The following is a 72089-nucleotide window of genomic DNA, read 5'->3' as shown; positions in this document are numbered from 1 at the left end:
ACAGAATTATGAAAATCAGAAAAATTACTTACTTCGCCATTTCCATTTCTAACATGTACCTCATTCTATTCTCTTTCTTCCCAGATTTCCCTTCAAAGTAATAAGGTTGATTAGTTTTTCACTGATGAGCACTAACTCTACCACTCTTATTCTACTGATTCTATTACTGCTATTAATAATCCTATTATTACTGATTCTCCTTGATATTAGGCAATATTGATAAAAAGGGCACGGAAATGACACACATAATTACTTCCTTTTCAAGCACAAATACATATGGACCCTTCTGGGTGCTTTCCTTATAAAATGAAATGGACCTACCCATTTTAGGTGTGACATCTACTTTTTAAAATTAAAAAAAAAAACTATACACATGTTTCAGAAAAGTTTGTAACTGTCACAATTATAATGCAACTTGTTTAGTCCATCAGTATAAATATACTTTTATTGGTCAAAAATCTCTGGATGGAAAAATGTGTGAATTATTCTTAAAACTGTGCCTTACAATGTGGTAGAAAATTAAGCCAAAACACAAGACAGAATGACCAAAACCACCAGATGTTTTCATAGAATGCAGACATTGCTCTAATGAATTTCATCCCTATGGAAAATCCCACCCCATTTTATAAGGTTCATAATGTGTTTCCTAAAAGAATGGAAACATTATTGGGATTGCTGTCTTAACAGGCAGCACATAACTCCACATTATGAAAACAATTTGTTCAATTATTTTTTCTTCGAAATACCATACTTTGCTAATAATAGGTTCTACCATGGTTTGTCTCTCTTAATTTTAAAAGTTATATTTCCTAAAATTGAAAAGATACTAAAAATGTTTACAGAAGTAAACAAGGGCACCCATATCATACATATTCTTACCATCTAGAGTTAACCATCAATAATATCTTAGCATATTTTTATTAGTATTCTTCCTTGCTTTTCCTACTAGGAGTCATGTTCACTGCAAAAAAAAAAAAAAAAAACCTCAAAAAATTATTTGTCAGGAAATAAAAAGTACAGCAAAATATTTTTAAACACACAAAATCCTAACAAAGAAATAACTGGAATTGATATGAGGGGAAATTCATTTCAGGCATTTTTCTGTGCGTAGATATGGATGGATGGATGAATGGATGGATGGATGGATGGATGGTAAATGATATATTTATGAATATTTAATCATTATAAACACTTTTTTAAGTCTCAAATTTAATTTTTATAGATTATAACAAAATAAATCTGAAGTAACACTAAAGATAGTGATGAATTTCTAATATTTCTTTACCAACAAAGATACGATTTCTTTAAATTTCCTTTTTGCTTAAGAAATTATTTAAAATATTAAGAAGTGATGTCATTTTCCATCTTAAAACTCTATAATACAGGGTATAATTCTGTAGGATTCTGTAAAATATGAAGACATCAGCAGTTTACACGTCCCTACCTCATCTCTTTGTACTTTCTAATTTTAAAATGAATATTCTTATACTTATCTTCTTTAGGTTTAAACATTCGTACACCTCTGTTACAATATTACCCTTGATTGCTAAGTATTAATTTTATATTTAAATATTTGCAAAGCTTACTATTTTTTTATGAAGTCTTTCTTTTTCTGCATTTTTTATTTTGATTCAACTACTAATTGGCTTAATGTATTGTTACAATGATTTTAGAAACACTCAGGCACCACTACTATGTATGTATACATGTTTCAGAATAGTTTGTAACTGTCACAAATATATATATATATAGTAAATATAATGTATTATCTATGTGTGTGTAAATATATGTGTGTGTGTATATATATGTGTGTGTATATCTATATATTTATAATCATTTTAAAAGGAAACAAACTCCAAATACCAACACAAAGGAATGTATTAAAATTGTGCTGTCAACTAATTCAAATTCTGTAAATGCCTTTTTACTAGCTAATTTCAAAATAATTTAACTAAAGGGAATTCTATGTGGACAAAGAACTTCTAATTTTATTTTAAAATGTAGTTATATTAACAAACTATTTTTAAGAACAGCTTTGATAGCTATGCTGTATTGGTGTTGGAATTTTGTAATCTTCTACTCCTCTGAATTTATAGAACATGCAAAGTTACTATATCAAAATGATTTCTACTAATATTACAGATTTGCTTTTTAATAGATGTGCTAACTTTCATGTTTGGAGAGTAAGAAAAGCAACACTAGAGGCACGACTACTAGAATGATACTCAAAAAAGCACAGATGGGTTTTTGCATTTGTCACAGTTGATTCAAGAAGTTCGTCGTCTCGACAGACTGCTTTCTTCAAATCTTCAAATGCACCCCACAGTAACTTAACCCAGAACAGGTGACAGACCCTGCCCCAGCCAGAAACTATGTCCTTCAGTTGATTTAACTTATTTACAAAGGCTGATGACGGCAACCTAATACTCATACATTAGACCCCAGGTTACCAAGTAAGAAAGGAATTAGCTGTGACTTAGCAAGAACCTCGTTTAAATTTCACAGCTCTGATTTTAAAATTACATATTCTGGTTCAAATGGTGTTACGGTTTTGACAAGCTATATGACACTCTCAGCTACTTGCCCAGCAACATGATAGTCACATTAAAGCTCAGGATGAAATAACATGTCTGACAAAATGGATAACCCGTGACAAAACAACTCATTGGGAAATGTCACATTGAGCTTATGAATCACCTATCATCAGACATGCTTAGTACCCAGGAGGCTAGTGGTATCACCAGAAGAACATTCCCAACCAGGAATAATTAGGTTTCTCTAGAAGCAGCTTTCAAAGTAAGCTTTCAGACTGTCACAATTAAAAGCAAGCTTACTATAAGATACGGTAGCCTTATAAAACAGGCCCTATCAGAGTAAAGAACTGTGTAAATATCATATAGCAGTAATGGGTTTTGGAAATTTTCAACATAATTAAAAAACCTGAAATGTACCTATCCTTGGAAGACAATAAATCATTGAAATCCCACATTCTGATCACTTAGAATATGGGGGTGGGGAAACACAACTGTTTACGGCTTTTTATTCATAACTGGCATTGGTTCCCAAAGGAGAGAGGGCATTGGTTTCTGACACAAATGAAGGCAAAATCCACAAATCCAGCTTCACTTAATCCGTCTTCAAGATGTCGATAAGAGAGACTGCTGCCACATGCAATCATATAATTTAGGGGTATGTGCTTAGCCACAGAGAAGCAAAGGTATGCATAAAAACTCCAAGGGCAGAGGAGTGATAAAGAACTAGATCTTTGATGTGCTATAAAGAACTTGCTACAGTGATAATTTACAAACATGTGAAGATACATATACACACAGTTTGATTTAATGTCCATTATTTCTTAATTAGGCCACTATTTAGAAATTGGTCAATCTCCTAAGTATGTTGTAAATGACAGGTAGATCTGTCATTCCATGTATGTTTTAATGCAGTTAGATTAAGAAAACAAGATCACATTAATATAATCAAACTATGAATATTAGCTTTATAATAAAGCAATCAGTAGTAAGGAAGAATCTAGGAAATTTGCTAAGGATTATCTTCAAAAATGCTCCCCTACTCTCTATAGACATGGCCAGCAAAGATATTTAGAACCAAGCAATGACAATTTAAATTAATTATTTCTAATTTTTTAAACAGACCAATAAAAGACAGTCAAGGTTAATTTAGTTAATATCTCATGAATTCAGGGTTGCAAAAAGCTAAGGTGGAATTTTATGGAGGGTTTGCTTTCTGTAAGAAATCCATTAAGGCTTCTGAAATTTGCCTATTTCTTTTAAATGGCATCCTAAGAGCAATTTTTTTAAAGAAATCCTTTTTATTCAAATATAAGCACCTTCCGAAGAAGACTAGCTTGCTAAGAATTTACCTATTCATATCTGAAAATACTTTTCTGACAAAAATTCTTGAATTCAATTACCATAAATTTAACATCCTGATCACTTATGCTGGAGGATATTTGTTATAATGCTAACAAACAGTGTCCTGTGTACTTCTACTTATCTTTCTTGCTTTTAAGGAAGGTATTCAGCTTAAATAGCAACTCTGTTAGCTTTAGAGATAAGTGATCATTCAAGACAGGACTGACAATTGATCCTATGGTTTATAGAAAAAGCTTTTACAAGCCAAATCAGTAAATTCTTCAGTAAATGTTTTTTCCAGATTTGTACCTGTGTTGGTAAGAGACATGGAAATTTGGCAACGGCATCAATATAAACTTGGTTTAATTTACTGACCAAGATACATTAAAAATGTTTTCACTTACCTTGCGTAGTATTTCCATTTTGGTATACTACCTCTTTCCCTCAAAATATCTCAGAAGATCACCTTTAGTAAATCAAAATTTATCCTTTTCTAGTCATACAATTTTACAATACAGGTATTTAATCAACAAAGACAATAAAATCAACTAGATATGGCCATCTGGAGTTTGAGGCCACCAAATAATGAAATAACTGTTAAATGTGTTAGTCTAGTCCTCTGAGTGGCATTTTCTTTCCCCTGTGTCATCATGCTAAGTACGAAGGGATGTATCCATCCCATAATTTGAGACATCTAAGCCTGCAGGCAAAAAGTAGATAGAAAGCAAATGAAGTTTAAAATACAGAAAATTGATTAGAAAAAGAATTGAATTAACACCTAGAAATTAGATTGCTTATTTAATTATTTCATTTAGTTTTCATTTTCCTTCAATTACTTTGCAATCTTTTGCAATAAATGAAGCCAAATCATAGAGAGAAAAAGTGTAAGCTTTCTCTTTTTTAAAAAAAACTAACATTAGCCCATTGCATACAGTAGAAATGTGAAAATGTCTGGTAAACTATTAACTTTTTGTAGGACACCTGATTGAAATTTGAACAAGATCCAGTTAAATGAAAATGACAATTTAATGACTGCATTTCTTCAATTTTCAATGTAAAGAAAATGCCAAATGAAAAAAAGAATGTTTCTGAGGCAAATGTATTTTAGAAAATCCATATCAACTGAGATGAAAATGCTATTACAAATGCTACTCTAAATCAGGCTATGGAAATTAATGTATTTAAATATGTCTTCATATTGAAAATATAAACTAGAAAGTTTTAAATATATGCAACTAGAGACAAACATATCTGATCTTGGGGAAAAGAGAAATAGTAAACAATATGGTGGAATTATCCCACAACACTGTTAAACAATTGATAAATATTAGATCTGAAGTTACTGCCAGTAGACAGTCTGTTTTTATTGGTAGGCAATGAATCATTTGAGATAAGATGGAAAAAAAAATTGGGGTATCTACTGATAAAAACTGTATAATCAAAACTTTTGTTTACCCAGGACCAATACTTTGAGTTGAAAACAGAGGAAAAGGTAGGCATTTGCTCTTAAGCCTACTATGTATGTGTCTTGTCTATACACACAACTGTACATGTTCGTGTGGAGATTGGCCCAGGAATCTCATGACTGAATGTCAAATAAACATGTACCTGATGTAGGAACTCATTGGTGGGAAGGTCCTAAGTATAATATCAGCCCCAAAATGTCTTCTCTCTTCAAGGGGGACTGAAATTCCCTTACTAGTGTATTTTATTATGTTAGAGAGGGGAATTGGATATTCAATGATTCCCTATCAAATGCAAAATTCCTAGAAGAGAATTTTCCAAGCTACTACCAGTGACCAATATTATAGTTTAGTATTTGCCAATCTTTTTCCATCCCAGAATCCTGATAGACATGACATACTTCCATCAACAGTTTAACATCATTAAGGATTCTATCACTAACATTTCTCTATAGTAGAAATTCTCTGTACCATTACTATTATAAACTATACAACCAATCCCCCAGTTGAGAATCACTGCCTTAATTGAAATGAATGCATGAGGTTTCTTTCCCACGGGAAACATTCAAAATAGGCTCCTGTGTAGCATGAGACAGGTGAGTTGGAGAAAAATAGTTCAATTCATGGATATTATCAGTGAGTAATACACAAGTGTGTTGAATGAATTGGACTTGCTTTTTATGTAGTTCTGGATTATTTAATATTTTTATTTCTATGTGCATTTCTATTTATTCTCTGCACAAAAAAGGAGATAATATCTGTTTAGTATTCTATAATTTCTGTAAGGTGGCATAATAAAAATCATAGACTAGCATACTTCAACAAGATACTTAGGGGAACTCAAAGGCATTTTATTTAATATCACATTCCTAAGCAATATCCTATAACAAAAGTTAATTGTTCCGTGTTATCCTATGTTTTCTCCCTAAATAGCTTCAGCATGCTAGCAGAAATTATCCTAAATATTTGCAACATTTAAATATATTTCCTGAAATTTTTCCAAGTTATATTTTATCTTTTTTTTTTTTTTTTTTTTTTTTTTTTTTTGAGACAGAGTCTCACTTTGTCGCCCAGGCTGGAGTGCAGTGGTGCAATCTCGGCTCACTGCAAGCTCTGCCTCCCAGGTTCACATCATTCTCCTGCCTCAACCTCTCAAGTAGCTGGGACTACAGGTGCCCGCCACCATGCTGGCTAATTTTTTGTATTTTTAGTAAAGATGGGGTTTCACCGTATTAGCCAGGATGGTCTCGACCTCCTGACCTCATAATCTGCCTGCCTCGGCCTCCCAAAGTGCTGGGATTACAGGCGTGAGCCACCGCCCTGGCCTATATGTTATAATACTTAAATTTAACTATAAAACTACAAATACCAGCAGAATATTTTAATAAATCCTTGCTAATTTAATTCAACAGAATTATTGTTTTATGACTAGAAGATTTTTATAAAGTGTCATTTTAAAATAAATAAATAAAATTTTTATTTATGTAAATAGAAATAAATGAGTGTGTGATTGGGTCACACATTCATTCATATGGCACCAGTTTTAAGGAAAGAAAACATCAAATCTTGAAGCCAGTTCAACTTCAAGAAGCTGTCTCTAAGGAATCTAAGAAAGTCCAATATCAGGATGGGACACAATGAATGAAATGTATTTCCCACAAAATCTTCAAACGAAGGGAAACTAATTCTGTTTATTCTACAGATAAACCATTACATTTCAGTGAAAGGCAATTGGCTAGCTTTCTTTTTTTCAAGCTATTTCTTTCGATGGAATTAACAAATTTGACATTTTAAGAGCAATAATTTATGATAACCTATCTATTGTATTAACACTCACGTTGGTGCCTCTCATATCGGGCTAAACCTAAGTTTTAATCACAAAACTTTTCATTCCTAAGCCATCAATTGCCATTAATAATATACCACATAGATGTAAACTGAAGTACATGTAACTTATTCCAGTGGCAGTAAATAATAGAAATGATTTAGTACGTAGTATGATTGGAGAAGAAATGACATTTAAAGAAATTATTTAGCATAGATGACATGCTGGACATACTTGTGAACAAGTATTCATTGGAACTTTATTGGAACTATTTATTTTGGCAAATGTCACACTCAAAATAAGTTACGTGGTAGCACTAAAAAATAGAAATACAGAAACTTTTTTCAATGAGGAATTTATTCATGTTTATAAAAATAAATGGAAGAATTGAGAAACAAATTCTCCACCAGCAGTAACAAAAATAACACAAGATAAAGTCAAAAGTCTTTTTCTGTTGTTTTTTGCTGGGTTGATCTGGCTTAAATAAATTCATACTTTCTATTTTAAAGAGGGCTACCAACACAAAAATATGGGGAAAAAAGCTTTTATTTTTCATACCTCTCAAAATTATTAAAGAGTTCTGAGTCATTTCCCAAATTTAGTAAAAAATAGTAAAATAAAACAATACTACATTTAATAATATATGAATCAGTCTTCAGAATGATCTTTGATGACTTTACACAGTAGAAGGAAGAAGAAATGCTAATATAAGTGATCTATTTGATACTCTTACTGACAATTTTTAAGGTGGAGGGACTCATTGGTGGAAGGTCCTAAGTATAATACCAGCCCCAAAATGTCTTCTCTCTTCAAGGGGGACTGAAATTCCGTTACTAGTGTATTTTATTATGTTAGGGAGGGGAATTGGATATTCAATATTCAATTCTATTCAATTGATAGATTGATATCAATTTGCAGGAAAATCCTGTGATACAGGTGGTACAGAGTACCTCCATCAGGTCTGTCAACCTGACAGTGAACAAGGGTATCAGTGACATACATATCCAGAGCTGTCCCATAAGGTCCACACTATGGTAGCTGGGCAACTTTGCCTGCTTCTAAGAAAAGAGACGGGAGTGATAGAGTGATTACCAGGCAATCTACTCTCCAAGTAAAATTTAAGGGAATATGAAATGAAAATTATTTTCTTTTATTTACCGTTGAAAATACGTATCCCCCAGTGGAAAGCAGTCCATAGATTTAAATATTGGTACCTAACCTATGTTTTAGCCTCCCCGGCAAAAATGTGTACAAATGCAATGATAAAAAAAAAAATTTAACTGAAAGTTATGCTTCAAAGTTACATAATATACTGTGCCTCCCAATGAGTGCTATAATCCAAATGACAAACTAGTTGATATGATTTGGCTCTGTGTCCCCACGCAAATCTCATCTCGAATTGTAATCCCCATAAGTCAAGGGAGCAACCTGGCAGAAGGTAATTGCATCATGGGGGCAGTTTCCCCCATACTGTTCTCCTTATAATGAGGGAGTTCTCATGAGATCTGATGGTTTTAAAAATGGCAGGTTTCCCTGCAGTCTTTTTCTCTCTCTCTCCTGCCACCATGTAAGGTGTGACCTGCTTCCCCTTCCCCTTCCACCATGATTGTAAGTTTCCTGAGGCCTCTCCAGCCATGAGAAACTGTGAGTCAATTAAACCTCTTTCCTTTATAAATTACCCAGTCTCAGGTAGTATCTTTATGGTAACATGAAAACAGACCAATACATTAGCAATTTAAATTACTTCTATTATTTTGTCCTCGGAAGATCACTAAACATCTGTGAAGTTTCTGATTTCCCCTACTGTCTCAAAGAAGCTGATGATTATTCATTTCAAATAATCTATTAGAACAGATGCAAACTTAGAAAGCTGTAGATATCCATAGCATTGTCTAGATGACATTTCAATATCAATTTCACATTAAGGAAAAGTATGTTTAATCTAAGAAATAATGTAGCAATTCTATGTTTTTAGCTATAATTTGAATGACGTGAGGTTAGCTCCAAATATTGACATTTTTCATATTATTTTACATTATGTAAAATGAAGGAATGTGTAATTTTGTTAGAGACTCAGAAACAATTTCATGCACTTTAGTTAATTTTTATCACAAAAGAGTATACCATAATTTAATTTTAAGTGATATGACATATTATAATAATATTAATCCCAGTGGCATGGCACAGGGGACTGAATTAACATGTTTTAAAATTGAACCAGTATAACAATTCACATTAGACCTACAAATGCACCAGAGCTTCTAATAGATTTCACTGCTGACTGTGGTATATAAATTTTTGAACTTCACAGACACAATATTTCAGAATTGTAATCATAATTTAAATCAGCTATAACAATGTGTTGAACCTCTCTGGATGCGACCCTAAAAATGATCATTAACAACTAAACTTCTATAAAAGGTAATTTATGCAGTCTATTTTCTGTTGAAGTCCTACATTATAAAAAGTTAAACACAATATTTATAGGGTTTATAAAATTTCCTATTATTTTTAATTGGTACATAATGACAGTGAGTACTGGTTATTCACAAATATACAGAAGCATGTAGTGGGTTTTATTTCTGATGTGTACATTTTCTTTTCATTTTTTTAATTGCTTGTCTCTATTGCTTTTATATTCTGCAGCATGCTTTTCTCTTATTTTGCTTAGTACATTTCAATGTAAAATCTATTATGAATCATTTCTCTCTTTCCATATACATACACATACATTCAGACCATCCACATACATATCTATATACATGATAGAAACATTTGAATGCAATATTAGAATCATTTTATGGCATTTGTCTTGCTGAGACTTTCACTACCTTCAAACGTATTTAACTTTCCATGAGGTACACTGGATCAAGTAGAAAATGGGGATAATTTTAGTAATTGTTTTCATAAACATTAAAAAGTCTAAGGGTCAAATATGCTGAAGTAAAGATTCCATTTTAGGCTCAATCACTGACACAAATTTGTAAAACTTCTCATTTCTTTACTCTGTCTTGCACGCAAGCAATTATCAGAGTTATATAAACATCCATATAACAGTAATGAAGTGGAAGCCAATTACCAAACTGGAATGAAATTAACAAAGGTTAATAGCCCTTTTATATAAAAATGAACAAAATTATTTTTGTGCTATGATTCCAACTATGCAAAATCAATACCCAGGAAAAAATAAATGAAAATAAACACCAAGTAATGGTAGTGATAACTGTATGGCTTCATAGTTATTAATACTATACATTTTGAAACGAGAAGCTTTTCAGAGTAAAAACTTGTTTTAGTTTTATTTTTACAGTACACAAAGAAGTAGATAAAAAGTCAGATTTGCCTGAAGCTATTTTATTGCAGTTGAAAGTATAGTGGAGTTTGGCAGATTTCCACAAGGGTGGAATGAAATTAGCTTGTCCGTATATGATCATGCTTATGCTAGAACTACCATTGTGTATTACAGTTCATCAGGGTCTCTCTGTCTCAGAACCACATCTCATTCCTTCTGAGGTTAGTGAAATTCTTCCTTAATGAATACACGTTCCAAACTTTCTTATGGTCATTGAAAAGACCCATAGGCGTTAACGACAATATTACAGTTCTGTAATCCACACCATAACAAAACTTCAAAACTCTTCACAAACTGTGGGACTGATAAGAGTTTGACAAAACTGATATTACAGGGTTGCATTAAAAGCCCAGACTTCACCACTATGTGGTATATCCATGTAACAAAACTCCATTTGTACCCCTAAATTTATATAATTTTTAAAAAATATGTTTAAAATGCTTATCACCCATCTCTACTAAAAATACAAAAATTAGCCAGGCATGGTGGTGGACTCCTGTAACCCAGCTACTCAGGAGGCTGAGGCGGGAGAATCACTTGAACCCGGGAGGTGAAGGCTGCAGTGAGCCGAGATCACACCACTGCACTCCAGCCTGGGCAACAGAGCAAGACTCTGTCTCAAATTAAAACCAAAAAAAAAAAAAAAACAAAAAAAACTTACCAATTCTAGTCCAAATGGTACTTACAGAATATTTAAAACTATTATGTAAAATATTGCTTTCTTTATTTTATAGTAAACATATGTGTAAATACACACACATATATATCTATGTGTACATGCATATATATATATGATAATATAAAATAATGACAAAGAAGCTTAACTCTTATTTTGGAAAATCTGAGCTCTCTAAAAATAACAAACCACATGCTATCTGACAAACTGATAACTAAGACAAAACAAAAATCAATTAAGCAAAAAGAAATTAAAGAATGGAAAAATAATATCAATTGTTCCATTTTCTGGTGTAAATTTGAAGTAGGAGCTAGGTTCTCTATTTCAATACAGACACAGGTCTTTTTAAATGTTCTTAGTGATCTGTTATGGTTTCAGCAGGTATTGAATTATCTTTCCATTAAGATCCTGTATGTATGCAATGTATGCACAGATCCCAACTGTACCTTCCTGCAAACTCTTTTTTTAAAATTATGATCTTTTCTATAAAATGATGTTAATACATATGGGAAATACAGGTATTATGTACACCAAAGTATTATTAACATATATTTCAATGTTCAAGACCATTGTGTAATACATTTATCAAGTAATATTGATCTGTGTATCACATAAAATTACTTTTATATTTTATAGTGGAAAATTTCTCTTGAGAGGTTTTCTGGTTATTCTTCCCAGAATAAATGCAGGCTCTTGACATATTATGGGGTGGATGTTTTTGTAGGATTAGGCACAAAATACATCTTCACCTATAAAAGTAACTGAACCATGGTATAAAGTAATAACCAGGATTAATTCTGACCTGATTAATTCTGAGTAATCTGAATTCCACTCCAGCCTCTGCCCACCCCTCCAGGCTTGCCAGAGGAAACTCTGCCAGTGAACACTGAAACCTCCCATTTTGAGGAAATCCTTGAGCCTCTGCATTAGCTCTGTGGCCTAACATCAGGCTTCTTGTAGTATAAGACAAGTGAGTATGCTTCTATTGAAGCCACTGTAGTAGAGATTTCTGTTATTCGTACATGAAATCCTAACAAGCTGACTGCTTTTAAAACTGATTCAATATACCTCTTTGGGGTACCTCTCACCCTAGACTACTATAGCAAAACTCTATTTTGCAGGTGCCAAAGGTGACTAGAGTTGTTGAGGATTCTCATTATTTCAATATTTTAATAACTGTCTGCTGTGGGACAACAAGAAATAAAAAACCAGGATCACTCAGAAGTGGAGCAGCTGCAACTTCAGGACTTCCTCAGTCAGTCATAAAGGTAAACCGATAAAAACAGGGCAGAGGCTGGGCATGGTGGCTCATGCCTGTAATCTCAGTACTTTGAGAGGCTGAGGGGGCAGATCACCTGAGGTCAGGAGTTCAACACCAGCCTGGCCAACATGGCGAAACCTCATCTCTACTAAAAATACAAAAATTAGCTGGGTGTAGTGGTGGGCGCTTGTAATCCTAGCTACTCAGGAGGCTGAGGCAGGAGAATCACTTGAACCTGGGAGGCAGAGGTTGCAGCGAGCCGCAATCACTCCTGGGTGAAAACAGGGAAACTGTGTCTCAAAAAAAAAAAAAAGAAAAAAGAAAAAAAGTGCAGAGGTTAACTACACAGCAGTCATATTCTTATTGACTGCTACCATCCTGAAAGTGCCAATCATTAAAACTTTAGCAGTTTTGCACATCTATCATCGTCTTTCACCCACTGTTATCCTCCCAAGATTAACTCAAGGATTCCTTTTTCCTGTTAGTTTAGAATGTTTTACCTAATAATTAGCGACCAACCCCCATTTTGCTGTCATGGATGAGTGAGATGAGCATTATGAAGACTCACAACTATGTCTTCCAAAAAATAGTCTACCAAACAGTTAATACATGTAACAGGCAAATAATAAATTACATCTTTATGTCTACATTAATTGTTCTGAGTCTTTCTTACACATTTTTCTTTATAGATATACTGTCTGTAGCAAACAATTCCAGTTTCTGATACAGTATGTATTCCTACTTTTTTCCTGTCAGAACCCTGATTTAGTTTGGGACATCAATGTACCCAGGTAAAATTACTCAATTTTTTAGCTTCTCATAAAGCCAGAGCAGATAAAGTGACACAGTTCTGGGTAATAACATAAAGTTGAAAGGGCCATCTCTTTCCAAATTGAAAAACAGAGCATTGCTTTTCGCTAATTTGTTCTTTCCTTCTTTCCCAGGTAGTTATCCTGAGGATATGGGACCTAGAAGTGTAGCAATCATCTACCTAAGAAGGAGTTAGCATGAGGGTAATAGTAGTCAGTGCAATACTGAGCAGAAAAAAAAAAAAGAGCCCGAAATCTTGAAGGCACTCTTGAGTGTCTATATTAGCCTGTGGCCTAATCTCAGGCTCCTTGTAGTATGAGACAAGTAAATATGCTTCTATTTATGCTCCTGTACTAAGGACTTCTGTTGCTTGCACATGGATTCCTAATACACTGACTGTTTTTAGAAATGATTCAATATACCATTTTGGGATACTCTAGGACATAATACACGCCCAGTGCTTTGCTAAAGAGTGAATTCATCCATAGGACAGGGGTAGACCAATATTCTCTGAGACATCTTTAGCCTCTAAAATATTAGCCTCTAAAATATTCTACAGTGGTTTACTTCTAGCTCTTGCAATCATGATTTGTGAACCCCATAGAGGGACAATTTGCTTGAAAATTTTTATATGAATAGGAATCTGGGAGATACAGTCTAGATTCTAGATGTATTCAAAATTTCTGGGACATTTCAATTTTTTATGGTACAAGAAGGAAAAAAATTGATTAAAATCAGACTCATCCCAGCAAATCTATAGCAGCACATTCTAAAATATAAACCAGAAATGACCAAAAATAAAAAATAAAAAGAGAAAGAGCTGACAGAAAGACTAGTGATCAGGTTCTTAAGAAATACATATAGTTTTAAAGGAATTTAGCCTGGGTGCGGTGGCTCACGCCTGTAATCCCAGCACTTTGGGAGGCCAAGGTGGGTGGATCATCTGAGGTCAGGAGTTCGAGACCAGCCTGGCCAACATGGTGAAACCCCGTCTCTACTAAAAATACAAAAATTAGCTGGGCGTGGTGGTGCACACTTGTAATCGCAGCTACTCAGGAGGCTGAGGCATTCTACTCATGAGAATCGCTTGAACCTGGGAGGTGGAGGCTGCAGTGAGCCGAGATCGTACCACTGCACTCCAGCCTGGGCGACAGAGCAAGACTGTGTCTCAAAAACTACATACATACATACATACATACATACATACATACACACATACATACATAACGGAATTTAGAGTTTTTGTTTTTGCTTTGTTTTGTTTGAGACTGAGTTTCTCTCCATTGCCCAGGATGGAGTGCAGTGGTGCGATCTCGGCTCACCACGACCTCCGTCTCCCAGGTTCAAGCAATTCTTCTGCCTCCGCTTCCTGAGTAGCTGGGATTACACGCGGACACCACCATGGCCGGCTGATTTTTGTGTTTTTAGTAGAGATGGGGTTTCACCATGTTGGCCAGGCTGGTCTCAAACTCTTGACCTCAGGTGATCCACCCGCCTTGGCCTTCCAAAGTGCTGGGTACAAGAGTGTGCCACCGCGCCCGGCCAGAGTTTCTTTAAACATTTTTTATTTTTATTTATTTTTATTATTTTATTTTTTTTTTTGCTGTCTAAAAAGTATAAATTTGTATTTTGTTAAAAAAAGGCTAAAATATTTATGGTCTAACCAATATTTTTAAAAAATATGTTCTAACAAACATTTTTAATCTGTGGATTACCTATATTAGAATAACTTGGAGTTGCTGGTACAAAATGTAAATTTAAAAGACACACTCAGATTTATTTAAAAATTTAAAAATCTGAATTTCTGGGGGTGGCACTCAGGACTCTCTTTTAAATAAATCACTCGGTTGATTCTTGTGTTCACCTTGGTGTGAGAACATCTACCATACCTGACACTGTAGAATTCTGAATCTCTTGATCTGAAGTTTAAAGTTGACATTTGGCAATGGCTTAGAATGTTCAGTATAAACCTTGTTTCTCACATTAAACACTCAGAATCCATTTCTTCCATATTTCATTTTAGTGTTCATTTTCCTAGGAAGCAGACGACTAATACATTATCTTATCTGAGAAAGTCTCAGCCGTGATATACTGATGGCACAATGAGACAGGGTCCTTCATAATATTTATCTTTTAATCCAAAGATATATTTTAAAAACTGGCAATTACATCCAATGTAATTCAATTGGGTTGTACACGGGCAGGAACACTAATCAGATTGTAAAATTAGAGGTATTTGGATAATGAAAGAGAATATAGTAGTCTCAAGGAATTTTTCCATTTACTGAAATTTAACATCACTAGTAATGTAGAGCTTGCTTAAGATAAAGCATATTATATAGACCAAGCAAAGCTAAGAAGTTTCTTTCCAAGTCTTGCAGTAAATTATGCATGTAAACACTGAAAAGATTGTAAGACTGTCCAATGGAATTGTATACATTGCCTAGAAATGTATATGTTGAAATCCTAACCTCCAATGTGATCATATGAGGAGGTGGGGCCTTTGGGGGGTAATTAGGTCATGAAAGTGGAGCTCTTGTCAGTGGGATTAGTGCCCTTATGAAAGATACCCCAGAGAGCCCTCCAGTCCTCTTTCTGCCATGTGAGAATACAATGAGCAGATGGCAGTCTGCAACCTGGAAGAGGACCCTCACCAGAATCCAACCATGCTGATACCCTGATCTTGCACTTCCCTGATTCCAGAACTGTGAGAAATAACTTTATGTTGTTTATAAGCCACCCTGTCTATGGTACTTTGTTTCATCAGGACAAACTAGACAGATTGATTAAAAAAAGAGTAAAGCAGACGGAGAAACAAAGTTTGTGAGAGTTGTGTGTAAGGCACATAGAAACGAAAACTGGTAAATATAATAATAAATGACAAACTGAAAATCACAGGAAAAAATGAAAAAATGTTTCATCTTAGTTGTATCAAAAAGAATAATCCATTTTTTTAATACCAGTGTATGGAAACAGTACCTTTGGTAAAAAACAAAAAACAAGAACACACGGCTTGAAAATTGGTTTCTGTTATAACTGGCGGCATAGCCAACTGACTGAACTCTCCAAGAAATATCTTTATCTGTTTAATGCATCAGTTGAAATAGCCACACTATTCATTGAGAATTATTATTAGAATGCGATATAGATCTATTCTATTCTCAGGTTAGTACAACATGGCTTTTATACTAAATGTGTCATTGGAGACACTTTGTTACACAGACAATATATTGGCATTTTTGATTATATGATTTTCATCTAAATAGAGCAAGTGATATAATGAACAAAGATGAATAGGCACTCTGTGTGTTGACTTGATGTTATTAATATTTATCCCAAAGGTTGTTTTATACTAAAAGATGCTATGAAAGGACATTGGAAAGGAAACAAGTTCTAAAAGTGGTTGGAATAACTGTTTGTATTGGAAAACATCACAGAATATAATTATAAGAGCAGATTAAGTAGATTAAATTTTACTGAAGAAAATTAATAGTGCATAATATTTTAAAATGCCAGTAAGAAAACAACTCAATACTACCTTTTGTTGATGAGTGACAAAAGGTAATAATACTAGGTATAGAACATCTGATGTGAATAAAAAAAGTTCATCTCATCATAAATATTTTCTTTGCCATTTATTTGATATTCATCAATGTCAAATTTATTTGATGAATATGAATATCATATTCATAAATATCAAATAAATCATTTGATTTATGTGAATATCAAATAAATCATTTGAATCAAATATTCATTTGATAATTATGTTTACATCCCCATACTATAGATATAAAGCCTTACCTTTTGGTAAAAAAATCAATGTCTTCTTGAGAGATTTTCATGAAACCTACTATTATCACAAATCCCTCAGAAAAGCATGTCATATATGATATATTACTACAAATGTGTTTCTAAATTTGACAATATATATCTAAATAGTGTTAACTAAATTATACCTCAAGTCATCACCACCCTGCTTTAGCATCAATAAGAAAGAACAAGAAGTTTCCTGATATACATATAATTTCTCTTGAATCATTTTTGATTCACATTGCACATATTAATAATCTCGTCCTTCCTTTTTCTGACAGTTGGCACAAGATTTTATATCTTTAGGAAAGAAATTGCAACATAAAAAACAGAAATATGTTATTAATTCAAATTAATGTCTATCTTTCTGGATAAAAGAATGAATTGTTTTTAATTTGATAGTGAAATTATTTTGTTTTTGAAATCGCAATAAAACTTAAACCTGTAAGACTGCTGTAAGTAAATTTAGTTGTGATCTTTTCTTCTGAAACAATGCTGATATGGTTGAAAATAATTTTGTCATAATTTAGCCATGGACTTTCACAGCATTGAAACCTCTACTAATGTGACAGAATTAATAAAGATTTTTATATTTAATTTTACTTGCAACTCAAAATATCAAGCTTTATAAATTGTGAGATTAACATAATAAATTTCCCTTGTTTTTATTTTTAACTATTTTCAAAACAAAAATAAAAAGAATCAATGTTTTCATGTGTGTTCACTCCAAATTTAGTAATAATGTTTTCAATATCCTCCATAACAATTTTAAGAAGCTAAAGACTTGATCCTTCAGCTTGTCATCTGGAATTATAAAATGGTACTGAGCTTTTTTTTTTTTTTTTTTTTATCTAATCCTCTTATTTTCAGAGACAAAATCTGAGACCCTAAAGGGCTACATGACATATGTACAGCTGATGTACCTAGATAGTAGCAGCTTACATTCTTAGCAAGGCAATGGAACCCAGCCAAACCAGACTTTAGTTTGTGGCTCTTTTTTTTTTTTTAAATTATTTTTATTTTATTTTAGGCAGAGTCTCCCTCTGTCACCAGGTTGGAGTGCAGTGGCACAATCTCAGCTCACTGCAACCTCCACCTCTCGGGTTCTAGTGATTCTCCTGCCTCAGCCTCCCGAGTAGCTGGAATTACAGATGCCTGCCACCATGCCTGGGTAATTTTCGTATTTTCAGCAGAGAAAGGGTTTCGCCATGTTGGCCAGGCTGGCCTCGAACTCCTGACCTCAGGTGATCCACCTGCCTCGGCTTCTCAAAGTGCTGGAATTACACACATGAGCCACAGTGCCCTGTCTAGTTTGTGGCTCTTCTAATTTTGTTTTATAGCTAATTTCTTTATTCTACTAAATATATATTTTAGGCATCAATTATTTAATACAAATTTATCAGTAACAAAAAATAAATTCATAGGTAGAAACTTTTACATATCATTGAAGAATTTAAAAGCTGAAACTTTTCAAAAGTTTTTTTAAAAATACTGTATTTTAATTACCTTTATTTACTTTTACTCAAAACAGAAAGAATATGTTAAGAAAATTACAAATTTCCAGCAAGAAAAGCGAAAGCTAATTTTGGTTATTCAGCAATACCAAGTGTATATAGAAGATATAATTTAGAAGGCTAAAATAGAGCCTTTCTTTTAAAAATTACATTTAAAAATTATATTTAAAATATACTGTGTGTTTTCCAAAACAGAAATAGATCTCTTAATTTATGCACACATAGAACCTAAACTTGGGGGAAGGGTTAATATTCCCTAATAAGACCTAACCTGTCTGTAAACACAGTAAATTATTCTTGTAAAAATTCAGCCTATCAAATGGCCAAAACCATCCCTAGCAGCAACAGAATCTTGTCACTAAAACTCAGATTACTCGCCAACACTTCCGAGGTTACTGGAGTGAAACCATCTCAACAAAAGCTGGTTTTTCATTAAGTTTGTGTTCTTGGATGCTTTGTCTATTATACATGGACTTCCTTATGAGATACAAGAAATTATATAAAGCCCATCTGATAAAAACACACAGAATAATCAACTTCTTGTGGTTGAAAGTAAATTCTTTCAACGAGAAACTACATTTAAAAAAATCTCCAAATGTAGTAATGATAACTATTTCTTTCCTTTATTGTAATATTATAAAGTGTAGATTCAAATATATTTAATTTTACTTGAAAATATGCTTGGTTTTGAGATAGGGAAAAGAAATAATCATAGAATTCTTTAATTGTTTTTTTTTAAAAAGGGTATTAAAATACCAGTACCTCACTAATATTTCAAAAGACATTTTATTCTTTTAGCAAAATGCCTCTTTTAAAGAAGTCACAGTCTATTTTTTCACTCCTTGAGGAATTGCAGAAAGCAGAGAATTAAATAAAGGTTGGTTTTATAGGCATTGAATTAGAATATTAAATCGGTATGTCTAATTTACATAGAACAATGCCTTTTGGACAAAAAGGAAACCCCAAACCACAGGACCTTATATCTGTACACAAAGTTTTCATCACATTTACTGTGCAAATATTAAATCATTTTATTTAAAAAATTAGATTATCACTAAAAAAATCTGAACTTTGCAAATTTTTCTATCCATCTATTTATCTATCAATAAATAATCTATGGATGTGAAACATAAAAATTATAAGATGTACTTATAATTTAAAAGTTATAATTTGTTTATATGAAACTGATATTTTATCTAAATATAACATTCCTCTGTCCAAACATGTTTCTACCAAACAAATATGTTAAATTCCTCACATAATTTTTTCCTTAAAAAAATCAATTCAGCTAAAACTTGTGAATAATCTACCAATTAAATAATATCTCCTTAATAAATTCTATATTCTTTACATAATAGAATAATAATTTTTTTCACAACTAACCACATATAAACTTTCATTATATTCATATTCCAAAAAGTTGGCAATGTAGAGTTTACATTGGAGCTAGATACATTTAAGTTTATAATTTTAAAAACAGAACAATAGAAATTCAGAATTTTTATCTTGATCTTTAAGAAAGAAACTCATTATTAAGCCAACCAAAATCTTGTTGCATTTTCATGTATTCCTCATACATTTATACATCACTAAGTAATATAAAATGTTTCATATCTGCGAATGTTGACATTATAGAGTTAATAAACCTACAAGTTCCTCTAAGTGACAGATATTGCAATAACTTAGCATAGAATAGGGTACTTTAGAAACTTGAACCTTAAAATGAATATTCTCAAAATATTTATTCTGGATATTTAAAAGCACTTTTGTAATTTGCTCAGGGGATACAATTTTATTTGAAAATATCATAAAAGAAAAAATGTCAGCGGGGAGTACTAATAACACCTCACATGGTTAAATGTGTTCACAGGAATGAATGTAAATAAATGTAGATACTCAAAAATTCTTCGGTGCCCTGATAAATATTTATCCTTGTCTTTTGTCATAAGGTCTATTACCTTCAATCTCACCACAGAGGAAGGTGGGAACGCGCACCTCCAAGAAGGTCCGCTAGATCAAGGTAGTGGACTAGTTGTTTCTGGACGGAAAACATTTAATTAAGATCATTTCCGATTTTGTATCTCCCTCTGTGCAGATGAAAAGGCTCACTGTAGGGAAGAAAAAGGGCCCCCCATTGGCTGTAAACAGGATAGAACAAATATCCTGCAGCTCCAAACAAGGAAACCCAGGCCCCCCTGCTGGCTAGTAATGGGGAGGAAGTTATCTCCTACAGACTTCAGAGATAAGTCCAAGAAAGGCATATTGGTATGAGAATCATGGGCACATTGTGAAGAAAGAGGAAACAGAGCTAAATCATTCATTATGGCTTAGTTCCACCGTTGTGTCATGATGCAGACAGATTCCTGAACACACAATGGTTGGGACTTTACATATCAAAAATCATGGCTGTTATCTTTCTAAAGCGTGTGTGGAGTGACAGGGGCACGAATCCTTCTGATAGCTTAGCAGCAGAGTCATATATCCATAAACTTCTTTTGTGCACCCAATGATGAATATTATGTTATTACATCACATTTATGAAAAAAATGGTGTTTTTCCATTGAATCACAAACATTAAATTATCACAATAAATTAAACTGTCACAATAAATCACTTTATTATATGGAGTCCTTTAATGAAGAAAATATAATGGATTCTACATGTTCTCAAACCATCAAACATTTGAGAGAAATAGTGTGGCAGCCCAATTTATAGTTTTGAGCCACACCGTTTTACAAAATTAGAATGATGTTTTTATGGAAAACCTGACTCATCCTTCATTTGACAGCATCTTTGGAAAGTTATAGAAAATGAGTTTGAAAAACCTGACACATTATAAGTCTGTCCAACAATGTTTGCTTCCAAGAAGCTCTTATATTTCATCTCTGCATTTTTAAGTCCATGCTCATGGCGTTGTATTAAAAAATATAATTATAAGTAATGCTTGATTCATTAAGTCTTCTGACTTCTTCCTATTTAAAATAAGTAAATAAATAGATGCCACCATTTTGGTGTAGCAAAATTGCATTAGTAAACCTCCCCATTGAGCTGGTCTGGTGGCACCTGCCTAGAATCCTAGCTACTTGGGAGGCTGAGGCAGGAGGCTCATTTGAACCCAGCAGTTCAAGTCCAGCCTGGGCAACATAGTGAGACTCTGTCTCAGGAAACAAATAAACAACAACAACAATAAATTCTCCCTTTTGGCTGAGCTTTGCATTTGGAAAACTTCCCTTCTGTCCCTTCAGAAACTGTTCATTAGCAGATTGTTCTTGTTTTTGTTTTTTCTTTATATTGTCGGTGGAAACATTGGAATTTCAGATAAAATCAAATCCTATTGAGAAACAACATCATTCCCAGTGATATAAATATGGTATCCAGTGGCAATGATTTGCTTCATTTTTCAACTTAACAGAATATTTTTTAGTGAAAATGTAAAGGTGGACTGAAGGTAGGAATAATTTTTAACACTAAAAAATATTGTTTAAAGGAAAGTACAAAAGACAAACCTATGGTAATAGTTATAAATTTACACACTTAAACCTAAGAATCTATGCTTATCATAAACTGGCTCTGTTTGATTATAAAATAAAGTAGCAATTATATAAAAGGATCATAGAATGTAAAGTAGCAGAACACAGTACAGGTTTCATATCAATGAAATATATGGAGACATAATTATGCTGTAAAGACATAATAAACCTGATCCCTCTTCTCACTAGCTGTGGGTGTATAGTGACGCTGTCCAGGCATTCTGATTCTCAACTTCTTATCTGAGAAGGTGCAATGATAAGATTCTACCTTCCTTACGATACAGGCTTATGTTGAGAAGAAAAAGATACGCTGTCATCCGGTATCTCATCCATCAGAAGACGTTTGTGGGTCTCTCTAGGACTCGTTTACAAACACTCCAATTCTCCTCTCCTCCCAGGCACATAGTAGGAATGTACTTTCTCACCCCTTTTGAATGAGAAGTACCCATGTGACATGTGTTAACAGTGAACTACTGTTCATCAGTGTCCCTTTCCCTGTCACGTGAGTCAATATGGTGCCTCCCTGAGTCTGGGCTCCAAGTAACTATAACATGCAGAGCACCCCTTGCTCTATAAATGAAAAGTAAACCTGCTGGGGGTGGTGACTCACGCCTGTAAATTCTAGCACCTTGGGAGGCCGAGAGGGACAGATCACTCGAGGTCAGGAATTTGAAACCAGCCTGGCCAACATGGTGAAACCCTGCCTCTACTAAAAATACAAAAATTGGCTGGACATGGTGGTAGGCGCCTATAATCCCAGCTACTCAGGAGGCTGAGGCACGAGAATCACTTGAACCTGGGAGGCACAGGCTGCAGTGGGCCAAGATCATGCCACTGCTCTCCAGCCTGGGCAACAGAGCAAGACTCTGTCAGAGAAAAAAAAAAAAAAAAAAGAAAGAAAGAAAGAAAGGAAAAGTAAACCCTTGTCGAGATAAATCAGTGAAATGTGGGGATGGTTTATTACTGCAGCATAGTCTATAGTATTCTGACTCACAAAATATATACATTCCAAAAGGTTAAAATTATAAAGGTTATGTCCAAAGAACAAAAAATAAATATAAAATCTTTCTTGCCACAGTTTCTCTTCTAGATACAAAGTATGAGATTGTCAACTCACTTATACCCCATTTTTGAGACCCAGAATTCTAACTACCAATGTCTACACTCTAATTTTTTTCTGCTATCCACTCATGTTCATAACAGAAAAATTAAATTGAATCGTAAATTAAATGTGCAAATATTTTTACAAAGACAAAAATGGGAACACTACTGAACCTTAACTGTCTTGAACCAAAACTTCAATAAAACTGAAATTTTCAATTATAAAGTGATGTTTAAAGAAATGAATTTTATATAAAAAAAACTGGGAATATCTCCATCAAAGTCCATGTCCAAAACAAATAAATATGACTCAAATGACCATATACTATGTACATGAAAGTGATTTGCAAACTACTATATCATATAAAATGGAAATTTCAAGAAAAATAGTAGTCATTAATAAGATGACAACTGTGACTTAAATTCCATACTTCAAACTGACCAATCTTTGTGAACTTTTTTCAGTCCTTATTCAAAATGCATCAAAAGAACCACACAGATGTGTTTTTATGATGTGTCTTAGTAAAGATGTATGCCTATAAGGCTGTGGCATGTCTATATTTGCAAAAAGCTATTTGGGAGTACTTCTTTTACTGGACTTCCTCTGGCATAGTTTATAAATCTCAAGGCTTTTTAATGTATGTATTCAAGGATTTATTACTTGTAATTTTTTTTTTCTTGAGACAGAATCTCACTCTGCTACCCAGGCTGGAGTGCAGTGGCATGATTATGGCTCACTGTAGCCTAGATATCCCAGGCTCAAGTGATCCTCCCACCTCAGCCTCTCAAGTATCTGGGACTACAGGAGCTCACCACCACGGTTGGCTAATTATATTGTATTTTTTGTAGAGATGGGGTTTTGCCATGTTGCCCAAGCTACATTACTTGTAATTAAAGAAAAAACATATTCAATTAAAATATGAGGACAGGCCAGGTATGGTGGCTCACACCTGTAACCCCAGCACTTTGGGAGGCTGAGGCAGGAGGATTGCTTGAGGACAGGAGTTCAAGACCAGCCTGGGAAATATAGCAAGACCCTGTCTATACAAAAAATAAAAATTAGCCAGACTTGATATCATATCACACCTATAATCCCAGCTACTTGGGAAGCTGAGGCAGGAGGATGGCTTGGGCCCAGAAGGTTGAGGCTGGAGTGAGCCATGATCTGACTACTGCACTCCAGCCTGGGTGACAGAGTGAGAACCTGTGTCTAAAAAAAAAGTATATATATATATATATATATATATATACACACACACACACACACACATAGATATAGATATATATAGATATATATATTCTCATATATATGTGTATATATATATAGACACACACACATATATACACATTATATATATAAAAACATGAGAACAATTATTTTTGAGAACTTATATGCAAAGTACTCACTAGAAGCTCTCAATGCTGAATTCACATTAGGATCTCATGGGAAGTTTCTAATAAATATCAGAGCCTGAGCCTCACTTAAGACCAATTACATTAGAATATCTGCAAATGGGACCTGAGTATTTGAACCCTCCCACTTTTCCCCTTCCCACCCCCAAGTAGGGGGATTAATGGGTCATATGATAAGTGTATGTTTTCCTTTTTTTTTTTTTAAGACTGCACATATTTAAAGTGTATAATTTGAGAAGTTTTGGATACATGTAAAGCTATCAGCAAAATCAAGATTTATCACCCATACATGATTATTTGTTAGTCTTCTGCAGTGTTTCTAACATGCAGCCAAAGTTGAGAAACAGGGGGCTACAGGGAGATAAAGAGGTAAGTCGTGATCCCTCTCTCTAGTCACATAACATCATTTGTGTGAGAGCAGCAATTAGATAATTCTAACTAAAATACAAGGGAAACTAAAAAAGTCTAAATACAGAAACAAGCATTATGTCTTGAGATACTCAAGAAAAAAGTAATAGGATGAGAAAAAAATCTTCCCATTTAGAGTTAGCTGTGGCCAATTACATATAACTTGATGAATGACATATTTCTATTTATATATAAAAATCATTTATATTTTACAACATTGTTATATGACAAAACACTGATCATATTCAACATTTGAATAACTGTCACTTTGAAATAAAAATTTAAAATATTTTTTGAAAACATTCTTTTAATAAAAATAGCGATCTTTCCTTTGCATTGTATAAATACAATAGTATTTCAAAACAATATTTAAAATATATCACAGTGAATATAGATCAATGTTAATTTTGCTGTTAAGTATAATTACCTCTCTATAGAGAAATACTTATTAGAGGGTATTTCAGAATTTTGTTTATTTAAATATTCCAGAAAGCCTACATCAAGCAAAATTTTATGTTACTTTTAATATTCAGATAGTTATTTTAACTCTTCCTGTATGTAATTTATTATACCCGACTCTCTCGTTATAATTAAAGTTATTATGAATGACTTTGTCATGTTTATTTGTATATATTTATCACTATAGTTATGTCCTGTCAGTCACTGACTAGTCCAAGAACTTGATAATTCATTCAATCTCTCTGGCACTTTATACAATGTGGACATTGGGTTAGATGCACTCAAAAAAACAAAAAAAAACACTACCCAATATATCAATAGGGCTTAATAACTATATATTCAGAAACTTGCCCTTGTACAATAGGAACCATCTTAACATTTAGAAAAGGGATATTTTAAGCTACTAGTTTCATACAGTGTTTCTCAAACTTAAACAGTACGGCCCCTCTTTGGAAGAAAAGTGTTCACAGATCTTCAATATGGGCCTAATTTATTTTTCATAAGTTTAAATGCAAAAGTGCATTTGAATTCCTAAGGCTTATAATGTTCTAAAACTATAAAATCTAGAAAAATGCATACAATATACACAAAGCTATGAAACAAAATTTATAGCTCTCCCCACTCAATTGAACAGAAAGTTGAATATTTCATTTTTCAAGACTTGGGAGAAGAATGTCTGGATACTAAGTCAATTGAGAATAATGTTTACTTCATCAATGTTTGAAAAACCAGTGCAACCATTGTATATTTAATCTAGTTTCCTTAATTACTGGAATGGTCAAACAATCTATTCTTTAGTTCAAAAGATTTGTCACTGACAATGTTTGTGGAATACTACATATCACATTATTAAGAGTAAATAAATATACCTTGACATTTAGAAAGAAGTAACAAAGAAAAAACAGTTAAAATTTTAAAAAGGTAATTGTAAAGACTTAAAATTTGATTCAAAACTTTCAACTATACAAAAATATAACAAGGAAAATCTATCCTGGCTGCTTTTCATATAATAAAGACTAGGAGAAAGACTACAATCTCTATTTGAGCCAAGTTGTATGAAGCAGCTACTAAATTAATTCACTCTCTCTCCATTTGAAGTCTTCCATGAAGCACTCATGACTCTATTTCTAACCTTAATTTTAGAGGTTACAAATCAAATATCCAATTACATGCTTTAAAAAAAAAACCCCTGAAAATTGCATCCTCATAAATACTTCCATATAGATACCTCAGGAAAAATCATAATTATACACCCTTGGAGGTAAATTACATGTATGCAATCAGTTTGGAATCAAGTCAGAATAATCTACTTCTATCAATAATAGTTACAGTTCATCATGTCTCTTAAATTCCTACTCAGGACTCAAACCATTGTTTACCTCAGTTGCCACAGATTCGGGAGCAGTAAATCTCATAGCATTAAACAGCTGCAACTATTATTCTGAACAAGTCCCTGATACTTCAGGTCTCAACATTCAGGAAACATAGCTTAGACTAGGTCGTTTCTAAGTTGTATTTATGAATTCCATTTCCATGGTATTCTAATATAAAACTTCAAGAGTTCCAATAAGTTATCAACTAAACAACTAAACTGTCTTCTCAGTCTGACCCACTCAGGTGATTGATCATACGTTCCTGCTTAGTATAGCCCTTTGCCTTTTCAAAATAATGACCAGCAAACATTGGTTGAATACCCACTATGTGTCAGAACATGGTCTAAACATGAAGAAGCCATAATGCACATTAATTAGATGTGATGAAATTCAGGGGAATGAGGATGATGGAGATGGAGAAAGGGAATAAATTGAGAAGAGATAAACTTGGTACTGGGTTGTGAAGAAAACTGAATGCATCCTGAGGATTTTGGTTTTTTTCCTCTAAGCAAACGAAAATCATAAAAACTTTTCAATGGGTGACTGTCATGATAATATGCAAATTCTGGTAGGAGTGTAGCTGATGGACAAAAGAGGTAGGGATATAAACATAATTAGTGGTTTATAAAAAATCAAAAAGCATATGTTGTGGTCCTAAAACTGAGGTAATAAATACAGAGGTAAAGAGAAGTTTGAGATAAATGTAAAGATGTGATCAGCAGGACTTTTAGGAAGTTTGGTTAAGGATAGTACAGAGTAAAGATCTAGCATAAAATATTAATTAAATAAAGATCATATATTGACAGCCTATTAAGTTTCTAGCATAGATTAATATCAGCCATCAATCAGGATAGGAAATAGTAGGAGAGGTAGGTTAGGGATAAAGACTGAGCTCATTAAAGTTTTGGTTGTCTTCAGATTGTCGAATCAAAAATATATTAATGTCAGTTGGAGATGCTGAACTTTGGAGAATTCAAGCAAAAGATTAAGAGCTCTTTCGTATGGAGGTTAAAGGTTCTATCTGTTGTAGGGAGGCAGCTTTTTCTACCTCTTAGCATGGTGCCTAGCAGATAGTTGGTTTTCAAAAATGTTTGATGGCTGGCTGGATGAATGCTATATCTCTAATTCTGGTAGAAATTTGTCTTGGCTTTTACAAGCTATATCAAAGTTTCTAAAAATAAAAGTGGGGGATAAAATTCATGAGACAAGAAGTCATTATATTTTACATTTAAGAAGTTAATGTCACAGAAGATCACAAAAGGACTGAGAAGGAAAGCTGATGGAGGAAATGGACTGGATGAAGGAAAAGTAGAAGATGGCGGGAATTGCCTTGGGAAAGATTAAGAACACTAAACGCTTCCTTCAAAGACTGGAAGATATTTCTAAGGTCAGATTCCTAAAAGTAGAAATGCTGAAATAAACAGATCCTTAAATCTTATATTTGGCCTTAGTTGTACCCCACTGTAGTTGATCTTTCCTACCCTCAAAGATTCATCTTCCTATATAGGGTCTACTCATATAACTCACCAGCTTATATTCAATAGTTTTATGCCTACTGTATAAGTCCAAATGGATCACTTGCGCATTTTAAGAATTTGCACAAACTAGCCTCTTCTCTGTCCAGCAAATAGAATATAAGAAGACGAAATTTGAATATTATGATGAATTGTGCTGAACTGACAGAACTATATCCAAATAAGTCTATGACAAGGATTACATACTGTTTTCAAATATTTCCAAAACATTTTAAAAATCAATCATATTCAAACCCTGGTGTATACAACCTGATACACTTAGAAATATTTTCATAGAAATAAATCTCAGAATTTAAAAAATGGCATTAGAAATAGACTAGGTTTTGGACAGCCATGATGGCTCATGTCTGTAATCTCAGCACTTTGATCCACCCACCTGAGCAGATCACATGAGGTCAGGAGTTTGAGACTAGCCTGGCCAACAAGGCAAAACCCCATCTCTACTAAAAATACAAAAATTAGCCAGGCATGGTGGTACACGTCGCAGTCTCAGCTACCAAAGAAGCTGAGGCACCATGAGAATTGCTTGAACCTGGGAGGTGAAAGTTGTAGTGAGCTGAGATTGTGCCACTGCACTCCAATCTGGGCGACAGAGCAAGACCTCGTCTCAAAAAAAATAATAAATAAATATATATATATGTGTGTGTGTGTATGTGTGTATATACATACATATACATACATATATATATATATACCACACTAGGTATTAAGCAGAATTAATAAATCAGGAAGATAAATATATCAAACAAGTACATAATTCCACTTTTGGCTTTTTGAGAGAAGCTATAAAACAGGGAAACTTCTGACATACAATATCAGGGAAAAATGAAGAAAAACACATAAAAATTAGAAATGATGAGGAGTCTATCAAACCTATTCAACAATAACTTTGCAAACCAAAAGACTATAGTGTATAAATATGTGGCAGTAAAATGAAAAACTTAACAAAATGAGCAATACTTTTTAAATGTCAGACTAGAAATTAACTCAATGAAAGTAGAATTCCTACAAAATTCAAAGAACAATTAATAAAACATTTTTTTCTAAATTTCACCTCCAAAATAGATTCTGTGGTCTGAATATTCTACCAGTAAGGTTTTTATTTTATTTGTAATTTTTACATATATGTAACTCCACAGAAAATATTGTGAAGTTCAATGTGGATATAACATCCTTAATAGTACCACATAGATATCAAGCAATAAAAAATAGTATATATCATTCTTACTTTGGAATATTCTTTAGAATTCTCAAGTAAACAAAAAGGAATTGAGCTAACGTATGTAATAAAAGTAAGCTTCCAGCTATGCAAGAGTAACATAATATTAGCAAATCTGCTGACCTAGAGAGGAGAACCAAGTCATCTTCTCAACAGATTTTAAAACATTAATTTATATTTAATTGAGATTTATAGAACATCAACAGGAACTTCTGATCATCAAATATAGTTAATTAAGAATATAATTACTTCTTAAGAAAAAGAATAAAACTTATACAAATAGTCAACACAGTACTCAAATTATAATCATGAAAGTAATTCCTAATAAAATCAGAAAGAACAAAAAATTATTCAGTTATTTCATGTTGCACTGAAAGACATAGCCAAGGCAATAAGTAGTGAACTCAAAATTGAAAAAAGTATGATGCTAAAAAGGAAAAAAATAAAAGTATCTAAAATTGTTATTGTTTTCAGAAAATATGATATTTTATCTGGAACCACAAAATAACTAACTGAAGAATAATTGCCATTAATAAAGAGCTAAATGAGATATAAGTATACAAAATATGCACATCTTAACAATTCTAAAAAAATAATTCAAATACAATAGGTAATTTTGTAATATCTAACACTTATGAGCTAGGCACTGTTCTATACACCTAACTTGTATCAACATATTTCATCCTCAAGACAACCCCTTCAGCTAGGTATGTATTATTAGCTCCATTTTGCAGATGAGAAAGTACAGCCCAGAGAGTGTAAAGGATTTGCCAAAGTTCACACAGAGAACAGGTGGTGGAGCAGGCATTTATACCCAAGCTGCAGAGGAAGGGGGGACAGAGGAGGCGAACCTGCATTTTACATCATCATCACACTCATTTCTTGATTTTTTACAGTAGGTTGTGTGTTCATATACTGAAACCATTCACCAATTTATACAAAAGGTTAACAGGTTACATTAGGTGGTGAGAATATGCTTTTTAATTGTATTTATGTGTATCTAATTTATATATCCATTATGAACATAATATCATTTGTAATAAGAAAAATACAATAAATGCAATTTTGAAGCACATTGCTTGGGTCATGAGCTCAGATGGAGAACTATCTGTATTTTAGACAACTCCCTTACATTAAACAGTATTAAAAGACTTTGCACCATCTGACTGACAGTGTGATTGTCAAAAACTTAAGCATAAAGTTTTCAGGGAGATAGTTCCTGCCACATAATTATAAAGAAGAAGAATGACTTCATGTATCCTACCTCAAAACTTGAGAAAACAAACTCTTAATGAAGATGATCCCCAAAGTGAAGATAGACCAGCTTATCAAAGTTTCAAATGTATGAGCGTACTGAATTGGATATCATTTCAAAACATAGTTAATTATGTATCTATGGAAGGCTATAGGTTGTATTTTTATAATTTTGCTATAAGAAAATAAATGATACATAATTATCTGAAAAGATAGTTTTATGTGTATATTTTGATATACAATTCTTCTTATATATTGTTTACAAAATGTTTGCCAGTCACCTATTTTCAGAAATTTTACCTTTTACTAGATTTTAGAGTAAAGTGATTAAATAGTTCCCAGGCTTACATGCCACATATTTGCATCTCAGGATTATAATTTTTAAATAAAATAAAAAGAAATTCTTTAGTGATTCTAGTTTTTCTTATAAAAAATTAAAACATGAGTGAAGAAGAGTAAATCAAGTTTCTCATTTCAATACTTAGAAAGTTATATTAATTACGGATAAACAAATATGGTTACATAATAAGATGTTCTGCTTACCATTTGGATAGAATGCTTGCAATTTATTTGGACAATTATCCCAGTAAAATTCCTGAAGATCTGAAAAATAAGAATGATTGAGGAAGATTAATTAAACCTATTTTGTATATCATTTTATAATACATTAATTCCATGTGATCTTTGACTCATATTCATTCCAGACTCCTACATTCAGGCTCATAATTTTCATTTAATCTGAATATTAAGTAAACTTAGGAAACAGCACACGTCTTTTATTTATTCACACACTCTTCTTATTGCCAGGAGCTACCTTTCCAGCCTGACTGCACTGAACCTCAACTCTGACCTTCACGAATCACATTGTGCAGTTAAAAGAAATAATTCACTCTAAACTCTGACTTGATACTTCCCTTAAACGAAATAGAGAGACTGTACCATTATGCTCATAATTTTTTTATTATATTTTAAGTTCTGGGATACATGTGCAGAACGTGCAGGTTTATTACACAGGTGTACATGTGCCATAGTGGTTTGTGAAACCTATCTACATTTATTTCTCCTAATGCTATCCCTCCCGTAGCCCCCCAATGCCCCAACAGGCCCCGGTGTGTGATGTCCCCTTCCCTGTGTCCATGTGTTCTCATTGTTCCACTCCCACTTACGAGTGAGAACATGTGGTGTTTGGTTTTCTATTCCTGTGTTAGTCTGCTGAGAATGATGGTTTCTAGATTCATCCATGTCCCTGCAAAGGACATGAACTCATCCTTTTTTATGGCTGCATAGTATTCCATGGTGTATATGTGCCACATTTTCTTTATCCAGTCTATCATTGATGGGCATTTGGGTTGGTTCCAAGTCTTTGCTATTATGAATAGTGCTGCAATAAACATACGAGTGTATGTGCAGAATTATAGTAGAATGATTTATAATCCTTCAGGATTATACCCAGTAATGGGATTGCTGGGTGAAATGGTATTTCTGGTTCTAGATCCTTCAGGAATCGCCACACTGTCTTCCACAATGGTTGACCTAATTTACACTCTCACCAACAGTGTAAAAGCGTTCCTATTTCTCCACATCCTTTCCAGCATCTGCTGTTTCCTGACATTTCAATGATCACCATTCTAACTGGCATGAGATGGTATCTCATTGTGGTTTTAATTTGCATTTCTCTAATGACCAGTGATGATGTTTTTTCCATATGTTTGTTGGCCGCATAAATGTCTTCTTTTGAGAAGTGTCTGTTCATATTCTTCACCCACTTTTTAATGGGGTTGTTTTTTTTTCTTGTAAATTTGTTTAAATTCTTTGTAGATTCTGGATATTAGCCCTCTGTCAGATGGATAGATTGCAAAAATTTTCTCCCATTTTGTAGGTTGCCTGCTCACTCTGAAGATAGTTTCTTTTGCTGTGCAGAAGCTCTTTAGTTTAATGAGATCCCAATTGTCAATTTAGGCTTTTATTGCTATTACTTTTGGTGTTTTAGTCATGAAGTCTTTGCCCATGCCTATGTCCTGAATAGTATCGCCTAGGTTTTCTTCTAAGGTTTTTATAGTTTTAGGTCTTATGTTTAAGTCCTTAATCCATCTTGAGTTAATTTTTGTACAAGGTGTAAGGAAGGGGTCCAGTTTCAGTTTTCTGCATAGGGCTAGCCAGTTTTCCCAACACCATTTATTAAATAGGGAATCCTTTCCCCACTGCTTGTTTTTGTTAGATTTGTCAAAGATCAGATGGTTGTAGATAGGTGGCATTATTTCTGAGGCCTCTGTCCTGTTCCATTGGTCTATTTGGTACCAGTACCATGCTGTTTTGGTTATTATAGCCTTGTAGTATATTTTGAAGTCAGGTAGGGTGATGCCTCCAGCTTTGTTCTTTTTGCTTAGGATTGGCTGGGCTATGCAGGCTCCTTTTGGGTTCCATATGAAATTTAAAGTAGTTTTTTTTCTAATTCTGTGAAGAAAGTCAATGGTAGCTTGATAGGAATAGCATTGAATCTATAAATTACTTTGGGCAGTATGGCCATTTCCATGATATTGGGTCTTCCTATCCATGAGCATGGAATGTTTTTCCATTTGTTTGTGTCCTCTCTTACTTCCTTGAACAGTGGTTTGTAGTTCTCCTTGAAGAGGTCCTTCACATCCCTTGTAAGTTGGATTCCTAGCTATTTTATTCCTTTTGTAGCAATTGTGAATGGGAGTTCACTCATAATTTGGCTCTGTGTTTGCCTATTATTGGTGTATAGGAATGCTTGTAATTTTTGCACATGGATTTTGTATCCTGACACTTTGCTGAAGTTGTTTATTTGCTTAAGGAGACTTTGGACTGAGACGATGGATTATTCTAAATATACAATCATGTCATCTGCAAACAGGGACAATTTGACTTCCTCTCTTTCTATTTGAATATCCTTCATTTCTTTCTCTGGCCTGATTGCTCTGCCCAGAACTTCCAATATTATTTTGAGCACGAGGGCATCCTTGTCTTGTGCCAGTTTTCAAAGGGAATGCTTCCAGCTTTGACCCATTCAGTATATTAGCTGTGGGTTTGTCACAAATAGCTCTTATTTTTTTGAGATATGTTCCACCACTACCTAGTTTATTGAGAGTTTTTAGCATGAAGGGGTGTTGAATTTTATCAAAGGCCTTTTCTGCATCTATTGAGATAATCATGTGTTTTTCGTCATTGATTTGCATATGTTGAACCAGCCTTGTATGCCAGGGATGAAGCCAACTTGATTGTGGTGGATGAGCTTTTTGATGTGCTGCTGGATCAGTTTGGCAGCATTTTATTAAGGATTTTTGCATCGATGTTCATCAGGGATATTGGCCTGAAATTTTCTTTTCTTTTTGTTGTGTCTCTGCCAGGTTTTGTTATCAGGATGATGTTGACCTCATAAAATGAGTTAGGGAAGAGTCCCTCTTTTTCTATTGTTTGAAATAGTTTCAGAAGGGATGGAACCAGCTCCTCTTTGTACCTCTGGTAGAATTTGGCTGTGAATCCTTCTGGTCCTGGGCTCTTTTGGTTGGTAGGGTATTAATTACTGCCTCACTTTCAGAGCTTGTTATTGGTCTATTCAGTGATTTGACTTCTTCCTGGTTTAGTCTTGAGAGGGTGTATGTGTTCAGGAATTTATCCATTTTTTCTAGATTTTCTAGTTTATTTATGTAAAGTTGTTTATAGTTTTCCCTGATGGTAGTTTGTATTCCTGTGGGATCAATGATGATATCTCCTTTATCATTTTTTATTGTGTCTATTTGATTCTTCTCTCTTTTCTTCTTTATTTCTCTGGCTAGGGGTCTACTATTTCATTAATCTTTTCAAAACACCAGCTCGTGTGTTTATTGATTTTTTAAGGCTTTTTCGTGTCTCTATCTTCTTCAGTTCTGCTCTGATCTTAGTTATTTCCTGTCTTCTTCTAGCTTTTGAATTTGTTTGCTCTTGCTTCTCTAGTTCTTTTAATTGTGATGTGAGGGTATTGATTTTAGATCTTTCCTGCTTTCCCCTGTGGGCATTTAGTGCTATAAATTTCCCTGTAAACACTGCTTTAGCTGTGTCCCAGAGATTCTGGTATATTGTGTCTTTGTTCTCATTGGTTTCAAAAAGCTTATGTATTTCTGCCTTAATTTCATTATTTACACAGTAGTCATTGAGGAGAAGGTTGCTCAGTTTCCATGTAGTTGTGCAGTTTTGAGTGAGTTTCTTAATCCTGAGTTCTAATTTGATTGTGTTGTGGACTGAGAGACCATTTGTTATGATTTTCATTCTTTTGCATTTGCTGAGGAGTGTTTTACTTCCAATTATGTGGTCAATTTTAGAATAAGTGCAATGTGCTGAGAAAATGTATATTCTATTGATTTGGGGTAGAGACTTCTGTAAATATCTATTAGGTCTGCTTGGTCCAGAGCTAAGTTCAAGGCTTGAATGTACTTGTTAATTTTCTATCTCGTTGATCTGTCTAATATTGACAGTGGGTGTTAAAGTCTCCCACTATTATTGTGTTGGAGTAAAAGTCTCCTTGTGGGTCTCTAAAAACTTCCTTTATGAATCTGAATCTGGGTGCTCCTGTATTGGGTGCTTTATTGGGTGCTTATATATTTAGGATAGTTAGCTTGTCTTGTTGCATTGATCGCTTTACCATTATGTAAAGTCCTTCTTTGTCTTTTTTTGTCTTTGTTGGTTTAAAGTCTGTTTTATCAGAGACTAGGATTGCAACCCCTGCTTTTGTGTGTTTTTTTTTTTTTTTTTTGCTTTCCATTTGTTTGGTAAATATTCCTCCACCCATTTATTTTGAGCCCATGTGCGTCTTTGCACGTGAGATGTGTCTCCTCAATACAGCACACCAATGGGTCTTTACTTTTTATCCAATTTGCCAGTCTGTGTCTTTTAATTCGGGCATTTAGCCCATTTACATTTAAGGTTAATATAGTTATGTGTGATTTTGATCCTGTCATTATGATGCTGGCTGGTTTTTATGCCCATTAGTTGATGCAGTTTCTTCATAGTATCAATTGTCTTTACAATTTGGTATGTTTTTGCAGTGGCTGGTACCAGTTTTTCCTTTCCATATTTAGTGCTTCCTTCAGGAGCTCTTCTAAGGCAGGCCTGGTGGTGACAAAATCTCTCAGCATTTGCTTGTCTTTAAAGAATTTTATCTCTCCTTCGCTTATGAAGCTTAGTTTGGCTGGATATGAAATTCTGGGTTGAAAATTCTTTTCTTTAAGAAGGTCAGATATTGGCACCCACTCTCTTCTGGCTTGCAGGGTTTCTGCAGAGAGACCCGCTGTTAGTCTGATGTGCTTCCCTTTGTGGGTAACTTGACCTCTTTCTCTGGCTGCCCTTAACATTTTTTCCTTCATTTCAACCTTTGTGAATAGGATGATTACGTGTCTTGGGGTTGCTCTTTTCGAGGAGTATCTTAGTGGTGTTTTCTGTATTTCCTCAGTTTGAATGTTGGCCTGTCTTGCTAGGTGTGGAAAGTTCTCCTGGATAATATACTGAAGAGTTTTTTCCAACTTGGTTCCATTCTCCCTGTCACTTTCAGGTACACCAATCAAACATAGGTTTGGTCTTTTCACATAGTTCCATATTTCTTGGAGGCTTTGTTCATTCCTTTTCATTCTTTTTACTCTAATCTTGTCTTCCTGCTTTATTTCATTAAGTCGATCTTCAATCTCTGATATTCTTTTTTCCACTCAATCGATTCAGCTATTGATACTTGTGTATGCTTCACAAAGTTCTTGTGCTGTTTTTCAGCTCCATGAGGTCACTTATGTTCTTCTCTAAACTGGTTATTCTAGTTAGCAATTCATTTAACCTTTTTTCAAGGTTCTTAGCTTCCTTGCGTTGGGTTAGAACATGCTCCTTTAATTCGGAGCAGTTTGTTATCAGCCACCTTCTGAAGCCTACCTCTGTCAATTCATCAAACTCATCCAGTTTTGTGCAGTTTTGTTCCCTTGCTGATGAGAAGTTATGATCCTTTGGAGGAGAAGAGGCATTCTGGTTTTTAGCATTTTCAGCCTTTTTGTGCTGGATTTTCCTCACCTTCGTGGATTTATCTACCTTTGGTCTTTGATGTTGGTGATCTTTAAATGGTGTTTGGGTGCGGACGTCCTTTTTGTTGATTTTGATGCTATTCCTTTCTGTATGTTAGTTTTCCTTGCAACAGTCAGGCCCCTCTGCTGTAGGTCTGCTGGAGTTTGCTAGAGGTCCACCCCAGACCCTATTTGCCTTGGTATCACCAGTGGAGGCTGCAGAACAGCAAAGATTACTGTCTGCTCCTTCCTCTGGAAGTTTCGTCCCAGAGGGTCACCTTCCAGATGCCAGCTGGAGCTCTCCTGTATGAGGTATCTGTCGACCCCTGCTGGGAGGTGTCTCCCAGTCAAGAGGCATGGAGATCAGGGACCCACTTGAGGAGGAAGTCTGTCCCTTAGCAGAGCTTGAGTGCTGTGTTAAGAGATCCTCTGCTCTCTTCAGAGCTGGCAGGAAGGAACGTTTAAGTCTTTTGAAGCGGCGCCCACAGCCGCCCCTTCCCCCAGGTGCTCTGTCCCAGGGAGATGGGAATTTTATCTATAAGCCCCTGACTGTGGCTGCTGCCTTTCTTTCAAAGATGCCCTGCCCAGAGAGGAAGAATGTAGAGGGGCAGTCTGGCTACAGTGGCTTTGCCCAGCTGCAGTAGGTTCCGCCCAGTTCAAGCTTCCGTGTGGCTTTGTTTACACTGTGAGGGGAAAACTGCCTACTCAAGCCTCAGTAGGAGCAGATGCCTCTACTTCCACCAAGCTCGAGTGTCCCAGGTCGACTTCAGACTGCTGTGCTGGCAGCGAGAATTTCAAGCCAGTGGATCTTAGCTTGCTGGGCTTTGTGGAGTGGGATCTGCTGAGCAAGGCAACTTGGTTCCCTGGCTTCAGCCCCCTTTCCAGGGCAGTGAACAGTTCTCTTTGCCAGCATTTCAGACACCACTGGGGCATGAAAAAAAACTCCTGCAGCTAGCTCAGTGTCTGCCCAACCAGCCGCCCAGTTTCATGTTTGAAGCACAGGGCCCTGGTGGTACAGGCACCTAAAGGAGTCTCCTGGTCTGTGGGTATGTCGACCAGAATGCATCACTCCTCACGGCACAGTCCCTCACGGCTTCCCTTGGCTAGGGGAGGGAGTTCCCGACCTTTTGTGCTTCCTTGGTAAGACAACGCCCCACTCTGCTTTGGTTCGCCCTCCATAGGCTGCACCCACTGTCTAATCAGTCCCAATGAGATGAGCCAGGTATGTCAGTTGGAAATGAAGAAAACACCCGCCTTCTGTGTTGATCTAGCTGGGAGCTGCAAACCAGAGATGTTCCTATTTGGCTATCTTCCCCACAACCTACACTCATAATTTTTAATGGTACTTCACAAACTTTCTGCAGGAGAAAATTGCACTATGATCTTCAAGTGTGATCAGAGGAAATCTACATTCTGAACTTTTTGAGTCTATATACTAGGTGAGCTAATTTGTATGTTTGGCAATTATATCACCTCTGGAAATATATTTATTTTAAGATTGTGATTAGCACGTTATTTCAGACATGGTATAATAATTGTCAAGTACTTTTATAAGACCAGAGAACTCTCATCAATTTAAAAAAATCCCTATTTTTAGAAGATGAGGAAAATGAAACTCAAGGAAAGAGAAATGGCTTGGCTAAGATCTAAGCTTAGAAGCAGTAATATGGCCAGGCTAAGTCTCAAAGCTTTATTTTATGCCTCTTTCCATGGCATTATTTTGAAATATATTTATTAAAACTGTAACATATTCCAAGCATCTAACTGAGCACTGGGGAATCAGTAATGAACATGATAGATAAAGAACCTGATTTCATGAAGCTTAATTCTAATAATCTTGGTTCATTAAAGTATTGAATAAACTCTTCCATCCATATAATTAATATAGAATGAAAGTTTAACCAAGATGCCAAGAGTTCAGAGTGCAGTGGTATTATGAGCCAAGCCTAGTTTCCAATGAATATTCTTTCTTTAAACCTCTTAAATATATTTGACCTACAAAGTGCTTAGCTGAACATCTGAATATCTTTGACATGTAGATAGACATTTTGTGCAAAGATAAAACTTTCAAAAAACAAGTATTTTTTTCCATTTCATGTTTTCAAAGATATGTTTTATTTACTTACTGATCTGATTCTGTGTTAACTTCCAGGCTCAGTGTGACGCTTAAAAACATGCTGTAGAGATTAAAATTTCCACACGTGCAAATGAGCAAATAGATTCCACACGCAAGAGCAAAATAAAGACCTTGAGATCCATTCTGCCAATCATTTCTTAACTACTCCTTCATATTTGGCAGTGAGTTCAGTTGTTCTGCTTATAGTAGGCATTTGCAAAATAGAATGGCATAGTTTAAAAATAACAGATTGGATCTTTAGATCACTAAAACACCTTTCTCGTGCCTACATTTTTATGCTCCCTACCAATAAGATATAAGTAACTACATTCCTGTTTAGTTGCATTATCTTAATGACTTTGGATATTAATTATTTTAGAATGACTTTCACATGAGGCAAATTGGGATAGTTTTGTCACTATAAAAACATCAGTTGAAATCTGGAAAACAAAGAGCCCAAAATAATTTACTAAACATAAGGCCAAGTTGCCAAGTTTTGCCTAAAATTACAGTTGTTCCTAAAATTATAACAACAGAAAGATATGTAGAATGGTTACTCAGTGTGAAGTGATTATTGGTTAGGCTTCCTTGTGACCGAGTCCAAAGTCTCTGAATGTGACTACCAACTTGATTCACTTAGAAATGCCTCTGTTTTAGCATAGTTACCTTTCAGATTTTTCTCTAAACCTCCTTAATATGGCATTCAGGATACTGAATTAGTGACTGATTTCACCAAAAAGAATCAGCTCATAGAATGGACCCATCAGAGAACGCCTGAGGAGAATCATTCTCTATGTTTTAAAGAGGAGACAAACCCAGGCACATAGTCGGTGATTGATAGAATGGACTCTGGTTCATGCTCCTTTACTACTAGTTCTGTGTCTTTTCCACAATGTCATAGCTATGATATGAAGTGTTTTATTCTTTGTCATACACTTAGGACATAAGGAACATTTTATGGTATATATCATAAAATAAAACTCCTTACATATATTACAGAACCTTATATTACATATTATTACATATATATGTAATTCACCATATACATGATATTAATTAGAAATTTCTGAACTTGAAAACTGTGCCTTCTGCTTCTAGGGACCAGCTCCATCATATAAAGACACTATCTGTGTCATCGTTTCAGAATTATACCATTAAAAGATCATAATCAATTGCACCACCAAGGCTTGTAACTATTGTCTTTGACACTTTCATCCTATTTTCTTGGAGTAAATTTTCTCCAGCAGATGAGACTTCAACAGGCTCTTCTCAAGTGCCTTCTCCTCCTAGAATCAAATTTAGTACATTTCTAAGAAAAATCTCAGAGCTTACTGTCTTACACTATGCTTTTTTTTTCCTAATCACTGTCATTATAAAAATCAGGGTTGTGAGATTCGAGATTTTCACAAATGTCAAATATCAGTGTGTCCCACTTTTATTCTATTTTTTTTAGCTAAAGTATTCACTCTAATTTATATCCTTGAAACACGTGGTGCATGCATTGAGATTGCTTGTCATCTAATTAGAAAAAATATGTCAAAGATTGTTTAAAGTATTATCTTACTTATTACTGGGAATTGAGGGATCAAATAAAACACAAGTAACAGAAACACTGTTTTACTTATTTGTCATTTGTCATTTTCAAATAAGGCAACAGCAAGGAGTCAAATGTTTATGACAGAAATAAGTCACATTAGTGCTGAATATGTTTTCTATAAATCTACCAGTAATCATATGTTTAGAATAGATTGGCCAATTTTTAAATGTCTTTGCTACTATAGAGTTAAATGAAGGTAAAGAGAAAACCAAAAGAGAAAGACAAAGAGAAAGGAAAATTCTAACTATGATTATAATAGTCATAATTTACCACGTCCACTATGCATTATTGAAGAGTTTGAACCAGAGAGTGACATGACTTGGTTTACTTTTTTATGATATTATTGTGGCTGGTAAGTGGAGAACAGATGGAAGAGTGGGGCCGGGGTGGCTCTAGATAAGCAGAGAGAAAAGTTAGGCTACTCTTGTAGTCTGGGGATAACGTAACTATACTTTCAATCAGAATGCAGTAGTAGAAATTGACAGGAACATAGGAAGTTGAGATGTCTGGAGAATAAACTGTGGAAAAGAGGATCAAGGACAACTCAGGTCTTCAGCTGAAGCAACAAGGTAGACTGTGGTGCTGTTTATTAAAAGGGTGTGTCTAGCATATGGTGGAGGGAAAGAGATTTGGAAGAAAGACTACCATTTCGGCCATTTTACCTATGTAGGTTTAAAACATTGCTATATCAGTGGTTAATAGGCTGTCCTTTCATATACCATAATTTCTATTTTATCATCCACAATTTTCTCAATAATAAGAATAGCCAGTTCGCCCTTTTTCTGCTGCATTGTGTTGAGAGTTGCTGTATCTGTGTCTTGTGAGTAATTCCTATCTCTTCTACATTTTCAGTCTCTCACTCCACCAGTTATTCTCCCATAGACTATTAGTAATGCCTTTGTGTCTCTTGTCTAATTAATTAATGCATCCCTCTACCCTGTGAATTCCTCAAGTTAATGTCCTCCCCTCCCCTACATAGCTAAGCTCCTCAAAAAAGAACATGAACCTGTTCATTTTAACTCTTTCATTTGTATTTTATTCTACAATGCACTGAGTGGGTGCTCCACTTATACTTCCACTATGTTACTGAGACTGGTCTCACAAACTTCCCTAATAAACTCCTAATTGTGACACCCTATGGATTATGTTAGTAAGTTATATATATATATATATATATATATATATATATATATATATATATATATATATATAGCAGGTTGCTATTCCTAATGTTATTCTGCCTCCTCTAAACATTTTGCTTTGTGCGATATTAACATTACATTTATGAAACGTCAATGACCAACAAATCTACATCTCTAATTCGTCCCTGTGTTCTAACCTTTGGGCCCACATATTGAACTGCATACTTGGAATCTCCACCTGGCTGCCACATATACACTCCAAACAAAACATAGCTAAACACTGAACACTAAGCACTTCTCACTCTTGGCTCCCAAACCTCTTTTCCTATTCCTATTGGTGAACAGCGTCACCATCTACCCATTAACCCAAGACAGATGTTTGGGAATCTACTGCCTCTTCCACATCATCCAAATTTTATCATTGACTTTGACTTGTTAATACTACTTCTGGCCAGGTGTGGTGGCTCACGCCTGTAATCCCAACACATTGGAAGGCTGAGGCAGGTGGATCACCTGAGGCCTGGAGTTCAAGACCAGCCTGACCAACATGGTGAAACCCCGTCTCTACTAAAAATACAAAAATTAGCCAGGCATGGTGGCATGTACCTGTAATCCCAGCTACTCTGGAGGCTGAGGCAGGAGAATTGCTTGAACCCGGGAGGTGGAGCTTGTAGTGAGCTGAGATTGTGCCACTGCACTCCAGCCTGGGTAACACAGTGAAACTGTCAAAAAAAAAAAAAAAAAAGAAAGAAAGAAAACACACACACACACACACACACACACACACACACACACACACACACACACCCTACTACTTCCTTAACATATCCTGCATCAAATCCTTTCCTCTCTATCCCCACCATTCAGGCTTTATTTTATGTCCCAATATTACCAGAAGGAATCATTTAACGCCTCTTATTGTGCATTCCCCATTCTTCCCCTGCATTTCTGCCAGAGGTCTCTTTCTAAAATGTACAGCTCTGCTGCTCTCCTGCTGAAAACCCCTTAAAAGATCTTCACTGCCTAAAGGAAAATGTTCATGAACTTTGGCATGGTTTTTAATGGTTTCCAAAATCTTACCCCTGCTTTACCACCTTACCTTCATTCTCATCTCTCACCATGCCTTATTTACATGCCCTAGTAGTCACAGGTACCAGACATGTGGTTTCATGCTTCTTTTATCCTCTCAAATGTTCCATGTCTAAAACATATCTCCATCCCTGCCTGTGAAAAAGAATCCCATCTCTGTCTATCCAGATTCTGTTGGAGCTTCCCCATATAAATGAACCCTTTCTTGATGGCACTGGTAGAAGAGGTTCTTCTTGATGACTTTACTCCTGTTGATACACAGTTCTTATACAGCAACTCAAATATTTTATAGAACCCATTGATTTTATGCCTCTAATGTCACTATACTGGTCTTGTCTTGTTATCTCCACTAACATGATTGGTAGTTCAATACATTACTGATGATATTCTAGAATAAATACAGAATACTGAATTAATTACTGAATAAATGATGTATCCCAAAACCCTACCAAAAAACACTAACACACCAAAACATTTTCAAAAAATTCTCCATGACTTTCTAATCCCATTTACCTATATGATACGCACAGTCTAGTATGAACGGAACAAAGTGTCAACGTGGGACAAATCTATTAGGTCAACTATTGACAGACATAAGCCATTTCATGGACTTTGGCTAGAGCTAAACTTGAGAAAACAATTTCACGTTAAACTTTGAACTTTAGAATTTAGGAAGAGGGAAAGCGACCAAAATAAGCTGCATAATCAGCTTAAATTCAATCAGCACTATTTCTAGATATAGCTTAAAGATCTGTGAGCTGTCTTGCATGTTATTACCAAAATTAACCATAGACAAAGCATGTGAATTGCTTATGATCTTCAGCAAATAGTGATTTTCAAAAACACGTGTAATCTTATTCATGTGGTTGAATCAGAACTACATTTACCCAGCAGTACAGATGGATATGATTTGCTCTGGAAACCGAGACTGTTTTATTACTTTAGTTTTTACCTATAAAAATAAATTTACATGATAGTGCATATGGTGAGTCTCAGACCTTAAAATATGCCTAGAAATAGCTGAACAAAAATGCCATCACACTGCAGCTATGAAATTCAGGTTGGATGCTTTCATACTGTTTACTTTGATACCACTATAGTGATACCTTTGTGTCTCTATTTTAATTTTATTTTAAAAATACATAGCAGTAGGCCGGGCACGGTGGCTCACATCTGTAATCCCAGCACTTTGGGAGACCAAGGCGGGTGGATTATGAGGTCTGGAGATCGAGACCACCCTGGCTAACACAGTGAAACCCGGTCTCTACTAAAAATACAAAAAAAAATTAGCCGGGCGCGGTGGCGGGCGCCTGTAGTCCCAGCTACTCAGGAGGTTGAGGCAGGAGAATGGCATGAACCCGGGAGGAGGAGCTTGCAGTGAGCCGAGATCGCGCCACTGCATATATATGTGTATATATATATATATATACACATACATAGCACTGTATATATATATGTGTATATATATATACACATACATAGCAGTATATAAACTCATCTTTCCCATAAAAAATCTGAACAATACAAATGTATTTGAAGTAAATTTTCCTTCCCCACCTTTTCTTAATTTTATTTTCCTCCCCAGAGGTAAGTGTTTAGTGTATATCATTCAAGTTATATGACACATTCACATAATAGATGGTTTTTCATATAAATGTCATTTAGAAAATGTATTGTTCTAAGTCTTGCATTTTCTCTTAATAGTAAGACTTAGAGACTTTGTTGATAGAAGTATAAACTGTCAAGAACAATTTTGAAATTCAACTTTTAACTAGGAATTCCACTTCTGCAAAAAATGGCATATACAGTGGTGATTATTATAGGGATGCTCAAAACAATGAAGCAGAGGAAATGAAATAACCATCCAACAATAGAGGAACGTTTTAATATATGGTATGATGATAAGTCCATGCTATGAACTATCATGCTGCTGGTTTAAAAGTATGAGGCAGATCTAAATATAGTGAATTTATGTACCTATAAGTTATTTCACAATGTTTCTCTGGAATTATTAATTCAGCCTTATTTCCAAGCAATATTCCTTACCATTTGACTCTCACACTCTTGTCAACCACCATCTTAGAGATATATTTTTCATAGAGACATAGGAAGGGATTAGTGGAAGATGGAAGATGGAGGATCCTGAAAGCTTGGTAAGCGGCAGGGTCCTATTTTGCCTTATATTAAATAACACAGAAGGAAAGAAAGACCTAGTAATAGGAATACCTGGGCCATGTTAATCACATGCATAGCTAAGCTAGTTTTTATTTGCAGAAAGTAAGAGCAAGGAACTGATTGAAAACTAAACTATACATAGTACTTAAGATTGCTGCACATAGCTGCAAAACAGGCCCAGGTGCCAAGTTATTAAAAAAAGATTAATGAAATGAAAGCAGAAATACTAGGTGTGAAATATGAGAATAAAAGGGAAAGAAATTATAAATATTCAAAAAAGAGCTTAAGAAAAAATAACTGAGAAATACTTTTAGACATGTGATATAAATACTTTTAAAATATTCATCTTCTCTCAGAGTAATAAAGAGAGGGCTAAATATTACGCTTAAAAAGATCAAAGGAAGAGGAAACAGTTATTCTATAACTAAAGATAAATTCACAATTTTATAAATAAAAGTTTCAAATGTGGAACTTTTTTCAAAAATGTCACTTAATCTACTTCATATTCTCTCCTTTGAGATGAAAGAGAGAAAACTTACTCTGACATATTTTTTGTGAATTATTTTTCAAGGTCAGATTAAATAAACATATTCTAAGAAGATTGTTCACGTAAATTATCTCATTTAATTCTCTCAGCAGCCCACTGGGGTAGAAATTCATAACTGCATTTTACTACTGGATAAACGGAGGCTCAGAAAGTATAAGAAACTCAGCCAGCCGGAACACTTCAGAGCTGGAATTTGAATTCCCATTTGTTCACTACAGCTTTAACACTCTTTCTATCTCATCACAGTTGCTTTAAAATCCTTATGTAAGAATGCCACCAGAATGGAAATGAGTACATTGCATTCAGTTTTAGTTAGCTTTTTCTGATTAACAGATACATTCACATTACATATTTTAGGGTAGTGTTTATAAAATGCATAATGACTATCACTTAATAAACCTGATTATATAGAGAGTTGTCAGATATATCACCCTCTTTTTATGTGGTAGGGTGGATTACAAGGCTCTGAAATGAGTTCTTTACTGTTTTTTTTGTTGTTTTGGGTGCTCTGTTTAAAGAGAAATTTTTTGTAATTAAATAGCAATCAGACATTTAAAAGACAAGCTGATCTCAGTACTGTATTTATGTAAGGCAGACAAAGATTGCATTTTCTATTTTGTGGTCTGGACACCTGGGGCACAAACTTCAGTAAGAGGGTCAACATTACTGAAATAATCCCTCATGTATCTGTCATATAAACAAAGCTTTAAATTGTGAAAACTCCATATAACAAAAAGAGATAAGTATTTTTTCACATTACTATTATGAAGTGCCAATGTTTCTGTTCTTAGTTGATTTGTTCTTGTAGCCACTTGTATAACTTTTTAAAAATCATTTTCCACTTAATAAAATGCTTTGCACTGGCAAAACATAATTATGTTATGCACAAGCCACAGAGATAATTATAGTTCCTCCAGACATTCTTAATCTGTATTAGTGGAAACAAGTTACAGGGTGATGAGAACCTCACATATCATTATCCAATCTCAACAGCTGCTTAGTTAATCTTGCCATAATCAAATCCAAGTTATCATCCTATCATTTCTAACCTGCCATGTTCTTCTGAATTTCTGCTGATTTAAAGACATATCTATGCACTGTTGTAAGTCCTCAGATCTATTTAAGACTGCACTATGATTAATGTGTCTCACTAAGCCAAATGTCCTTTTTCTAACATAATTTAAGACTGCACTGTGTCCATATTTAGAATTCAACTTAACAAATAAGTGCTTGCTGAACTTCTCCTACATCCTTTGTATTAAAGGAAAGAGGGAGCCTTATGAGTATTAGAGAATCTGCTACATGTTCACAAGCAACCAAATCTTGCCATGGAGAAAATACATTCATTTACACTATGATATGTCCAATTTTCCATACCTCTTAATTTGCCTAACACTTAAAAGTAGCAATCAAATGTCAAGTTTTCAGCTCAGTAATCTATCATCAACTAATTATCATCAATATAGGAAGCATTCCTTTTTAGAGCTGTATTAGATCCTTACTAATTGTAGTTTAGTACTTTGTCCTGTTTGGTTTTGCTTATTCCAAGTGCCAGGATTTCCACCATTTCCGATGGAACTTTCCTCTGTAACTGAACAAATTTCACTACTACGTTGTATTTCCTGTGATTGAGTTTATCCTCTTCCTGATGATTATTAAGCTGTGGACAATTACCTTAAATCTTCAGGACAAAAAATTAATTCTTCTTTGTTTTTAGCAATCTAGGAGACTCAATAATCATTTGTGAGTTTCCCAAGATTAATAAGCTTGTTCTTATCTGTGAAGTGTCGCCATCATTGAAACCATTTCTCAATGATGGCAATATTATTGCTTTTGACAAGCAAGGAAAAAGTTACAAAGGACTGGCTAAAATATTTAAGCCTTTCTATACACACCAAGAGACTCCAGGACTCCCTCTTTGGGGAACAAAAAGTGCAGGTAAATGAAAATCCTCCTTTTGTAAAAGAACTAGAGAATACATCCTACCTGCCAGGTGCGGTGGCTCAGCCTGTAATTCCAGCACTTTGGGAGACAGAGGCAGGTGGATCACCTGAGGTCGGAAGTTTGAGACCAGCCTGACCAACATGGAAAAAACCTGTCTCTACTAAAAAAGTACAAAATCAGCTCAGCGTAATGCCGCATGGCCGTAACCCAGCTACTTGGGAAGCTGAGGTAAGAGAGTCACTTGAACTTGGGAGGCGGAGGTTGCGGTGAGCTGAGATCATGCCATTGCACTCCAGCCTGGTCAACAAGAGCAAACCTCCATTTGAAAAAGAAAAAAGAAAATATATGCTACTGCTTAGAGTGAAAAAACGATAGGAAAACGAACCCAACAGGTACTCATACATATATACTCATCCTTATTAATATGTCTCACTGATGACTCACTAAATCCTTCAGGGTCTTCAAGACACCTGAAAAAGTTTCTTTATTCTTATTTTAATGTGTGCTTATAATTCTTCATCTGGAAATGTTTTATATTAATTGTAAGTATGTTAGCCCATTCAAATCATACCTATATGCAATTTGCTCTATTTTACGCATCAAGCCCCTGTTACTAGCCAATAAACTCACTAAAAGACTTACCCAGTTATTATATATGCAGACTTAGCTTCAGAGGTTGTTTTACTCCCCATATTCTATTTTTCTCACTGCCTTATTTAAATAAGTCAAGTTTCCTATATACTTAGTCCTTCTGTAGGACTGTCCTGCAGAGCAAAAGAAATGGTGATGAGGCATAGCAAAACAAAATAAAAATTTTCCCTCCAAGTGCATACTATTTAAAAATCAGTGGGAGTTTATTTTTTAAAAACTCAAAAGTATTCTGTTGTGGTTTTATTCAAACTCAACAAAATTTAACAAGAGCACCTGATTCTTACACATTTTCAGCCTAAATTCTCAAATCACAGATTCTAGTACACGAGATAGATTTGAAGAAATGCCAAAACCAAAAACCAAGAGACTTGAAAAAACATTAACAGATAATTTTAAGTAGAGTGGTGTGATGTAATAAGAATTGCAATGTAGAAAAATAATCCTTTGGCAGCAACCAATTATAGGGTAAAAGTTAAATTCTTTCTTTTTTTTTTATCTCAGTCATTGCCCTAATATTTTACCTTACTGAATTGCTGGAATTGTATCATCCTCCCAGGTGTTAAAAGCAGAGACCGGTAGGCTGAGGACCAAGACACCTCTGCAGACTCATCGGTAGGCTGAGGACCAAGACTCCTCTACAGACTCATCGGTAGGCTGAGGACCAAGACTCCTCTACAGACTCATGAGTGATCAGAAAGTCACAACAATAGGCCATGGGATTTATGTCAGTGGAGTTAAGCCATGATGGTATAAAAATACTGGAGTGACCTCAGAAGGGAAATGATTTTATACACCGTTTGTGTATGTAAAACATGTAATAATTTGGCCCTCAAAATAACTCTCTGAAGTGGATAGAATGGTTATGATGGATAAAAACTAAAAACTCAGACAAGTTTCATGGCCAATAAGGAGGGAAACTAAGCTAAAACCCATATTTTCTGGTAACTTAGTCCTTTTTCCTCTTGCTTAATCAAAATTTTCTTCACTCTCTCAATACCATCAACGAGTAGGAAATAATAAAAGTAAATTTCAAACACGTTTAATATGTCTTTTTCTTCTCTTTTAAATATTTTTGGAATGTATCCATTATTGAAAGGAAACCTACACCTTAGATCAAAGTGTTTAAAGAGCACATAAATACTACTACCCATTATAACAGGAAACCACATGATTAGATACAATTTTTTATTACAATTAATGCACTTTCACTTGAATTCTGCTACTACACTATATTTCCAATTGCCATTCTAAGCTTAACAATTATACATAGCATATAATATGTTTGAGGGGAGTAAGACAATTTTTCTGAAAGTTGGAATAATTTAAATTATCAATCTAAAAGTTACATGTTAATTATGACTCTATGGCTGTCATCTAAACTTTGTCACCCCTTCTCTGAGGGAGTTGAGGAGGATCTTTCATTTTGAACTTGGCAAGACTTAGGCTATCTTCTTGGAGGACTAACAGTCTCAGTTGCCAGTGAAAAATATTCTTAAGTCAAATACCTGAAAATGAGACTTCACATATTCTACATCAACACTATTTGATGTTTTACATTGTGGTAAATTGTTGCTACGTCTAATGGGAATAGAAGAGGCTATTTTACTCCTCAAACGTTTAAATACTTCCCCTGCATCATAAAAATGAGAAAAGAATGGCCCTCAAAACCCTATTTCAAGAGTGCCCTTTATGGTGTGAATACAGTATTCTTGATTATGCAGATGAGACTTACACGTGCCATTGAAGAAGAACTCCAATATTACCTTTTCCTTCACTGAAGTCTAGCAGAATCAAGACTCATAATGCCTTCAAACTCTCTGAAATGTTACCTTTCAGTATAATTTCAAAAATATCTATACCCTGACCATAACTCTAGAAGAGAATGTAGAATGAAGATTAGAGCCATATAATTTTGGTTAAGGAAAAACAAAGATAAAAAAGATTTTTTAATGAGTTTTTAAAAAGGTGGGGGCATGGTCTATCCTATATAATTTATTATTCAGTTTTGTTTTTCAAAATGTGGTAACTTGTGGCTATAACAGAAGATATTTTTACTGTGCTTCTCTTCAAGTTCAAGGCTTTCAGAGACGTCATTGTCAAACCCAGAAAAAATTCTTGCCTTGGCAGGTTTTAACAGACCCTTAGTTAATGAGATCAACTGTTAGCTGTTAGTGCCCTTTGGAACTCATCAAATAATTCCCAAGGATTAACAATTGAGAACACTCTGTCAGTGAAATACAAAATCTCTGGATTACTCACCAACACAAACAATCTGCCTTTTCAAATCGACTTTCTCAAATGTTTTGCCTGTTCTCTCGTTTCCATTCCCACTGCATTAGTTCAAGCTGTTCTGCACTACTCCCATTCCTAATTTCTTTCCATTCTACTTATTCTGAACACTGCTTTCTTTCTCAAGCATTTGCTGCAGATTTTGAAGTGACTCCTGAACTATAAATAGGGTGCTTAAGGCCTGTCATGTGATAGTCCACAAATATCTTTCAGATATCTTTATCTCTGCCCCTATCATAGAATCTCATCTCTGGCCATTTTATAGTTTCCTGTTGTCATGTCACTTTTCAGGCTGTAGCCTCTATCTCTGCTGATGACGAGTCCCTGCCTATGCTTCAAGCTCTGTTCCAATACTGCCCCTTGCAAAAAGTTTCTCCTTATGAGAAAGTCTTTATCCCTCTACTGTATAAGCTAATAAATCCAGCCTTGCATTAACACTGACTTACGGAAGGTTCTGTTCCATAACTACTAAGAATTTAGAGGGTAGAAAATGTATACTGGTTGTAGAAGTGCTCTCCACAGTGCCTGGCTCAGAGTTTGTACATGCAACCAAAGTTATCCTACGTGTGTTATCTGGCTCTCATGAGGGACACAGAGAGATGATATTGCCCAGATTCACCTGAGCAAGGTATGGCCATGTGGCTGGGCACTGAAGAGTGGAGTATATATGGGTCTGCTCCAGGTCCAGACCATAAAATTTTCCCATGTGTGAACTAATACTTCAATAGCAACTGTGGAAGTTGCTATTGGTGGAGCTACAAGATGGAAAGAACTTCAGTCTTTGAATCAGGGAGTAAAAAACTGTCCAAGGCATACTGCGTGGATTGTAATCTGAACAAGCTCTGAACCTCTAAGAAGCTGGGGTTTTATCTATTACATCAGCTGATATATCCTTATAACACAGCAAGTCTGCTGATTGGTCAGCCAATTATTACAATGGAGACTATAATAAATAATGTTATTAATATAGACATATGTATATATGTGTATATTTATACAGTTAAAGTTTTCTTTACCTGTGTGCCCATCAAGCATAATTTTATTGCTATTGCTTTTTGTGTATAAACTGTCCCATCAATAATTTTGAATTTAATATATTTTTAAATGAATGGGGAATTTAGTCACTAGAGAAAAAAATTTCAGTACAGACATCTGAATTTTTATAATTTGTGCAGTCTTTTACATTTGTATTGTCCATACTTTATGCAATGGAAATATTTCTTAGAGACTTACTTTCATCAAGACTTGCCAAAGCAAAAGCTCAGTTTTCAAAGAAATAATAGCTTTCTTTCTTTATATATACATTTTTAAAAATCAGTTTACCTAATTTTTAATTAAGTAAAATCACATAAACAACTGCCATAAATAATGTTTGAGAACAAGCATGATTAAAGCTATTATATGTTCATGATATTGAAATTCTTTATATTTAGTTTAAGCCTTGTACTTATTAATGCATTTCTCTTCTCCCCTGTTTCTATGCTCAGGGTCTCCAGGCACATACAATCCTACCACACTGTTGCATTTGAGATAAACGAACACATTAAGAAATGGAGCTGGTACAATACCTATCTAATTGAATTGTGAAAGGTAGTTTACCAGAAGATATTAGCATGTTTTACTTGTGTTGTGATGGCTGTGTGAATTACTGGTCCAGAGAGAATATTATACAACCTTATTGCATTTTAAAGAACATATGTTTTCTTAACTTTTTTTTAAATCACATATGAAAACCAGTATGATCTGCACATTTGAGATAGGCTCTTAAAATACACATCTCCAGGTTTGACTTCTCTCCTTCATTGCTTGCAACTGCCGAAAGGACTTGCCTCTCGGCTTTCTTATCACCCCTCACAAACTTATTATTTCCCAAACTAAGCTCCTCTAGTCTCTCTACCATTAGCTCCTTTCCTGAATTTCCTGTTTCTCAGAGTTTATATGTCCGTTCTAGCCATTTTCAGCAGAAGACCAATATATTTGCTATTTGGAAATTTTCTTTTCATGTCTATCTTTCCCTTTTCATCCCCCAAACAATCTCACTTCTAAGTCAAACTCCACCACAAGTTGCCCTGTGTCAGAGGAACACACCCTCTGCACCTGTGCTCCAACTATGGATGCTACCCATCAGTTTCTGTATCTATAGCAGGCCCTCTTCACTTTTCCAAACTAACTCTTCATCCTCCAGACTGTCTTACGTCTCCCCTGGAAACAATAAGTCGATAAGCCACTGGCCCAGTAGCCTTTGCCCTTGAACTGGGTGAGACTGAAACTGTCAGCTGAAGCTTCTAGCAGGGGATTCAGAAGGAGGAGCAATCAAACATCTCTGCCAAGTTATCACGTTCCTTTCCCTCAGAATGCACTTTTAAAAGGCGAGTCTCCCTATTCTATCCATCTCTTTTGGGTTCCTAGAATTTATTTTATTTTATTTTATTTCATTTTTTGAGACAGAGTCTTAGTCTGTCGCCCAGGCTGGAGTGCAGTGGCACGATCTCGGCTCACTGCAACCTCCGCCTCCTGGGTTCAAGTTATTCTCCTGCCTCAGCCTCCCAAGAGCTGGGATTACAGGCATTCGCCAACAAGCGTGGCTAATTTTTGTACTTTTAGTAGAGACAGGGTTTCACCATGTTGGCCAGGCTGATCTCGAGCTCTGACCTCAAGTGATCTGTCTGTCTCGGCCTCCCAAAGTGCTAGGATTACAGGCATGAGCCACCATACCTGGCCTTGGCTTCCCAGAATTTCTATGTTCATCGTCTTATAGAACGGAAGAATTTACCCTTATGTGTTTGAGAATTATATTTTCCTAGAGTTAAAGATTTTATAAGAGAACTTTTACCAATTTGGCAAAAATGTCTGTGAACTAGAAGGTCCCCAGTCCATACTTCATATATAACAGGGGTCATAACTGCTCCCTACAATCCTGTCCCTTAGAACTAAATCTTACTTCTGTTTTCTCCTGGTTTTAGTCTGGGATGACTTGGCTGGAACGACTTTACCTTGGCTGGCATGGCCATCTCGTCTTTCCTCCAATGCTGAACCCAGCCTTTTGCTGCTGCTTAGATTTAACAATTTCTCCATTTGGACACTGTTACTCTTCTGGGATTTGCTACCTCTGTACGGAATTGGTTCTTCAGACCTTCTCACTGACCACTAAATCCATTTGACTAAACTTTTAAACTCCTTGCCATATATTCCAATCTTTCCCATCACTCAAAGTCAAACAAATGTTTTGCTCTTACATTATTTGCTCTCACATACATTGTTTATTATCAGTCAATCCAGAATGTTCTTGCCTTGCTTCCTCCATCTCTAACATTCATTTGGTAATCTTTTATCCTCTGAATAAACCTATTTATATTCTGCTTTTCTCTATAAAGCATTAAGGAAGCTCTCTTAGTTAACCCTCCCTACTGCCACTCAGCAATGTGTGAATAGGAATTATAGCTCAGATAGTTGGCTCTAGATCCCAAAGCACCTTCCATAGTGGCTGTAAAGTGATTAGACATGTAAAAAGTTCTGGATTGCTGATAGGTAACATGTAACATTGCCCCTCTTAAAACAAATTTAAACACACACTAATCCCAAAAAGTTCATCTAGATTGTCATTATTTGAAAAAATTAAAAATAAATGAGACATAGTGTCATGAAAAGCAATAGTCACACATTCTTCAAAATGAAATGGACTAAAATGATACAACCATCTTAGTTATCTGTGAGCCCCTATAACTAGCAAGTACCAGGGAAAGATTAGAAGCTCCAAAATTGATGATGAATACAAAATTTTCCCTATGTTAAAAAACTGAATTCCCTGGCTTCAAAGATATTAAAGAAAGTCAGCCCACTCAAATTTTCCTAAAAAAGATTAATATTACTTTGAAATTACTTGATTCATTAATAATTAATCTTTAAAATAAGAATTCCAATGAATACACACTCTGATTCCTCCTTTTTAATGGTGCATTCTGGAACTTTCAAACCATACAATTCATTTTGTCATGATTTAACTTAAAGTATATCAGTGACTCATGCAGATGAAATATGGAATATAGCATTCCATAAAGTATGATATGTGTATATCTCTCTATGTACATGTATCTGTCACTATTAGTCTTTGCATGTGTGTGTGTGTGTGTGTGTGTGTGTGTATGTATAGTATCAATGTCCCTTTTCTACATATCTGTTGGTAACTAGTCATTTCTAATCACCCAATACGTAATTAAATTTATTTGCTAAAGACATAACAGTGATTAAAATGTTAATAACATTTAGTAAACATCGATAATTTCTTCTACCCACAGAAGTAAATAATTCTAAATGTTGATTAAAGGGCTCTAAATCTAGATGATTTGAGCCATATTCCTGTTATATTTGTCCCTATGTAATCTCTAGTGTGTGAATATATAAATAATATTGATTGCAAACAGCTTGCTAAATTGTTTTGTGATATCCTGCCTTCAAGAATATATGAAATCTAATCTTGCTAATTTAAATCTGACTGACAAGAAAATATTGATTGAGAAGATGAGAACAATAAGAAAGTCATTTAAATGTTGCTATAAGATATCAAAACTTAACATAGAAGAGACTGATGTCAAAGAATACCATATTGAGCTTCAAGATTTAAAATGTTTACCTCTTCTTTGTTGAGACAGATATTTTACAGAGAGTGGAGTGAAATTTCTGCTGAGGAGAGGAACTGTGTCAGCAATGGGGAACAGTGTAAAAGAATTTTAAAGCACCAAGAAGTGGCAATACAAATAGGGTAATGAAAGACAGATTTTGCTAAGAGCTGAAGGCAAACAGGACTTTCACTCCCAAGTAACAAATTATGAGACGTGAATGCAGAAATCAGCTACACTTTGCAGAAAGAAAGGTAAGAGAAGTCAAATAAGACAAGTTAATGCAACTGAAAAAAGAACAGGAGAAAATATTAAAGATATGTTCATGTCCTTGGAGGAAAGACAAACTAATAAATAATAAATAACAGTTTTATTAGTTATTTAACAAATAACTAATAAAAAATAAATACTAGAGAAAATGGGCTTGCTTAGAAACAAGTAAACAACAATAGCAATGCCTCAAAAGGTCTATATTAGATATTTTTGGAGTAATCCAAGAACCAGCAAATAAACAGAAATGATTAATACTTTATATAAAATGATAAAAACTAAAAAGCTTAAAATCATAGAAAATGTCATGATATCAAGGTATTACCTTCAAAAGGCAAAAATCCTTATAGCTCTGGCCATAGTTTCTTTATATCTGAAGTCATTTCTAATACAAAGATGGAAGTAGAAATAGGAATATGCAAATATCCACACATAAAGGATGAAAAAAAAATTGAAACCAAGCTATCAAGAAAAATATACTAGCCAAGAAGGCTGGTTGCTCTATGATGTAATATCTACGGAGGAATGGACTATAAAAGATCATGCATATGATGCTAAATGAACTATATCAATAAATAGCTTTTAAACATCATTTAATTTTTTTCAGGAATACATGTTTCCCTAGTTATTACATGAAATAAAATCAATAAATCCACTAGGAACTGGCTGATGTTAAGAAAAAAAATGCAGAATATAATAGAGATTCACTGAGGGTTTTAATTTCTTAATATTTTTTATGACTTACCTACCTAACTTTATAACTGTGACCATGAATTTACAGCTCTACACAACAATCCCCACACAACAAAGTCAAGAGAGTCAACTAAATTAAAAATTTAGAATTTTAAATATTAAATTAAAAAAAAAAACCTGTCATGAAAAATATAATCTGGAACACATTTTTAGTCTCTTTACAAATTCAGGCATCATCTAGAACTGGAGCATGTGGTTCCAGTCAGTTCTCTTCTGCCACATTTTTTTTTTTTTTCTGAGACAGAGTCTTTCTCTGTTGCCCAGGCTGGAGTACAGTGGCACATTCTCAGCTCACTGCAACAGCACCACCTCCACTCACTGCAACCTCCGGCTTCGGGGTTCAAGTGATTCTCCTGCCTCAACCTCCTCAGTAGCTGGGATTACAGGCATGCGCCACCTGGCCCGGCTAATCTTTGTATTTTTAGTAGAGATGGGGTTTCACCATGTTTGCCAAGCTGGTCTCAAACTCTTGAGCTCAAGTGATCCACCCACCTCGGCTTCTCAAAATGCTGGGATTACAGTCATGAGCCACATGCCCGCCTCCCAGTCAGTTCTCTTTTGAAAGACGATTTCTTTTGCTATGTAGAATAGACATTACATTCCTCACCTAAACCTCTCTCATTGCCACCTCCTCTTTACCCAGTATAGGTACCCTTCCAGTGCACACAGCTAGAGAAGCCCTAGCACAGGTTCAATCTCATGACACACCTCCCCTACTAGACTCGGACTTCTCAATTTCCTGGAGGGTTTCCATAACAACTCCGTGCCTTTATGTGACTACATCAAGAACAGGAACCAGTCCACACAACCCTCACTCTCAGTAGCTTTGCTAACTTCTTATTTACCCATCATTCCCTCCTTCCTGTCAGCACAAGTATCTCAACAATCTCATTTCTGCATGCATTTGTTCATTAAGCTGTAATCAGGGCCCCCAACTCATTAAAAAGATAACACTCCTTGGACTTTGACTTTGAATCTCCTTCCAATGAGCTATGCTCCCTGCCCTATTTCAACTACTATTCTAAGCTTGCAACTCAACTGCAAAATCTCGACCAAGGAGGGAGATCTCAATTTTGTATCCTTTAAAGAACGTTTTGCAATTTTTAACCTAAAGCCCTTCTCTAACTATTCTATCTGAAAACAGCCCCTCTATTCTTTAACTTTATTTTTTTCTTAATACTTATTACTTCTTAATATATCCACATATTTATCTGGTAATTTGGTTAACACCTATCTCTCCTTTCTAAAATATGTACCACTTGGTAGTAGATTTTCTTTAAAAAAAAGTCTATATTGCTATCACATAGAATAATCAACCAAATACAGCAATCACTTGATAAATACTTGTTTAATGAGTATGTAAACTTACTTAATCACTCAATAGTTTTTGAAACTTAAAAGGTTGGTGTGACAACTGCTTGTTATTCACCTAAAATTCATTGTCCCTCTTCTCAAAGACATGACTTTCCAGCTAGAAACCACATTTCCCTACTTTTCTCATATGCAGTTGTGACTGTGTGACTATAATTAGATGAGTAGAATAGAAATACTGTGTATAATTTCTAGGCTGTCTTCAAGTTAAAGACAGGCTGTGGTCTCCGAAACCTGGCTCTTTTTCTCTTAATATGTGAACTCAGTGATGTCTGCAACCTAAAAGGCAACATATTATGGGATGAGAGAGCAACAAGGTGAAAGAAACCTGGGCTCCTGAATTACCTTGAGGAGCAGAATGGCCCCATTAGCACAGAAAGGCTGGCTTGTACCATGAGGGAATTTAACTGTTTTATGTAAAGGACTTAATTTTGGAATCTTTTTCTTCTTTCACGCACTTGGCTTCCATGATTCTCTCTGTTATTTCTCTGAACTTAAATATTTTCTTAAAGGTTCTTTTCTTAAAGGTTCTTAAGAAAAGAACCTTCTCTGGTCAACCACTGTTCTTAATTTAATCTAGTGATTTTTCAGTGTTTCAGTCAACGAAATGTTTGAGAATTTAATAAAGGATATGTACATATATTCTTCTTTATACTAGTGCTTATACAGCATATAAACGCTGGTAGTTTTTAATAACTCTGAAGCCTATCTTCGAATCCTCTAAGTAACTACAGTAACAGCATTAAAAAAATTCTTGAGAAATGGCACATATTATCATGGTTTAACTACTACTCATGTTCCAGGATATTTTCCTATCTAAATAAAGAAAATATACAACCATTTGCCAACCTTATTAAACCCTTTAGATTTGTCTCCAGTGACCTTAGGATAATCCAAACTAGACCTTTCAGGAGGGAGCCAGTATTTATCTCCAAAGCTCCTCCTCAGCCCTTTGCCACTCCCAGCACTTGGTGCTCCATACAATTTAAACTTTTTGCAGTTTCTCAAGCTCACCAGACTCTCAATTTTATAATATTTCATATCTCTTTCCTCTGCCTGGAACATTGCTTACTCTCACTTACATATCTCTCTACTCTTCCAACAAGCCTTCATCTGAAACCCATGCACCCTGTCCACATGCTACACCTCCAATACCTTTTTATTAACACACTTTATCCACCGTATCTTCATTGCAGTTCAACTCTCAGCCTTTACCTCCCACAAAATCAAGGACTATCTGCCTTGTTCACTTTTACATCCCTCATACCTCTCACAGTGTTTGATATGTACTAGGTTCTTAATATATATTTTCTTCAATTATAAATTTGCTACACTTTTCTCAGCTATAGAAAGCTTAATGTTTAAGATGCTGGAGACCAGATACGGTGGCTCATGCCTGTAATCCCAGCACTTTAGGAGGCAGAGGTGGGCAGATCACCTGAGGTCAGGAGTTCAAGACCAGCCTGACTAACATGGTGAAACCCTGTCTCTACTAAAAATACAAAAAAATTAGCCAGGCATGGTGGTGCGTGCCTGTAATCCCAGCTACTCAGGAGGTTGAGGCAGGAGAATTGCTTGAACCTGGGAGGTGGAGGTTGCAGTGAGCTGAGATTGTGCCATTGCACTCCAGTTTGGGTGACAGAGAGAGACACTGTCTCAAGAGAAAAAAATAAAGGAAAGATATTGGATTAAAAAAAATTCTGGTGTTGAAGTAAACTGTATCTCCTTGATGCATGATTCTCAACTGTTCTGAAGAATATTCTTTCAGTTGGAAAGAAATATCTCCCCTCTGAATTCCCAGTGTTTTATGACTCTCTCAACATGGTATGACAGACTAATCTTTCAGTGGATAGGCTGTGTATTGTGTTCATATTTTCATCCCTCATAGAATGAAGCACAGTTCCTTACATATCTTGAAATATCTCCACAGTACATTGCATGACAAAAGCAGGGTTTAAAACACTGTATGTAATTGAAGGAGGTGTAAATTGTATGCTTTTATTTGATTTATAGTCAAAGAGAACTCTCACAAGGGGCCAGTGGGAGCGGAGTGGATGAGAAACAAGGATGGTGGGGAGACTTTTCACTCTATATATTTGTCTACCTTTGTGATTTCAACATGAATATGTTTATCTTAAAAGTAATTAAAATTTCTAACACCTTCTTTATAAGAAAAACATAACAAAAGTTTAAAATCAAGGGATAGCCTTGGAGACATTATTTGAAACATATAAGACAAAGTATCAGCACTCAGAATGTATATAGCAAATGCCAAAAAGTCAATAAAAAAAGATAAACAACCTAATAAAGATTGTCAAAGTTATAAGGAAGCACTTCACTGAAGAGAACACTTGAATAAATAAAGATATATTTATAATAAAAATGATGAATGCATTGCATTTTGTATATAAGGTCTCCATCGCTCATTTCATTTCAGAGATTTACTAGATATCTTTCTGTTTTCATTTAGAATCAAAAATATGAAAATTTAAAAAGCCTTAAAATATCATTTACCCAACAAATAAAAGTTAAAACATTGGACAATATTAAGAACTGGAGGCCGGGCGTGGTGGCCCACGCCTGTAATCCCAGCACTTTGGGAGGCCGAGGTGGGCGGATCATCTGAGGTCAGGAGTTCAAGACCAGCCTGACCAACATGGAGAAACCCCGTCTCTACTAAAACTACAAAAAAAAATTAGCCAGGCACGGTGGCGCATGCCTGTAATCCCAGCTACTTGGGAGGCTGAGGCAGGAGAATTGCTTGAACCTGGGAAGTGGAGGTTGCAGTGAGCTGAGATCACGCCATTGCACTCCAGCCTGGGCAACAAGAGCAAAATTCCATCTCAAAAAAAAAAAAAAAAAAAGAATTGGAAAGGATTGAGGCAAACGGGAATGCTAGCAACTGCTGATGGAAGTAGAAATTTGTCCAGTACCCTTGGAGAGAAATTTCAGTATTTTAGAGAGTGATTGGAAAAGTGGTAAAATTGAGACCACATATATCTCACAACATATAAATTCCACTTTGGGTATTATCCTAAGAAAAATCTGATACATGTTCACAAGGGTGCATATACAATTGTGTTCTTTGCAATGTTGTTTGAAATAGCAAACACATAGAAACAACTTAAATGCCTCTGAAATGTGCAATGCAGATGTTTTCGGTGTTCTCATATACCCTTGGCACTTATATTTTCCTTACACATTGAGGATGTTTTACCGCAAGCACCTGCCACTCTCTGCCTGAGGGTGTTCTCTAGCCAAGAACATGCTAGGGTTGCCTTGAGATGGGCTGGGATTCTAGAATTCATGGTCACAGGAGTAACCTTCAACCAATGACAGAAAGAAGTTTCAGATACACACCCCAGCTTCCTTGTCCTCAAGTGATACAACTCTGAAGTGGTCCACCATTAATCATATAGTAAGAAATGTGTAGCTGTGATTTAAAAAAAAGATTAAAAATAGAAATGGTTAGAAATCAATATTTCAAAAGCCTTAAATGTGTAGAGACAGAAGGAGAGAAGACAAAGTTCGTATCTTGTTTCTGTTTTGTGCAACCAGGTGGATGATGGATTGACATGGTAAAAGATTCTGGCAAAAAGATGATTATTTGAATTCAGATGTCTTGAGGATGAAGGGCCTGTGGCTAACTGAATATACTGGCTTAAAGTCTGAGAGCAAGAAACAGGCTAGAGATGGGCTTATAATGGTATCTGAAGTTACGGTGATGGATGAGATGAACAAAGGAGAAAGAAAAGTAAGAGAGGGCAACCCAGGAAAAAGCAGCGAAGTTCATGAATATTTAAAGAATGAGCAGAAGATGTGCCTTCAAATGGAAATGAAAGAAATAAGCTAATCTGGTGGAAGGAAACCCAGTGGTAAGAAAGAAAAATAAAATGCTTATTTCATAAATGTCCTACCTGAGGACATATTGACAATAGCTTCTGTTATGGTTTAAATATGTCCCCCAAAGTTTATACATTGGAAACTAAATTGCCATTGAAACAGTATTAAGAGGTGGGGCTTAGTAAGAAGTGATTGGGTCATGAGGGTGGAGTCCTCCATAAATGGATTGTTATTGCTGGGCTGGGTTAGTTATTGTAAGAACGGGTTGTTGTAAAAGGGAATCATTGGGCAGTAAGGCCATACTTTGGGCAGTATGGCCAAACCACTGGCTTTCCTTCCACCAGGTTAGCGTCTTCCTTTCATTTCCATTTGTAGGAGCATCTTCTGCTTATTCTTTAAATATTCTCTGTTGGTTGGAATGTAAATTAGTTCAAGCTCTGTGGAAGACAGTGTGGTGAATCCTCAAAGATCTAGAACCAGAAATACCACTTGCCCCAGCAATCCCAGTACTGGGTATATACCCAAAGGAATATAAATCATTCTATTGCAAAGACACATGCACACATATGTACATTGCAGCACTATTCACAATAGCAAAGACATGGAATCAACCCACATGCCCATCAATGATAGACTGGATAAAGAAAATGTGGTACATATACACCATGGAATACTATGCAGCCATAAAAAAGAATGAGATCATGCCCTTTGCAGAGGCTGGAAGCCATTATCCTCAGCAAACTAAGGCAGGAACAGAGAACCAAACACCACATGTTCTCACTTACAAATGGGAGCTGAACAATGAGAACACATGGACACAGGGAAGGGAACAACACACACCGGGGCCTGCTGGGGGATGGGGTGTGGGGAGAGAGAGCATTAGGCAAAATAGCTAATGAATGTTAGGCTTAATACCTAGGTTATGGGTCGATAGGTGCAGCAAACCACCATGGTACATGTTCACCTATGTTAAAAAACCTACACTTCCTGCATATGTATCCCAGAACTCAAAATAGAAAAAAGTTTTTTAAAAAAGGGACTCTACCCCTCGGGCTCTCTGCTGTCATCTGTCTCACATTCTTGCTTCCACCAATGCCATTCTCTTGGAATTCCCAGCCTCCAGAACCATGAGCCATATCAATATCTATGGTTTATAATTTATCCCAGCCTGTGGTATCATGTTATAGCAACAGAAAATGGACTAAGACTGATTCTTAGAAACCTGTTTCTATTTTCAAATTCTAAGAACAATTCCAAGTTGCTACTACTGCTTCTTTATCTTCATCCCCATCTTTCTTACTTTTAAAACTTTTTGTTTTCAGAATTTCATTTCCCACTCAACTAAACCTACCCTTTGCTGATGCTGTATATTTGAATGCTAGACCATCAAAATATATGTTTTTTAAAAAGACAATATTACAAAGTAGCTACAAAGCAACAAAACAAGACTGTCTGAAACACTTACAAAAGATCGCCACCCCCCTCCCCATTTTCACTATTACAGAAACCCAACCTGGGTGATATATATATTACTATTCATCAAGCCACAAGCATGTTCTCATGCCACTTCTCTCTTCTTTTCCATCTGTCTTAAGTGACATGGATTTAGAGAACCATACCTAAAGGGTCATTCTGAAGAATGCTTTTCATTTTATTAAGATTCTCTGAATTAGGTGAATGGTGTAGGTGGATAGTGTAACAGAGCTTTGATCCACCTGTGGAAACTCATGCAGTCAGCAGTCATCTTTAGAAATGTGCTTTAGATATCAAAAATGATAGTGTTACTTTCACTCAGAATACAAGAAACAAGTCTATTTGATACTCCAATTACCATTTGTTAATTACATAATCAGTAACATCTAGTTTTGTTTTGGTTTTAATTGCTTTTTCTCCATCTCCAGAATTTGCACGCACAGAATGTTTAAGCACAGGCCTAACTACTTTCCACATCTTTTCACATTCAATGCTTACAACAGTCATATGAAGTAGGCATTACTATCAATATTTGCAAGGGAAAAGGAGGTTTATAATAGATTAAAGACTTTGCTTATGGTAACACATAGATCATAAGTGAGTCAGAATTTGAAACCAAGTTTTCTGATTCCAAAGCCCATGGTTTTGAAAACTCTCGTCAAGATGGCATTGCAATAATATGGTTTGAGCCCCGTGCCTTTGCTTCCAACATGTAACAATAATAGATAAGTTTTAAAAGAGGTGATATAAAAGAAAAGTAATAGTCAAAAACAAGATAAACATACCAGAAATAAACTATAAACACAAGTGAGGTACACTGCACCAGATGATGTCTAGAATGAGAAGCAAGCAAATCCTTGTATCTGCAAAGTAACTGGATGCCACATGTGCCCCACAGGGAGTAATAATCAGTGCCAAGGTTACTGATTAAAACCTGAAGGTAAGACAAGAGGAAGCCGAACAACTGACTAACACCTCCCTTTCCCTGGAGCCATGGCTTGCATAGAGCTGCTTTCTTGGGGAGGCCAAAGCAAGCAGCCATAATCTCACAGTCACATCCTGGGACAGACTGCTCTTTGATTTAGTGACTAGGTTTTTGATATCCCCATTAGCAGAGATTATAGACTGGGAAACGAGAGGGTTCAGAGCCAACACTAAGACAACAGGACTGGTGCAGAAGGGCTAGCAATGAGAGAGAGAGAGAGAGAATTTTTAAATCCTTCTCATTCCAGTTAAGCCTGAAAACCAAAATTCTAAGCCATGAGAGAATGATATAAAAAGGCACCAGCAAAATTTTAAAAACAACATTCAGTGAAGTTATTCCAGAAGACATGAAAATAATAGAGCAGTTTCAGAATAACTTCAAAATAAGCATGCTAGGATTTTGGAAGAGACAAGAAATAACATCAATACAATGTGTAACAAAGTAAGTAGAAATAAAACATTTGAAGTGGTGATGAGAATCAATTAAAATTTCCAGAAAAGAAAAACATTCTCAAAAAAATAAATTCTGGAGTGGACATAGTCAAAAAAAGAATTAGTAAATGGGAAGATGTCTCAGTAATTCACCAAAAGTGCAGCACAGATAGATATATAAAATAGTGTGAAAGAGAAATTAAGAAATATGTATATTATGAAACTTTAACATATATCTATTATGGAGTTCCAGAAAAAGAGATTAGAGCTAATGTTAAAAGAAGCAGTGCCAGGCACTGTGGCTGTAATCCCAGCACTTTGAGAGGCCAAGGCGGGCAGATCACAAGGTCATGAGATCAAGACCATCCTGGCTAACATGGTGAAACCCCATCTCTACTAAAAATAATAATAAAAAAAATTACCCGGGCATGGTGGTGGGTGCCTGTAGTCCCAGCTACTTAGCAGGCTGAAGCAGAAGAATCGCTTGAACCCGGGAGGCGGAGGTTGCAGTGAGCCGAGATCCCGCCACTGCACTCCAGCCTTGGCAACAGAGCAAGACTCTGTCAAAAAAAAAAAAAAAAAAAGCAATATTTGTTCTTTTGTGGGATCAAAATTGTGGAAATAATTTCAGGAAGATCAAAGTGTCTAGAAAGATGAACAAACTCTATGCTCTCTCCCCAGTAAGAAGAAGAATAAAACTATACTGCTACTCTCTACTCTCTAGGAAAGTCTTTAAGGACCCATCATTTGTCTGGGATGATAGGATCTAGTCCTATAGATTATTTTCTATATTTTGATGGAATAAATTATCTTTAACATAAATTGGTCAATCCATTTGAAAGAATACAGCTGATATAATATGTACTCTTAAAGAGAAGGCACGATTTCACTGTATCAGATGTCAACTGCTACAAGGGTACAGAAGAGCCGGAAATTTAGTGACCAAGAGAATTGAAGAAGTAAATCAAAGAGTGTCATAACCCTGGCACATGTCCAGGCTACTCTCTCATCCCTATGTGAGCTCATAAGTGCACACACACACACACACACACACACCACCAACCTGGTCTATAGGCAAAGGAGAAGTAATCATCAATATGGTAATAAATACATAAGAAAAGCAACAAACCCACTAGTGATATATTCTGTAACAAGTGCTTGGTGTTACGCTTCACACCATTGGTGAAGCATTTTTTTTTCTTGTTTTATTCAGAACACTTGTCAGAAGACTCTTTCGTTTTATTTCATCTACACATGTCTTCAAAACTAAGTGCATAACTAGGAGGAAAAGACATTGCCTTAAGACGTTAGAGGCCTAAGCACAAGATATGTGTTTATGTTTGTATGTGAATATGTTTTATATATAGATAAGAGAGATCAGCATATGTTAATTTGTGACCATATAGCCACTGTTTCCTAGTAATCAAATATGTAATCTAAACATCTATGGAAAACTAGCTTTACATAAGAAAATATACACCTTCTTAAAATCATGGTATTAAAATTATGTGGTTGATTTCAGTTTTTAAAAGATGCCTCTGTCTCAGCAGCAAATCAGTAAGTAAATATACAAAGAAAAGACAGGCGTTACTAGTTTAAGATTAAATGTTAGGAGAACTAAGAAGTAGGTCTTTAGTTTTTCACAATTTATGTACTTTCATTAGAGGGAAGCTCATTCTTTTGTAGCGTCTCTCCAAAGCCTAGTAACTTCCTGCCGTGTGGTTAGACTTTATAACCAAGGAAAATAATAAAGTTCCCTTTAATTTTTGGTCTTTACATTCATTTGGAGGGAATAGGTAAGTGGTAAACATTTTTTAAAACATCTTTATACAAAAAGGATAAACTTTCAAAGGTCTAATCTCTTGGCCTTTTAAAAACCCTCAGCCACACCTTAACTTTACTTGAGATATAGTAAAAGAAAATCCAAAATGATTTATATGCCCTTTCCTGACTATTCATATTAAGATAATAACAAAAGACCTTATTAACAAAACACTTTGGGCAATTATGATAAGACCACAATTTTTTAAAGCTCAAAAGATTCATGCAAATGAAATTTTTGACATTTTCTTTCAAAAAAAATATTTTCACTTTCCTGCCGCACTAATAAACAGCTAGGAACTGTGTATGTGGGCAAGGGAGAATGAATGTAACAGGTGACGAGAGCATAATGAACTTGTTCTCTTAGAAAAGGATTTGTCAGTCACATTTTGCAATTGTTGAAGGAAGCTTTTATCAAATCATAGAAACAGTTCGGAAAATAATTATTCTTTTTATACATAATTTTTGTATAAAGCCAAGCCTATTACTTAGTTCCACAACAGTTGATTTTTCCTTAAATCTTTGCAAAAGAGAGCTGAGTAATGCTTCAAAATTGCCTTATAACTGAAAGCACATTCATTTTTTCTTAAAAGCTTTCTTCCCTTTGAAAAGTTTTGGAGCTTCTAACTCCAATATATTTTTTCAGTTTCTTAGTTTACTTTAGCAAACAGAATGTATAAGTCTCCAAAAACAAGAGCCTACTCTAGTAAATTTTATTTTTTAAGTGAGTATACAAAATTTTTATTATGCAGCTGCTCTTTAAAAAGTTTAAATGAATGTGACGCACGAAGTAACCACACAGACCTCTATATTTCATCAGATCAACAGGGTGAAAGCACATTTTTCACTTCGTCTCAGTTGGTAACATCTAATGCAGTCACCTTGTTAATAAAATTGCTTTTTTAGCAAAGTCGACAATAGCAATGATATCTTGGCACTTAATAAATTGTAAAACTGAATCTGCAATTTTGGCCGAAGAAAAACATTTCTATTAACATTTCTAGGAATATTCTCTATAGGCTCTGATATTTTTAAAATAAGAAGCACATTTAAAATAGAGTTATAAGTATGACTACACGGGGAGTTAAACACAATTTACACTCTGAGACATTGTTTTCCAGAAAACATAAGCCTAGCAACTTTCAAAATATTTGCACCGAAATAAGAACTACTTGGTACCATTTCAAATTTTTTTAAAGTGTGTAAAGTTTCAATGAAATATGAGCAAACAAGACAAAAAGAAACAAAAGAAGTTTGCATGCTGCTTCCTAAAAGAAATTTAAACAATTCTTTGCCAGGAATAACATCCACATACTACAAGAAGGGAACTGTTGAAATCAAACACACTTACTTTTTAATATGTAAAGATGCACTTTTTTTTTTTCCTATTTTAAGTTAAAAATAAGAGGACACACCAGTGATCTTGCTGGCAGTCAGATAACGCACAGGCCCTGACCCTTCAACTGGCCAGGAATTCTCACACAAAGCTCTTTTCATGCAGACTGCGCTATATATTCCTAAGATAAGGCGGCAAAACATGAAGCCGTGGAGAAGTGACACAAAGTCGAACTAAATGAAATGTTTACATATATTCTGTCACACCGTTGTTCCTTCATCATCTATCCCACACATGATTTGCCTAAAACAATGTTGATTCAAGTTGAAGAGAAGCATGATTTAAACCAAAGGACAATTTTCAGAAAAAGGACACACAAGACAATACAAATATTGTGTTTTTCTGTTTGCGTCACCAAGGTTAGTGTGAAATCAAGCAGAAACAAAACCACATCGTCTAAGAACTTCTAAGAAATGCTTTTGCTATAATTTCCCTCAAAGCACAACAGATTTCTTAACTTGTTTTACAACATAGAAAGTATATTTTAAATATAATATCTTAAATCTGCACTCACCATGAAAAAGCAACAGTTGCGTAGAGTAAAAGTGTGCTATTTTCTGCCCCTGTTCCATTTCAGTTTTGCCTATGGTTGTCCAACACCCAAAAGCCCAGAGCTGCCACCCAGAGGCCCCTTCCACAAGCTGGCTTATTTGCCTGTCAATCTGAGTGCCGGCTTCTCTATTATGCAGCTGTGCACTTTGCTGAAGTTCTAATATAATTTCCATACGCTTCCCACCGCCTGAAGTAGGCGATTTGTTCTTTCAGTTCAATGAATACTCAAATCACTTTTCAGGTAACTGTAGGATCAAGCTTTAAGTTGTTCACCCTCAAGTTAAGGAGTTCTTGGTAAGAAGTGGGTGGAGAGAAGTAAGCTCACTACAAGGGAATTCAGAGTGTAATCAGAACGCAGAGAGAAACTTCCTCTTTTTTCCTTCCTTGCTAGGCTGAGCTACTAGTGCCTCTTTCACAGAACTTAGGAATGTAAAGGGAGGACGCAAAGAGGCCCCGCCAGACAACCCTTTCTCAATCAATTAGCTTGCAGCCATTACTTGTGACCTTAGGTCACACAGCATAAGTGTGTGGGGCATGCCTTCAGGGGTCCCAAGGCTACTTATTACAGCTTAGATAACCAAAACCAAGCAGACACTAAAATCTAGAAATATTTTAATAGAAAATGTACTGAAGATGTGACTAAAGGTAAACTCCGAGTGTCTTTTTGCAGTAACTACTATCTAATCCAGTCAAAGATTTTTTTTTTTTACATTAAGAAATCTAAAACAATGTTTTCCATGTTGGATCAAACAGGATTTAGAATGAAGCAGTGAAACTTTTTTTTATATTAAATTTCAAGCTGGGAATAGAGAAATGACAAATAATATATCATATAGATCACAGGATCATATATGTGTTACTCATATAGCTCAGGTTCCAAGGTCTCATTTCAGTTTTGTAAAGAATGCTGGTTTATTGCACCTAACTGCAGAGTAGAACTACTGTAAACAAAGTTCTCTATGCTTAAGGAAGTCAAAATAATATCACTTTAGGGGCTAGGAACAACTATTTTAAACTCTAAAGATTACATACTATCTTAGTATCATGATTTCTCTCATTCTCATAGTTGTTTTAATGAGAATTTCCTTTCGAGCTCTATTTCAGACAAATGTTTTTTCTCTTTAACATTTTTTTAAAATGAGAACTCAAAATAACAGAAAATAGGAGAAACACTAAAGGAAAAGGTAATATTTTAAAACTACAGATTTGTGTAAATTTCATACTGTAAGTTTTCATATTCCTTGAAAACACTAAAAAATAGTAGACACCACCATCAATAAATCAATGATACAGAAACATCAGGCAATTTTATTTCAAATTAAATCCATGCTTTTGAATAATACAACCCAATTAAGAAGGACAGGCTTTGATACTGATTGGATTAGCCAATCTCTTCCCTCCAAAAAGGCTGTTACTCAGAAATGGATTTGCCACACCCACGTTTTCTCAACCTTTTTACCTGATGATGCCACAAGGCATGTCTGACTCAGCACAGTGCAGGAATGGCAATATTCCTCATGGATACCTGGCCAGCTAAATTGTCTGCAAAGTGGACAGTGACATAAATAAAACAGACAAACCAAAAAAAAAATCAAGAATAAATAAGACAGGTGTAAAAAAACAGTGGCCAAATAACACTGTCTGATGGATAGAGTCAATTTTAAATACTGCAGTAACAAATAATGTGGTAATAGGAGTGTTAAAATCAGTTATGGGTGGGGGTTAGGGCAGAAATTAAGAGTTTCTACTTTCTCCAATATACAATAGAGAGTCATTGATAGGTTTGAAAAAACAGATTGACATTGCCTCTCAATACATTTTAAATAATAATAATTTGATGTCTTTCAGTGATTCTGTTATGGATGTTTTATATATTGAAAACAGGCATTATTGAAAACCATTTTTGGCTCTTTAGCCAATAGATATGTAGAAAATCAAAAATTCTAATTACCGTTTGAGAAATACTTAGTTTTTAGAAATTTCTACAACTCAACGCCACCCTATCATTGCATGTTTCATCTTACTCTGTTATAAAAACAGCAAGCTTTTTTTTTTTCTTGTTTCTTTCATTTGAGACTAACAAATAACTTCTAAAAGTCAACAAGGCCAGCAGGCCTTATGCATTAGAAGTCTGCAATTAAACACCTGAAGATCTGGCCTCTATTCTGACAGGGCTACACACACAAAACAAAGGACTTTCTGATAAAAGTGCAAAAAGGTCACTAATAACCTACATAAAACATAAAACATACATCAGCACTTGAAAGTGCCTTGGTGAATTCACAGTCTATAATGTATTTTTTTTTAATGGCCAGTTGACTAAAACAACCACAGACATTCTGAATTATATACGGGTTACAGAAAAAAAATCCCATTTTAAAAGTGATTGAAAAGATCACTACCAGGATGCTATTGAAAAAAGTTGGTCGGTTTCCACCACCATTTCACGGGGATATTGTCCACTGCTCTAGACGTCGTGGTGATTTTATCAAACATTGCAGAACATTTTTCACTAAGTTCATCTAACTTGAAAAACATCTCAATAGCTTAGATAATTCTACCACTAAAACCCTATGATGTGTATTTAGAGATGCTAAGTTAGAATAAATATGAAAATAATTAAAATTATATTTTAATTAAATAAAAGTCCATTCCAAATGGTATGACATAATAATAATATATGCAGTTACAAAGACACAATTTCAAAACATCACATAATAAAAGAAAATACTTGCTACTTATTATGTCATGTTGATATTTTCTACTCTAATCCTATTATGCATCTATACATTTGTCCAATCATTTGGAATGTCTTGGAAGATAGTCATTTTGGGATGAAGGAAGAGTTGAACTAAAATCAAAGACCTGAAAAATATTGCCAAAAAAATTTTAGTTTTCCATGACATCTGGTTAGCAGTCCACCATCACAAGGTGGTCTCAGCTAACTTTTTGTTAAAATACTTAAACTGAAAAGTACATCTCTCAACAATTCTAAAAACTAAGATTAATAGCGGTAATATCTTTACCATTCTTCTAAAGCTAATGATGTTGGGCTAAGAAAAGCAGGTGGTCTGCACTGTAGAAAGATTAGTCCTATCCATCTGAAAATTAAGAAGGTGTTTTAACATTTCTTGATTAACTGCAGTCATATTTATGGCCTGTTCCACCAAAACTTGGACTGCCATAATTACATCGGTTATCAATAGAAGGTGCTGGTTCTTAGGATACATAGTGCAGTGTCCTTATATCACTATCTCTTCCTATTTTGGCATTAGTACCCAAAAACAGAAAGTTGCGGTGAGGTGGAGTTGGGGGAGGACGGGGCAGGGAGGGCTGGCATGTAACACATTACATCCCCCCAAAATTAGTTAAAATGAGTTATACAGTAGGAGAGAGAGGAAGATGGTGAAGAAATGAACTTACTGTACTAGGAATAGTAGCTTTTCATCCTTGTGATATAACAAGGTTTGGGACATAAGAGACCTACTTACTATTGAGAGCAAAGTCAGATTGCATAGATGTGTCCTGGTCTCTAGCTGCTGGGAGGTCCACACACCAACGTGTCACCCAGCTGGAGCAACATGAAGTGGATTTAATCAGCACGAATGGGATTTAACCAGCAAGAAGTGAATAGTAAGAAAACAACAGGTGTTATCTGGTTGTAAACATGACATTGGATAGATCTAAGCTAATCCAGAGTGTTGAGCCAATAAAAAAACAAATATAAAGGTGGAGCCTATACACAAATACTACAGAGAAAATGGGATAAGAACATTTTTAAAAGGAGAGCAATAAGTAAATATACTACTATTAAAACAGGTGAAAACAGGGATTTTAAATAAAATTCACAAAGCCATGATCCCTATCATACAGGACAAGAAGGAGGAAATGGCTTAAAATAAAAGGAAGAAAATGAAACGGAGGTATACACTTAAAAATAAAAAAAAGAAAAGAAAGAAACCATAATAGATTTAAAAAAAAAGGAAGTAAGGATGATAAATGACACTGGAAAATTACGACAGTGAAATCAATGACAAACTTTAAAAAATAAGAGATGTGTTTGAAATCTGTAGCAACAATATAGGTAAGCTTGCTGGAAGAAATCTTCTAATGTT

At 35.1% G+C, this 72089-nt stretch overlaps 1 long non-coding RNA gene across 1 annotated transcript; it reads right to left on the bottom strand.

Annotated features, from left to right (window-relative positions):
• Window positions 1-31433: 31433 nt before the first annotated feature.
• LOC129529347 (uncharacterized) lies at window positions 31434-68014 on the bottom strand. The gene is made up of 3 exons (XR_008674844.1): window positions 67937-68014; window positions 64628-64765; window positions 31434-31481 (listed from the first exon to the last, which is right to left on the bottom strand). It is a non-coding gene; the product is annotated as an uncharacterized lncRNA (long non-coding RNA).
• Window positions 68015-72089: the final 4075 nt, after the last annotated feature.

Source organism: Gorilla gorilla, chromosome 22 (genome assembly GCF_029281585.2).
Source record: "Gorilla gorilla gorilla isolate KB3781 chromosome 22, NHGRI_mGorGor1-v2.1_pri, whole genome shotgun sequence".
In the NCBI taxonomy this organism is placed as follows: Eukaryota; Metazoa; Chordata; class Mammalia; order Primates; family Hominidae; genus Gorilla; species Gorilla gorilla.
The sequence above is the reverse complement of the archived record's forward strand: the minus strand, read 5'-3'. Positions and strand labels throughout refer to the sequence as shown.